The sequence below is a fragment of the Salmo trutta genome, chromosome 17 (genome assembly GCF_901001165.1).
Source record: "Salmo trutta chromosome 17, fSalTru1.1, whole genome shotgun sequence".
Classification (NCBI taxonomy): Eukaryota; Metazoa; Chordata; class Actinopteri; order Salmoniformes; family Salmonidae; genus Salmo; species Salmo trutta.
In genome coordinates, this window is record NC_042973.1 from 58385840 (window position 1) to 58457928 (window position 72089).

Here is a 72089-nt window from a genome sequence, read left to right on the forward strand (position 1 = left end):
ATAACAGGATCATATCAAGGATGGCAGCACAAATGAATACATAAATACCACTTGAAGCTTGATAATGAGTTTGAATAATTTGAATCAGCTGTGCAGTGTGAAGGCAAAAACAAAAATGTGCCCCTCTTTGAGTCCCCAGGACTGAGAACCACTGCTCTTCATTGGGACCTCTTCATATGTAGACTGGCTTTCATAGAGCTCTTTATCTGAGGACAGAAAACCTCACAAGAAACAGACTTCATTATAGTCAAATTACACCACACTGAATATTATGTTACTATTATCTCCGTCCTCACTTCTAGGGACAGGAACTACACAAAAGTACCTGCCCTATCCAGAATAGCCTCCTCTCTCACTGACAGTTGGGGCTGCTATCCTTTCACCCTCCTCCATGGCTGTTAGCTAGCTACCTACAAATGCATTTGGAGTTTGTTTTTTACAGTGATAAATACATCAAGACAGCTAGCTAATATGAAGCTAGGTAGCTGGTGATATTTAATTCACTTAGCTAGCTATCTATCTATACAGTATTTGAAGTTGGCTAGATAGCTAGCTCATTTAGCAGCTCATCTGAGTTAGCCTGCAATGTAGCTAGTTAGCTAATAATACATCGTTTTTTTTACTTTTTCAAAACCTATTTATTTACTTACTTGAATAGGTTCTCCCAGCCATGTGGGCAATTAGAAACAACGCAGCAAAGTCTGTCACCAGAGTGATTTAGAGGATATTACTGTTGAACTATGTACCCATTTAATAACCAGACCTTCATACAAACTTGCTCTGCTGAATTCTTGATGGAGTCACAATGGGCGGCCTAAGAGGCATCTAGTCCATCTGCTGACTGGACGCAGTTCAGTAAAATGTATATTTTATCTTCAGACAACAAGTTAAAGGGTAGGAAGCATGAGTTTTTACTCAGCAGTGTAACAACACAGTGTGGTTAAAGACTTACTAAGTTAGTTGTAGCCACGATCTGGTTCCCTATAAGTACAAACAGTTATGTTTCTGTTTTAAATTTAAAAGATTAAAATTACAAATTTACATTTTAAAATGTTTTCTTCGCTCAAGTATTACAATAGTGTTTTTTAGGGGTGTCGGGTGGAAGCTGTCTCCGTGTAACAGGGAATTCCTGTCCGTCGTCTTCCTGTATAGGTCTGTGCTAAAGCCACCCTTCTCCCTATTAAAATGTCCAGATAACTTGTTTAAGTTAAAGTATTGTCCAACCATCGGGTAACTTGTTTCATGCACATGAAAGGTGAGGGTGAATTCCAGATGTTCACTGCTTGTATTGATGAAGGAGTGGAATCGATGAAGTTCCTCTGCTGTCCCCTGGAATAGATGGGAGACTTTTACAGAGCCTGATGAGGTGCTAGAATGGATTGTTAGGGCTGACAATCACATTCTTCTCTAACAACCCCACATACAGATTGGCATAATTAGATGCTATTTTTTAAAACTACAATGACCATAATGACCTGAGCGCCTACTTGTCTTGTCTGTGTTTCTTTTACACCTGCTATATAAAAGAGAAAGAAGAATGCACAATGGTCAATGCTATCTGGGATCCTTGGGACATCCCTACCCTAAACCCTAACCTTAACCCCTACCTTAACCATTTTAAATGTCAACTTCAATGGGCTAGGGACGTCCCAAGGATGTATCTATACCTGAAAATACATGATCTAAGTGATTGATAGTTGGTATTCAGCAGTCATAAAGCCTAATTTACTTTAATGAACTACTAAAATAGTGATTTTGTCAGACAGCATAGACAGCAGCTCTACACTTTATTGACTGATCCATTCATCCTTCCATCCCTCCTCAGCCTTTCTCTCCTCTGAAGACCCAGTGAGGGTGGAGCTCAGTCAGAGAGCTGTTGAGGGACTGGTTAGGAAGAACACTTCTACAGCCAGAGAGGTGAGAGGTCACACATGGTTTAGATGGTAAATATTTATGTCCCCTTAGTGGTTCATCACGTCAGCTAAAGGGAATATGTTCCATCTATGTTTATTTACATTAGTGCAAATTGTCCACTGATATTGGTGTAATTTCTCACCCCTTTTGGCTGTATGAAAGTTAATTTCCCCTCAGACACACACATTTGTTCTTTGATATTATGAAGGTCATTTGTGTCAAATGTACCTTTCCCCACTCATTCACCCCATCTCGTTACATTGCTGATGCATATTTGGTGGCCTGGCTGCATCCAGACTATGTCAAAGGCCGATCCTGGTAGATCTGAACCTAATGCAGCTTGGACTGATCAGATGACAGAAGTCACATTTAGGTGCCAGGTGTAACTGAGGCCATAGATGCTCCATATCCATTACTTTGAGTGTTATATATAATATGACTAAATATGTTTCTGTGTTGCAGGGACAGTCAATAAATGGAACAGCAAGGCCACAGAACATGACATAATCAGAGCTGTGGGAGACCACCTCAAGCCCCTGGTAGAGCCGGGGGTGGTGTTTACCACTCCACCACGCCTTCAGCAGGCTGGAAAAGTGGGATTGATACAGTTTTTCATACTAAGGTGGACCAAGAGTCTGTTGATTGGTCAGCCATTGGGTTAATTTGTTTTACAATATGTTCAAATCAAAACAAGCTTTATTTATACAGCACATGTCAGACATGGATGCAACACAATGGCTTCACAGGAAAAAACTATTAAAATAATCAGAAATATTTAGTACACAAATATGAGGATAAAAAACAATAATAACAACTGAAAGACTAATGAGCATTGTAAGGAAATGCCATTGATTAAAATATCAACAATGTGATGCAATATCCAACCCAAAATATAACTTGTTTTTTAGGAGGGGCTCTGAAAGACACTATGGGGGTGTCCACTGAAAGTTGACTAGTAACAACAACTGGGACCTAAAAGACACCCACCATGAGACCCACTAAATCTGCCCAAGAAGAGGCAAACAAAATAAAAACCCACACCAAACTTAAAGACAGGAAGCAAACCAAAAAGGTGGAGCAACTAAAGGTTTTGACTCTCCACATGTATCAAGACAACTGGAGCACTGGGCCAGACACTCTTAAATAGAACCTGGACCAGCTCAGGTGAAACACCTTCCCACTAACGAGATGGACAAGCCAGCACAGGTGTAACACATACTGACTAACGAGGTGACACCAATCAGTGCGTCCTACGTGCTAACGAGCTAGACGTGCTAACGAGCTAGACGGGCTAACGAGCTAGACGGGCTAACGAGCTAGACGTGCTAACGAGCTAGACGTGCTAACGAGCTATACCTGCTAACGAGCTAGACGTGCTAACGAGCTAGACGTGCTAAAGTCCAACCTCAAAACATAAATGGAAAAACCAAAGCCTGTAACACCTTAAGACAACAAATATATCCTATATTTTTGTTGGAAAAGTTTGCTCACCACCAACAGAAAACAACTTCCATTTCACATTATAATCAACTACAATGATTCACCTTCACCAATATAAACATGGTGTCTACTGGATGTCAACAATTAAAAACAAGAAAAAACCACGTATTTCTAAATAATAATATACAATAGGATTATTTGTTTCTCCTTTTTCTTTCTATAGAATCCTAAATCCCACTAGCTTCTAGAACACTCGTCTTCCTAAATCCCACTAGCTTCTAGAACTCTCGTCTTCCTAAAACTCACTAGCTTCTAGAACTCTCGTCTCCTTGGAACGAGCCCAAACAAAACTCATCTCCAATACGGAAAAACGTGCAGTCAAAATAAATAAAGATCCATGGCAACGCACTGGCTAAACGCAAAACACAAATCTTATATCCATTTGGGGGGTAAATCAGGTTGAACCTGCTCATTGAAACTAACACAACAAAACAAAAAACACTTGGAAATTGAGATATATTTTACCTCACTGGTTAGAGGACAACCTGCAGAAGACAGTCAGCTACATTTTGGAGTGATGCATTTAAATTTAGGGGTCCCTAAACAAAAGAACACAACACTTATTTGTCATAACTCATCGAAATCAATTGTGCCGAGAGGAGGGAGATGAGGTTGCACGTCCTGTTAAAACTAACAGCTCAAAAACACACGGAATCTGGGAATAATGTGTACATCACTGGTTAGAGGACAATTTGTAGAAAACAGCCAGATACATTTTGATTCAAGTGCGTAACCAACGTGGTAAGTGTAACACAACTCTTTTTTTGTTAGTCACTTTTTGTTAAACCTCATAAATAGTAACTCTTTCATTTCAGAGCCTGGATTTTCCCCCTGAGGCTAATATCCATATCATGTTGAAATCAATAGAACAGGGGACAAACGTTTAGGGTTCTACATTGTGACATCACTAAAATACTCCTACTACAATGTTAAAACATTCTACATTGTGACATCATTAAAATACTGCTTCTACAATGTTAAAACATTCTACATTGTGACATCATTAACATACTCCTACTACAATGTTAAAACATTCTACATTGTGACATTATTTCATTGATATCATGAAACAACTCCATCAATTCATTCATGTATTTTCTGATGTTTGATCAGATGTCTTTTATCAGTGAATCTCTTGTCACACTGATCACAGCTATAAGGTTTCTCTCCTGTGTGTATTCTCTGGTGTAGAGTCAGAGAGCCAGATTGAACAAAACTCTTCCCACATTGACCACAGCTATAAGGTTTATCTCCTGTGTGTGTTCTCTGGTGTACAGTCAGAGAGCCAGATGTTATAAAACTCTTCCCACATTGATCACAGCTATAAGGTTTCTCTCCTGTGTGTATTCTCTGGTGTAGAGTCAGAGAGCCAGATGCAGCAAAACTCTTCCCACATTGATCACAGCTATAAGGTTTCTCTCCTGTGTGTATTCTCTGGTATAGAGTCAGAGAGCTAGATGTAGTCAAACTCTTCCCACATTGATCACAGCTATAAGATTTCTCTCCTGTGTGTGTTCTCTGGTGTGATACCAGATAGACAGATCGACCAAAACTCTTCCCACATTGACCACAGCTATAAGGGGTCTCTCCTGTGTGTATTCTCTGGTGTAGAGTCAGAGAGGCAGATGTAGCAAAACTCCTCCCACATTGACCACAGCTATAAGGGGTCTCTCCTGTGTGTATTCTCTGGTGTTGAGTCAGAGGGCCAGATGTTGTAAAACTCTTCCCACATTGATCACAGCTATAAGATTTCTCTCCAGTGTGTGTTCTCTGGTGTAGTGTCAGATGGTAAGATGTAGTAAAACTCTTCCCACATTGATGACAGCTATAAGGTTTCTCTCCTGTGTGTGTTCTCTGGTGCACTGTCAGCTGTCCAGATTGACAAAAGCGCTTCCCACATTGATCACAGCAATAAGGTTTCTCTCCTGTGTGTATTCTCTGGTGTAGTGTCAGATGGCCAGATGTAGTAAAACTCTTCCCACATTGATCACAGCTATAAGATTTCTCTCCTGTGTGTATTCTCTGGTGCACTGTCAGCTTGCCAGATTGACCAAAACTTATCCCTAATTGATCACAGATATAAGGCTTCTCTCCTGTGTGAATTCTCTGATGAATTGTAATGCCTGATGAGGTGAATCTCTTCCCACAGTCAGAGCAGCAGTGAGTTCTCTTCCCTGTGGGTGTCTGCAGGTGTTTATTGAGGTGTTCTGATCTGGAGAGACTCTTCTCTGCCCTGTCATCATCATGAGGTTGTTGAGGCTCCCCAGAGGATCCACGATAGTCACGTCTCTCTCCTGTGTGAACAACAAAGTCAGATAGATGATTTAAGGCCCACAACAGTAGAAATCCACTGTAAAAGGTGATGCCAACAGCGGAGCCATGATGTTGGACAACAATTGTCGTCTGTCAATAATGTTAAAATTATTTGACAATTGTCTTAAAATGAGCAAGAATAGTCATATTTTGTCTTGTTTTCACATTAGTAGTGAAATCGATGATTATAGGCTAGAAATAAGTTAAAGTTGCTGAAATCCTAAGCAGTGTGGCAGACGACGTCTGGTCTCCAATATAGGCCCCTTTCTGTGTTTAATAAAATTGCGGCACGAGGGCGATGCACACGCAATTTGATTGCAGAAACACCTCCCTGCTAATAAGGAAACCACTAGTTATGGATGTAGTATATCTGGTAATGAGGAAACCACTAGTTATGGATGTAGTATATCTGGTAATGAGGAAACCTCTAGTTATGGATGTAGTATATCTGGTAATGAGGAAACCACTAGTTATGGATGTAGTATATCTGGTAATGAGGAAACCACTAGTTATGGATGTAGTATATCTGGTAATGAGGAAACCACTAGTTATGGATGTAGTATATCTGCATGGAGCAAAAAGGTTGAGAAAAGATTTTAGTTTTTCACAATGTATTCTGAATATCACAGCACAAGATCAGGAGTGCTACTCAAGGAAACTCACATTAAGCTCTGTGTCTACTCACTAATTCAGCACCGTGGGGAAAACTCAGGGGAGTTCTCATAGGCTGACAGCAAAAATAGCCTCCTTTTACAGGTTGATTATGAGTGCATTTCACATTACTTTAGATTATAATTGTAAGGCTCGTTTGAATCTCCTGCTTAATATGTTTGTGTTATTGTTGCAAATCAACTGCTTTACACTTAAAAAACACTTCAACCAGTAAAATGCTCTTTGGCTAGCTTTAACATCAGCCTGACAATGAGGGTTTGTACACTAAGTGTTTAACAAATTGACTCATAACTTCACCTAACAATAACATAGACCTACTGTAGGACCCATAGCTTCACCTAACAATAACATAGACCTACTGTAGGACCCATAACTTTATCTAACAACAACATAGACCTACTGTAGGACCCATAACTTTATCTAACAACAACATAGACCTACTGTAGGACCCATAACTTCACCTAACAATAACATAGACCTACTGTAGGACCCATAACTTCCCCTAACAACAACATAGACCTACTGTAGGACCCATAACTTCCCCTAACAACAACATAGACCTACTGTAGGACCCATAGCTTCACCTAACAACAACATAGACCTACTGTAGGACCCATAGCTTCACCTAACAACAACATAGACCTACTGTAGGACCCATAACTTCACCTAACAACAACATAGACCTACTGTAGGACCCATAACTTCACCTAACAACAACATAGACCTAGGACTATATATTTAATATTTCAGGTGAAACATGGAAACTAAAATGTATTTGTCATGACATTTCATAACCAGATCACCAGATCATTTTGTGAATAATCCCACTAGGCTACTCTGTAATGAGTTGTCATTCTAAATGTCCTGAATAAAGGAAAATAGCTCTGTGTGTTGAACAATAGCCTATCCATCAAGGAACAGTTCTCTACACATTATGAGCTAAGTATCTCCGTTTCCAAAAGGACTAACGAGACCCTACAGTAAATCAACCAGACAATAACGCATTATAAACATCAATTTGTTAGGGATGTTGGATCCAACGTGGAGCACGGCATAACTGTCTTTACCAGAGTAATGAATGAAGAAGCACTTTGGTTGATGTTGCATGTCGTGATGTTTGTCATGTGACTGTCATTCAGAAAATGATTTCCTGGATCAGCTGATGATAGTTGAACATGTGACTGTAACTAAACATCTACAGTATTATGTGTAATTATTGAAGAACTGCGTTAATGACAGTATCCATTTGGGTGTCAATAAAGTTAAAGTGACTCTTGGTTAGAACCACTGGATTTAGCAAACTGAAATGATTTAGGATTGATTTATTTTCCTTCAGGGAACAGTAATTATAGTCATAAAGTTACACTCCCTTTCAGTCGGTCAACTTCGGTACAACATACTAAGGGACAATACAATCATTCTCCATGCCGACCCAAACGGATACTAAATGAAACGGCCCCTGGCAGACCACCCAGACCTGACTTCTTCAAGATGTGTCAGTTTTGTCAATTTATTAATTGTCTTTTGTTTGAAACACTCCTGTCAATGTTGAGTAAGGAAGCACACCTGGTTACCCATATAGAAGTAGGACTAGTCTACCTGGTTACACATATAGAAGTAGGACTAGTCTACCTGGTTACACATATAGAAGTAGGACTAGTCTACCTGGTTACACATATAGAAGTAGGACTAGTCTACCTGGCCTGTGTGCAAATGTAGGCCTATAAATGTGCCCGTTTGGGGATGTCTGATAGTATTTCTGATTGTCTTAATGCACCACCACTAATGAGTTGTGGAGCTTTGCACAAATAGCCTACAGCTGTGTCTGTCCCAAACTCACTAGAGCAGGAAACTAACTGAGGGCCTAGAATATTTAGTAAAAAAAAAAAAAAGTAAAAAAATCACACATTAGTTCAACAACTGCAGAGTTTGTGTCCCTGTTTTATAAGATAGTACTCACTGTATTTACTGGTGTTATTCAGATCAATGTCCATGTTTTATTAGATAGTACTCACTGTATTTACTGGTGTTAATCAGATCAATGTCCCTGTTTTATAAGATAGTACTCACTGTATTTACTGGTGTTAATCAGATCAATGTCCCTGTTTTATTAGATAGTACTCACTGTATTTACTGGTGTTAATCAGATCAATGTCCCTGTTTTATAAGATAGTACTCACTGTATTTACTGGTGTTAATCAGATCAATGTCCCTGTTTTATTAGATAGTACTCACTGTATTTACGGGTGTTAATCAGTTCTCCAGTCTTCTCTTCTTCGTCCTCCTCTAATGTGACAGTAATCTCCCCCTCTTCATCCTCCAATCCAAAAACTGCATCTTCCTCCTCTTCTTTCACTGTAACATCCTCCTCCTCTTTCACTCTGAACGCATCTTCTTCTTCGTTCACTGTAACGTCTTTCTCTTCTTCTTTCACTGTAACAGCCTCACCCTCTACTTGTTTTTGTATTGTAACATCCTTCTCTTCCTCCTCCTCTTTCACCAGTCCTTCTTTCTCCGTCCAGCAGACCTCTTCTTTAACAGGAGGAGAGTAGCTTAGTGAACTCATGGTCGGAGATAATAGCTAGTTAGCATTAGCGACTAGACTAGTGCTAACTTAACCAGCCAGCTAGCTGACTTACAACGTAAATAGTACATAAAATGTAGTACTATGTTTAAATCACAGTGGCAATTAAACCACGAAATTGTCCAAACAGCTTGAATGTTCCGACTTTGTCGGCTAGCGAGCTACCGAGGTGGCTGCAGTTGTTGAAGAAGCGTTCCGTCCACCAGATTATACGTCACACTAGAAACATCGCCTGAAAGACACATATCGCCATCTGCTGTCTGGAGGGAGGAAACGCAGTTGAGGAGGGAAAACTATTTTTATTCTTCATTGAATTATAATATTATAAAGCAGTTTAGGGAAACGTTTTTTTCTCTCTATTAAATATTAATATTATATCAACACGTACAAAGAGTAACAAGTGTTGTTTGATTAATTCAGATTTTTTATGAAAATTTAAAACAAACTTAACCTCTACTTCACATCTGTATTTCTGATTAAGAAGCAAATGATTATATATCAAAATAAGCACCTAGTTATTGATACCCTTGATAAAGATGAGCAAAAATTACTGTATGAAATAAATAAATAAACTTTACCAGGATATTTTAGCCCAAAACCTGGTTACCTCTCTGCTAGGAGGCTGAAACTTGGCCATAAGTGGATCTTCCAGCAAGACACATCAACATCCATGAAGAAATGGTTAATTGGGCACAAAAGCAACATTTTCAATGGCTTTCTCAGACTTCGGACTTGAACTCCATTGAAAACCTGTGGTTTGAATTGAACAGGGCAGTACATAAGCGCAGACTAAATCAATCAAGGACCTGGAGAGATTCTGTATGTGTTCTCTAATCTCATAAAACATTTCAGTGTCATTATCCTCCCAAGGGGAGAGTGCTGGAGAATTAAAAACATGGGTGGCAATAATTCAGACCCCTACATTTTGAGAATTACATGTTAAACTAAATCTCTTTCTCTGAGCAATTGTATTAGTATAAAATGATATAATTTCCCTTTATTTTGGTGACACAATACATCATATTGATGTCTATAATGAACAGACTAGGTCTATACTGCTGCTACATGGTGTAACAATACATCATGTAGATGTATATAATGAACAGACTAGGTCTATACTGCTCCTACATGGTGTAACAATACATCATGTAGATGTATATAATGAACAGACTAGGTCTATACTGCTCCTACATGGTGTAACAATACATCATGTAGATGTATATAATGAACAGACTAGGTCTATACTGCTCCTACATGGTGTAACAATACATCATGTAGATGTATATAATGAACAGACTAGGTCTATACTGCTCCTACATGGTGTAACAATACATCATGTAGATGTATATAATGAACAGACTAGATCTATACTGCTCCTACATGGTGTAACAATACATCATGTAGATGTATATAATGAACAGACTAGGTCTATTCTGCTCCTACATGGTGTTTCAATACATCATGTAGATGTATATTTACATTTACATTTACATTTTAGTCATTTAGCAGACGCTCTTATCCAGAGCGACTTACAGTAGTGGTCTATACTGCTCCTACATGGTGTAACAATACATCATGTAGATGTATATAATGAACAGACTAGATCTATACTGCTCCTACATGGTGTAACAATACATCATGTAGATGTATATAATGAACAGACTAGGTCTATTCTGCTCCTACATGGTGTTTCAATACATCATGTAGATGTATATAATGAACAGACTAGGTCTATACTGCTCCTACATGGTGTAACAATACATCATGTAGATGTATATAATGAACAGACTAGGTCTATACTGCTCCTACATGGTGTAACAATACATCATGTAGATGTATATAATGAACAGACTAGGTCTATACTGCTCCTACATGGTGTAACAATACATCATGTAGATGTATATAATGAACAGACTAGGTCTATACTGCTCCTACATGGTGTAACAATACATCATGTAGATATATACTACTGTTCAAAAGTCTGGGATCACTTAGAAATGTCCTTGTTTTTTAAAGAAAGCACATTTTTCACCCATTAAAATAATAATAAAATTGATCAGAAATACAGTGTAGACATTGTTAATGTTGTAAAAAATATTACAATTTTTTTTTTTTAACAAATTCACCTTTATCTAACCAGGTGACCAGTTGAGAACAAGTTCTCATTTACATCTGCGACCTGGCCAAGATAAAGCAAAGCAGTACGACACAAACAACAACTTGTTCTTTAACAAAGCTTTTGTAAACAGTGTTGTTGCATAACAATAAGGCAGTAGAACAACAATAATCATCACCCTCTTGACCAATCTTCCCTCCCCTTAACATTGGGTTTGATTCAGACCCTGTCAGTGTACCAGGTGGACATTGGGTTGATTCAGACCCTGTCAGTGTACCAGGTGGACATTGGGTTGATTCAGACCCTGCCAGTGTACCAGGTGGACATTGGGTTTGATTCAGACCCTGCCAGTGTACCAGGTGGACATTGGGTGGATTCAGACCCTGTCAGTGTACCAGATGGACATTGGGGTTGATTCAGACCCTGTCAGTGTACCAGGTGGACATTGGGTTTGATTCAGACCCTGCCAGTGTACCAGGTGGACATTGGGTTTGATTCAGACCCTGTCAGTGTACCAGGTGGACATTGGGTTTAATTCAGACCCTGCCAGTGTACCAGGTGGACATTGGGTTTGATTCAGACCCTGCCAGTGTACCAGATGGACATTGGGTTGATTCAGAACCTGCCAGTGTACCAGGTGGACATTGGGTTTGATTCAGACCCTGCCAGTGTGCCATGTGGACATTGGGTTTGATTCAGACCCTGTCAGTGTGCCAGGTGGACATTGGGTTTGATTCAGACCCTGCCAGCATGGCCAGAAATGTATTCCAAGGTCAGTAACTTATAACCACAGAACCACCCCAGACCTTTCATGCATCACTAAAAACACCTAAGTATTAGATTTACTGCCATGGTCTAGTATGTCACTGCATCAGACACCAGTCAAAATGCTGGCTGAGGTACTAGTAAAACATGACATATTATTTCCATACCATTCACAATGCTGGCTGAGGTACGAGTAAAACATGACATATTATTTCCTAACCATTCACAATGCTAGCTGAGGTACGAGTAAAACATGACATATTATTTCCTAACCATTCACAATGCTGGCTGAGGTACGAGTAAAACATGACATATTATTTCCTAACCATTCACAATGCTGGCTGAGGTACTAGTAAAACATGACATATTATTTCCTAACCATTCACAATGCTGGCTGAGGTACGAGTAAAACATGACATATTATTTCCTAACCATTCACAATGCTGGCTGAGGTACGAGTAAAACATGAAATATTATTTCCTAATTGTAAAAAAATCCCCACTCCTTAATCAACTAGTCTCCCACTGTTTAACCAGAATAACAGGAGTTGTGTCCTTCAAACTGTTAGATTGTTAGTCCAATAGAATATTCAGCTACTTAGATGTCATGTATTGTCATGTTATGCTCACTATAAGAAGTCCTGAATGTATTTTAATGCCTGGAGGGGATGTGTTAATTCATAACCCATCATGTATACCTGTTAATTCATTTCCCATCATTTATACCTGTTAATTCATAACCCATCATTTATACCTGTTAATTTATAACCCATCATTTATACCTGTTAATTCATAACCCATCATTTATACCTGTTAATTCATAACCCATCATTTATACCTGTTAGTTCATAACCCATCATTTATACCTGTTCATTTATAACCCATCATTTATACCTGTTAGTTCATAACCCATAATTTATACCTGTTAGTTCATAACCCATCATTTATACCTGTTAATTCATAACTCATCATTTATAGCTGTTAATTCATAACCCATCATTTATACCTGTTAGTTCATAACCCATCATTTATACCTGTTAATTCATAACTCATCATTTATAGCTGTTAATTCATAAACCATCATTTATACCTGTTAATTCATAACCCATCATTTATACCTGTTAATTCAGGGGCGGTTCAGGCAGGCTGGCACGCTCCCTAACCATACTCGGCAGGAACTCATGGGGATCCATAATAAACCCCAGGAAGAGTAGCTGCTGCCTTGACAGGAACTAACGGGATCCATAATAAACCCCAGGAAGAGTAGCTGCTGCCTTGGCAGGAACTAATGGGTATCCTTAATAAACCCCAAGAAGAGTAGCTGCTGCCTTGACATGAACTAATGGGGATCCATAATAAACCCCAGGAAGAGTATCTGCTGCCTTGGCAGGAACTCATGGGGATCCATAATAAACCCCAGGAAGAGTAGCTGCTGCCTTGGCAGGAACTAATGGGGATCCATTATAAACCCCAGGAAGACTAGTTGCTGCCTTGGCAGGAACTAATGGGGATCCATAATCAATACAAATACTTGTATCAATATATTTGTGTCTCTTTACTCTCGGATTCTAAAATGCTAATTAGCATCAAAGTAGATGACATGCAAGACTACAAATCCCTGCAAGCTCCTGCATGTCATCTCTAGCCAACACCTTTCACAGAACAATTCACTGAATTGTCCATTGAAATACATTTTGACAATTTAATTATTGCTACATTAAGGCCTGATTGCTGGAGTGCTGCAGAGATGGTTGTCCTTCTGGAAGGTTCTCCCATCTCCACAGAGGAACTCTGGAGCTCTGTCAGAGTGAACATCAGGTTCTTGTTCACCTCCCTGACCAAGGCCCTTCTCCCCCGATTTCTCAGTTTGGCCGGGCGGCCAGCTCTAGGAAGAGTCTTGGTGGTTCCAAACTTCTTCCATTTAAGAATGTTGGAGGCCAGTGTGTTCTTGGGTACCTTCAATGCTGAAGACATTTTTTGGTTCCTTTCCCCAGATCTGTGCCTTGACACAATCCTGTCTCAGAGCAATGTGGACAATTCCTTTGACCTCATGGCTTGGTTTTTGCTCTGACATGCACTGTAAACTGTGGGACCTTATATAGACAGTTGTGTGCCTTTCCAAATCATGTCCAATCAATTGAATTTACCACAAGTGGACTCCAAGTTGTAGAAACATTTCAAGGAAGATCAATTGAATCAGGATGCATCTGATCTCAATTTCGAGTCTCATAGCAAAGGGTCTGAATACTTAAGTAAATACATTTGTAAAAATGTTTTTTAAAAATGATTTTGTTTTGTCATTATGGGGTATTGATTATTCAATTATAAAATTATTCAACTTTAGAATAAGGCTGTAATGTAACTAAATGTTTAAAAAGTGAAGGGGTCTGAATACTTAATGAATGCACTGTATACCCCTTGCAGTTTTGTACACAGTCATGTGATCCGTGGTATAGAAGAGTCCAATCTTAGGAGAGTACATGGGAGGCACTATACTGTGTGTCTGCATGTGTCTATCTGGTTAAAACCACTGTTACAGGAGCCCCTCCACCCTCTGGTGGGATGGATCATGTCTACAGAGAAACCTAGATTCAAATACTTAGATTTGTGTGTATTGGGTATATGTTGTGAAATTGTTAGATATTACTTATTAGATATTACTGCACTGTCGGAGCTAGAAACACAAGCATTTCACTACACCCACAAAAACATCTGCTAAACACGTGTATGTGACCAATAAAATGTGATTTTGTTTTGAAATAAACGTCCTATTTATCAAAGATGCTTTTGGCTGGAGTCAAACTGGCTCCAAAGGATTTGAATTTGTTAAAAGTCCATATTGATACAGAAACACTAAACCATGATATAGATTTCTTAAGAACAAGTTGATTGACAAAGTCATGAAAATTTGGAAGAATTGAATAAACCACATTTTGTCTATGATAAAAGATATGCCTCTGGGGTCAAAATGATCCATGTCAGAAGTATGGTTCAATGCAAATATGAAGTGGGTGTAAAGTTTGTTTTAAATTCTCACTCATTAAAAACGAATCAATCAACACATGCTTCTCTTTGAACGACTTAATATAATATTAATATTTTATGAAATAAATGAAAAATAAACGTTTGGTTCCTCAACTGCGTTGCCCTCCAGTCAGCAGATGGCGATGTGCGTCTTTTAGGTTCAGGCGATGCTGCCAGTGTGACGTATAATCTAGTGGACGGGACGCTCCTTCAACAACAACAGCTAGTCAGACACCTCGGTAGCTTTCTAGCAAACATAGCTACAACATTCACGCTCTTTACACTGTTTTGGTGTATATTAGTCGCTGTGTATTAAACACACTTCTGTCGTATGTACTTGTTGGCCCATTTAATTATATATTTACGTTGTTTGTCAGCTAGCTGGTTTGCTAAGTTAGCTTAGAACTAGGCTAGTCGCTAATGCTAGCTAGCTAACATCTCCGACCATGAGTTCACTAAGCTACTCTCCTCCTGATAAAGAAGAGGAGGTCTGCTGGACGGAGGAAGAAACTCTGGTGAAAGAGGAGGAGGAAGAGAAAGATGTTACAATACAAAAACAAGTAGAGGGTGAGGCTGTTACCGTGAAAGAAGAAGAGAAAGACGTTTCAGTGAAAGAAGAGGAAGACGCGTTCAGAGTGAAAGAGGAGGAGGATGTTACAGTAAAAGAAGAGGAGGAAGCAGTTTTCGGAGTGAAAGAGGAGGAGGGGGAGATGACTGTCACATTGGAGGAAGAAGAGGAGGTTGGAGATCTGTTTAACACCAGTAAGTACCGTCTCTGCAGTCGTTGAACCAATATGCAGTAAAGGGTTCTACACTTTAATGTTGTTCTGTAGGAATGGCTGAAGCTACACTGTAACGTGTAGAACTTCAAGAGTGGACCATCAACAAAACGTTAACAATTGATCAAATGCATCCAATGACAATGCCTGAAATACTGTAGTCCTCAATATCTCCTATTAGATTAGCCCAAGATGTTCTCTTAAAGGGGCAATCAGTAGTTGTTACATCCATTTTGGGACTTATACATTAATTATATGTACCCATTGTTTCTTGAAGAATTCACTTATAAATGCCTCATGAGCTTAGTTCAACTGTCGTACCCCATCAGAACCCAAAATATAAGCTTTTATTTGCTCCAGTGTTTGTCAGTAAATATAAACAAACACTGTATATCCTCAAAACATGGTTAAAACTATAATGTTGATATCATGGATGGTTACATTTCTCCAGCCCCATCCCTCAGCTTTTTACCGAAACAGGCAGGGAGTACGCTTTGTTATTGTTTCTACTGCTGACTGCTGCCCCCGTTACTCCTCAAGGTCCAAGGACTGTATGCTATATTCAGAGGTAGACTGGCTCTGGCAGCTAAAACAGTCTAATATTCCATCTAAATGTGACTCGATTCTCAATTGCGATATGTTTCTAGAAACATAAATTGCTGTACTTTCATGTCACATCAACATCATTTCACACAATACTTAAATATCACATCAAAATAATTTCATACAATACTTTCATATCACATCAAAATAGGTAACCAGTTGCGACGCCCCAAACGGTAAACCAAATTTGTTTCTCGTCATTTCTCCTCCTTCCTTCAGGATTCTTTTTCTTCTTTGGACTTCATATGGCGGTTGGCAACCAACTTTAAGGTGCATTACCACCACCAACTGGACTGGAGTGTGGACCTCAGTTCATCTTTCAATCACCCACGTGGGTATATACCAAGACAGTCATGAAGAGGGCACAACAAAACCTTTTCCGCCTCGGGAGACTGAAAAGATTTGGCATGGGTCCCCAGATCCTCAAAAGGTAATACAGCTGCACCATCGAGAGCATCCTGACCGGTTGCATCACCACCTGGTATGGCAACTGCTTGGCATCTGACCGTAAGGCGCTACAGAGGGTAGTGCGAATGGCCCAGTACATCACTGTGGCCAAGCTTCCTGCCATCCAGGACCTATATAATAGGCGGTGTCAGAGGAAAGCCCACAGAATTGTCAGAGACTCCAGTCACCCAAGTTGTAAACTGTTTTCTCTGCCACCGCACGGCAAGCGGTACAGGAGCGCCAAGTCTAGGACCAAAAACCTTCTCAACAGCTTCTACCCCCAAGCCATAAGACTGCTGAACAATTCATAAAATTGCCACTGGACAATTTACATTGACCCCCCTCCCTTTTGTGCACTGCTGCTACTCGCTGGTTGTTTGTTACCTATGCATAGTCACTACACCCCCACCTTCATGTACAGATTACCTCAACTAGCCTGTACCCCCACACACTGACTCGGTACCGGTGCCCCCTGTATCTAGCCTCGTTATTGTTATTCTCATTGTGTTACTTTTTATTATTACTTTTTATTTTAGTCTACTTGGTAAATATTTTCTTCTTGAACTGCACTGTTGGTTAAGGGCGTGTAAGTAAAGCATTTCACGGTAAAGTCTAAGTTGGTGTCTTGACGGATTTGTAAAAAAACGGTTTGTCATAAAACACTATATATATATTTTTTAAATGTTGCTGACACCCCTCCCCAGAGGTGTCTCATTGGGAATTAGATTTGATTACAAATCGCCCGTCTGTTACCACAGAAGGGTTCTGTCTGTCCCATTCCCAGCTAGGGTACGAGGCGCTTTGTCACCAGTACCTATGACTGGTTGATAGGTGAAACCTCCATGCTTATTATATAAAAAGTAATTAGGGGGAAACTATTTAGTAAACTGAAATAAAATAAGAAACCTGTTTGAAAAATGAAAACTATTCCAAAACTATCTTTGACTCAAACTAAAATAGCCTAAAATAATAACCAGCATGAATTATGTTCAGTTTGAATAATTTATATCTTAACTTTGGGCAAAAATAGAATTGGGTTTTAAATATTTTTGTGGTTTTAAAGCTTCTGAATCTGGTGGCTGGTAAATGCTGCCATGGGATGGCAATGTTTCAAATAGACCTAGCTTGTGTGTCATTATCACAAGCTATCACCAGAAATACTTCAAGAAATTAGGATATTGGAAACTCCTTTCAATTCGTATTAACATCTTAAAGACAAGAACATTGGCATTAATTACCCTCTGTGAACAAGAAGCACAACATTACAAATATTTTCAGAGACGTGAGATAATTAACTTGTTCTCTATAATATCGTATAGCTTTGCAATCGTAACAAGCAGACCAGAGAATCTTGTTTCTCATGGTCTTAGAGTCCTTAAGGTGCCTTTTGTCAAACTCCAAGCAGGCTGTCATGTTCCTTTTACTGAGGAGTGGTTTCCATCTGGCCATTCTACCATAAAGGTCTGATTGGTGGAGTGCTGCAGAGATGGTTGTCCTTCCGGAAGGTTCTCCCATCTCCATAGATAAACTCTGGAGCGCTGTCAGAGTGACCATCAGGTTTTTGGTCACCTCCCTGACCAAGGCCCTTCTCCCCCAATTGCTTAGTTTGGCCGGGTGACCCAGCTCTTGGAAGAGTATTCCATTTAAGAATGATGGAGGCCACTGTGTTCTTGGGGACCTTCAATGCTGCATAATTTTTTGGGGAACCTTTCCCCAGATCTATGCCTCGACACACTCCTGTCTTGGAGCTCTACGGACAATTCCTTCGACCTCATTGCTTGGTTTTTGCTCTGACATGCACTGTCAACTCTGGGACCTTATATAGACAGGTGTGTGCCTTCCCAAATCATGTCCAATCAATTGAATTTACCACAGGTGGACTCCGAACAAGTTGTAGATACATCTCAAGGATGATTAATGGAAACAGGATGCACCTGAAAGCAATTTCGAGTCTCATAGCAAAGGGTCTGAATACCTAAGTAAATAAGTATTTTAGTTTTTTTTACCTGATTTCACTTTTTCATTATTGTGTGTTGATTAATGAGGATTCTATTGTGTGTTGATTAATGAGGATTATATTGTGTGTAGATTAATGAGGATTCTATTGTGTGTAGATTAATGAGGATTCTATTGTGTGTTGATTAATGAGGATTCTATTGTGTGTAGATTAATGAGGATTCTATTGTGTTGATTAATGAGGATTCTATTGTGTGTTGATTAATGGTTGGTTTCTCAAATGATTGCTCATTTGCACCCCAGTATCTGAACTTGCACATTCATCTTCTGCACATCCTACCATTCCAGTGTTTAATTGCTATATTGTAATTACTTTGCCACCATGGCCTATTTATTGCTTTACCTCCCTTATCCTACCTCATTTGCACATGCTATATATAGATTTTTCTACTGCATTATTGATTGTATGTTTGTTTGTTCCATGTGTAACTCTGTGTTGTTGTTTGTGTCGAAGTGCTTTGCTTTATCTTGGTCAGGTCGCAGTTGCAAATGAGAACTTGTTCTCAACTAGCCTACCTGGTTAAATAAAGGTTAAATAAAAAATTTAAAAAACAGTTGACCGACTAAAAAGGGACTTTAAGACTATAATTACTGTTCCCTGAAGGAGGGAAACGAGGTACAACACCTGTTTGGCCCTGCCCTTTCCTGGGTCGGTGAATAGCTGTATTAACTTAAAGGAATGAATCTCACCCTCACGCTCATCACCTGTTGAAGGCGGGGCACGTATTTAATAGTTTGTTGTACCTAGTTTCCCTCCTTCAGGGAACAGTAGTTATAGTCATAACGTGTGGATTTAATAGTATGTTGTACCTTGTTTCCCGCCTTCAGAGAACAGTAGTTATAGTCATAATGTTAAGCTTGTCATATGATGAACTTCAGCTTAAATACTGGATCTTGCTGTCAGACTTCTTGTTTTTTGAAATTAAGTGGCTTTTTATGTTACGCTGGGAAAACAGTTTTCGTGGGCACAGAAATCCAAAATCATTTCAGTTTGCTAAATCCAATGGTTCTAACCTAGAGTCACCTTAACCTCTGGAGGTGGGACGCTATCGTCCCACCCACGGTTCACACTATTCAACGGCCAGTGAAAAATCAGAGCGCCAAATTCAAAACCACAAAATGTCAGAATTCAAAGTTCTCAAACATAGGACTATTTTACACCATTTTATAGATACACTTCTCCTGAATCGAACCACTTTGTCCGATTTCAAAAAGGCTTTACAGCGAAAGCAAACATTAGATTATGTTAGGAGAGTTCATAGACACAAATAACCACACAGCCATTTTCCAAGCAACTAGATGCATCACAAATACCCAAAACACAGCTAAATGAAGCACTAACCTTTGACAATCTTCATCAGATGACACTCCTAGGACATCATGTTACATAATACATGCATTTTTTGTTCGATCAAGTTCATATTTATATCCATAAACCCCATTTTACATTGGCGCGCGACGTTCAGAAAATATTTTGCTTCCAATACTGCCGGTGAATCAGCACAACAATTTACAAAAATACTCGTCATAAACGTTGATAAAATATTAAACTGTCATTCAAAGAATTATAGATGAACATCTCCTTTATGCTAACGCTGTGACAGATTTCAAATAAGCTTCAAGAGGAAAGCACACTTTGCAATATTCTGAGTACTGCGCTCAGAAAAATACACTAGGCAATACAGATACCCGCCATTTTGGAGTCATCTAAAATATTAAATAGCATTAGAAATATTCACTTACCTTTGATCTTCATCAGAAGGCACTTCCAGGAATCCCAGGTCCACAATAAATGTTGCTTTGTTCGATAAAGTCCATCATTTATGTTCAAATAGCTCCTTGTTGTTAGCGCATTCAGTTAGCTACTCCAAGTGTAGGATGCGCGCTGAAAATGTCACGACGAAAAGTAAAAAAGTTCTATTTACGTTCGTTCAAACGTTGTATAGCATCAATCTTTAGGGCCTTTATAACGTGAAACTTCTGTAATATTCCAACCGGACGAGTCTTGAAAAACGTTTTGGAACACAGCTACCTCTCACGTGAATGCGCGCCAATGAACTGATGTCCTTCCCTGGGTCACCAACTTCCCCACCTTCTTGTTTGCTCTCTGTTCATCATAGATGCCTCAAACAACTTTCTAAAGACTGTTGACATCTAGTGGAAGCCCTAGGAAGTGCAAAATGAACCCTAAGTCACTGTGTGTTCGATTGGCAATGACTTGAAAGGACTACAAGCACCAGAATTCTCACTTCCTGGTTAGATTTTTCTCAGGTTTTTGCCTGCCATATGAGTTATGTTATACTCACAGACATCATTCAAACAGTTTTAGAAACTTCAGAGTGTTTTCTATCCAAATCTACTAATAATATGCATATTCTAGTTCCTGGGCTCGAGTAGTAGGCCGATTAATTTGGGTACGTTTTTCATCCGGCCGTGAAAATACTGCCCCCTATCCTAGAGGTTAACTTTATTGACAACACCCAAATGGATACTGTCATTAATGTGGTTCTTCAATAATTACACATAATTCTTAATACTGTAGCTGTTTAGCTAGTCACATGTTCAACTGTCATCAGCTGATCCAGGAACTGAATGCCAGTCAAATGACAAACATCACGACATAGATATATTTGTTGTTAGGTGAAGTTAGGGGTCCTACAGTAGGTCTATGTTGTTGTTAGGTGAAGTTATGGGCCAATTTGGCAAACACTCATTGTAAGGCTGATGGAAAAGCCAGAGAGCATTTTACTTGTTGAAGTATAAAGCAGTTGATTTGCAATGATGACACAAACATTATATTAAGCAGGACATTCAAACAAGCCTTACAATTATAATCCAAAGTAGTGTGAAATGCACTCATAAGCAACCTGGAAATGGAGGTTACTCCCCTGAGTTTTACCCCATTCACATTCAGAATACATTGTAAGAAACTAAAATCTTTGCTCACCATTTTTGCTCCTGGCAGATATACTACATCCATAACTAGTGGTTTCCTCATTACCAGATTTACTACATCCATAACTAGTGGTTTCCTCATTACCAGATATACTACATCCATAACTAGTGGTTTCCTCATTACCAGATATACTACATCCATAACTAGTGGTTTCCTCATTACCAGATATACTACATCCGTAACTAGTGGTTTCCTCATTACCAGATATACTACATCCGTAACTAGTGGTTTCCTCATTACCAGATATACTACATCCATAACTAGTGGTTTCCTCATTACCAGATATACTACATCCATAACTAGTGGTTTCCTCATTACCAGATATACTACATCTATAACTAGTGGTTTCCTCATTACCAGATATACTACATCCATAACTAGTGGTTTCCTCATTACCAGATATACTACATCCATAACTAGTGGTTTCCTCATTACCAGATATACTACATCCATAACTAGCGGTTTCCTCATTAGCAGATATACTACATCCATAACTAGCGGTTTCCTCATTACCAGATATACTACATCCATAACTAGTGGTTTCCTCATTACCAGATATACTACATCCATAACTAGTGGTTTCCTCATTACCAGATATACTACATCCATAACTAGTGGTTTCCTCATTACCAGATATACTACATCCATAACTAGTGGTTTCCTCATTACCAGATATACTACATCCATAACTAGTGGTTTCCTCATTACCAGATATACTACATCCATAACTAGTGGTTTCCTCATTACCAGATATACTACATCCATAACTAGTGGTTTCCTCATTACCAGATATACTACATCCATAACTAGTGGTTTCCTCATTACCAGATATACTACATCCATAACTAGCGGTTTCCTCATTACCAGATATACTACATCCATAACTAGCGGTTTCCTCATTACCAGATATACTACATCCATAACTAGCGGTTTCCTCATTACCAGATATACTACATCCATAACTAGTGGTTTCCTCATTAGCAGATATACTACATCCATAACTAGTGGTTTCCTCATTACCAGATATACTACATCCATAACTAGTGGTTTCCTCATTACCAGATATACTACATCCATAACTAGTGGTTTCCTCATTACCAGATATACTACATCCATAACCAGTGGTTTCTTCATTAGCAGGGAGGTGTTTCTGCAATCAAATTGTGTGCGCATTGCCCTCGTGCTGCAATTTTAGCAAACACAGAAAGGGTCCCATATTGGAGACCAAAAGTCGTCTGGCACACTGCTTAGGATTTCAACAACTTTAATAACTTATTTCTAGTTACTACTAATTTGAAAACAAGACAAAATATGATTGTTGCTAAGTTGACTGTCTTAATGGTCAAATAATTTAACAGACATCAGTTGTATAACTTCATGGGTATGATCTGGGCATCACCTTTTACCTCAAATAAACAGTGGATTTCTGCTGTTGTGGGACTTTAACCATCTGTCTGACTTTGTTGTTCACACAGGAGAGAGGCGGGACAGTCGTAGGTCCTCTGAGGAACCTCAACAACCTCATGATGCTGACGAGGCAGAGATGAGTCTCTCCAGATCAGAACACCTCAATAAACACCAGCAGAGATCCACAGGGAAGAGATTCACCTCATCAGGCATTAAAATTAATCAGAGAACACACACAGGAGAGAAATCGTATTGCTGTGGTGAATGTGGGAAGAGTTTTGTTAAATCTACAGGTCTGAGAGTGCACCAGAGAATACACACAGGAGAGAAATCTTATAGCTGTGGTCAATGTAGGAAGAGTTTTACTGACTCTAGTGGTCTAACGAAACACATGAGAATACACACAGGAGAGAAACCTTATAGCTGTACTCAATGTGGGAAGAGTTTTGTTCAATCTGGCCATCTGACTCTACATCAGAGAATACACACAGGAGAGAAATCTTATGGCTGTGATCAATGTGGGAAGAGTTTTGTTCAATCTGGCCATCTGACATCGCACCAGAGAACACACACAGGAGAGAAACCTTATAGCTGTGGTCAATGTGGGAAGAGTTTTGTTCAATCTACAGATCTGAGAGTGCACCAGAGAATACACACAGGAGAGAAACCTTATAGTTGTACTCAATGTGGGAAGAGTTTTGTTCAATCTACAGATCTGACAGTGCACCAGAGAAGACACACAGGAGAGAAACCTTATAGCTGTACTCAATGTGGGAAGAGTTTTGTTCAATCTGGCCAGCTGACATTACACCAGAGAACACACACAGGAGAGAAACCTTATAACTGTGATCAATGTGGAAAGAGTTTTGCTGCATCAAGCAATCTGACTCTACACCAGAGAACACACACAGGAGAGAAACCATATAGCTGTGGTCAATGTGGGAAGAGTTTTACTCAGTCAGGTGGCCTGAAATCACACAAGAGAACACACACAGGAGATAAATCTTATAGCTGTGATCAGTGTGACAAGAGATACTTTGATAAAAGCTCTCTGATCAAACATCAGAAAATACATGGAGTTATTTCGTGATATCAATGAATTAATGTCACAATGTAGAATGTTTTAACATTGTAGAAGGAGTATTTTAATGATAGCACAATGTAGAACCCTAAACGTTTGTCCCCTGTTCTATTGATTTCAGCATGATATGGATATTAGCCTCAGGGGGAAAATCCAGGCTCTGAAATGGAAGAGTTACTATTTATGTGATTTAACAAAAAGTGACTACCAAAAAAAGAGTTGTTACACTTACCACGTTGGTGACCCACTTGAATCAAAATGCAACACTTCAATATGTAGCGATCTGTTTTCTACAAATTGTCCTCTAACCAGGGATGTACACATTATTCCCAGATTCCGTGTGTTTTTTGAGCTGTTAGTTTTAATAGGATGTGCAACCTCATCTCCCTCCTGTCACACAAATGATTTTAGCGATGAGTGATGACAAATAAGTGTTGTGTTCCTTTGTTTAGTGACCCCTAAATGTAAATGCATCACTCCAAAATGTAGCTGACTGTCTTCTGCAGGTTGTCCTCTAACCAGTGAGGTAAAATATATCTCCCATTTCCATGTGTGTTTTTTAGTTGTGTTAGTTTCAACATCACGTACAACCTGATTTCCCCCCTAATCGATATCAGTGATTTATTGCTACTTGTCAAAACAACAGCGTTTTTGGTGCTTGTACAGTTTATAAGCTGCTTGTTTAAAAAAAATGCAAGTAATATGATTATTGTGGCAGATGTTTATGTATATAGCACATTTTATGTTTAGGTTTTCAATTTATCCCAAACTGTTTCTGCATATTGGTTATTGATTTAGACACGTTAAAACTGTGTTTTGACATTGGGGATATCCCACCTAGCAAAATATAATTGAAAAGACGTTGAAAATAAGACTATGCAATCAAATATTTTATTTTTACAATTCATGTAACATTTAGTAATAATTATTTATGCAACCAACTGACACCATGTTTTATATTGGTGAAGGTGAAGCATTGTAGTTGATTATAATGTGAAATGGAAGTTGTTTTCTGTTGTTGGTAAGCAAACTTGTCCATCAAAAATATAGGATATATTTGTTGTCTTAAGGGGGAAAGGTGTTACAGGCTTTGGTTTTTCCATTTATGTTTTGAGATTGGACTTTAGCGCATCTAGCTCGTTAGCGCATCTAGCTCGTTAGCGCATCTAACCCGTTAGCACGTCTAGCCCGTTAGCACGTCTAGCTCGTTAGCACGTCTAGCTCGTTAGCCCGTCTAGCTCGTTAGCCCGTCTAGCTCGTTAGCCCGTCTAGCCCGTTAGCACGTACAGCTCGTTTGCACGTCTAGCTCGTTAGCCCGTCTAGCTCGTTAGCCCGTCTAGCTCGTTAGCCCGTCTAGCCCGTTAGCACGTCTAGCTCCGTTAGCACGTCTAGCTCGTTAGCACGTCTAGCCCGTTAGCACGTCTAGCCCGTTAGCACGTCTAGCCCGTTAGCACGTCTAGCCCGTTAGCACATACAGCTCGTTTGCACGTCTAGCTCGTTAGCTCGTCTAGCTCGTTAGCACGTCTAGCTCGTTAGCACGTAGGACGCACTGATTGGTGTCACCTCGTTAGTCAGTATGTGTTACACCTGTGCTGGCTTGTCCATCTCATTAGTGGGAAGGTGTTTCACCTGAGCTGGTCCAGGTTCTATTTAAGAGTGTCTGGCCCAGTGCTCCAGTTGTACTGATACATGTGGAGAGTCAACACCTTTAGTTGCTCCACCTTTTTGGTTTGCTTCCTGTCTTTAAGTTTGGTGTGAGTTTTTCTTTTGTTTTCCTCTTCTTGGGCAGATTTAGTGGGTCTCATGGTGGGTGTCTTTTAGGTCCCAGTCATGTAGGTTAAAAGGGGTTCATCTTGGCTGTAAAAGACCTTTGTACTATTGTATCGTGGCTCTCAACGAATCATCTGTGGGTGATTTGTCGACCAGCCATCATTATCGTAGAGCACTCATTTGATTCATTTTGTATGTGTACGTTGTATTGCCCTGCTCCATTATTAAGTGATTAAAGATTTAGTTTAAGAATAACTCTGACTTGTGTGATAAGTTCGTCTCCTCAATTGATTTTAAAGAAATTAACCACCATATTTGGGGATGTGAATCTTGACTTGGTGACTGCTCCTGCCGACCTGGGTAAATGGTGCACGAGGGATCCCTCTAACTTGGGATCTCAGGGAGACCACACTGCGGGAACGGAGCAAATGGACCCACCTTTGTTCTGAGAGGCAGCCAGCCAAGTGGATACCACATCTCGAACGTAGTTTAAAAGAAAGAGGTGAGCGAAGCACGCAAAGTGGAGTTTATAGAAAAGCCTCGTAGGCTCTGAGTGTGTATTCCTGTGTGGAGGTGTAAACAGGGCCCAGTCAGGAGGCTCTGAGTGTGTATTCCTGTGTGGGGGGGGGGACACCTTGGCGGTGTAAACAGGGCCGAGTCGGTGGAGGATGATCTGAGAGTCAGTCGACTCAGACACCTATCATTGGTCGGTTGCGGGCGACCTAGAGCCATCCTGACACTGAATTGATCACAGTGGGGATTGGTCTGTAGGGGTGAGGGGCCAGGGTGGCTGTGGGTTCTGTGTGAAACACGGTACCTGGTTAATCTCTATTGGAAGAAGGACCTCATTCTGAAAAGTGTCTGTGTGACTCTCAGAAGTGGTGAATTCCAATGATTTTAAACGTGCTGCCAGGTATGCCCTGGGTTCGGTCATTTCGCGTTAAATATCTAGAATCTGTGTGAACGAGATGACAACTAGAATCTGTGTGAACTAGATGACAACTAGAATCTGTGTGAACTAGATGACAACTAGAATCTGTGTTTACTAGTTAAGACCATTTATGATATAGTACAAGATAATAAGATGCACCTGTAATTGTTTTAAACCTGTAATTATTTTAAACCTGGACCCCATTTCATATTTTCTGATATGAGAGTTGTGTGACTGTGATATGAGAGTTGTGTGACTGTGGTATGAGAGTTGTGTGACTGTGGTATGAGAGTTGTGTGACTGAGTCATAATCTGATGTTTGGATAGTAACAGAGATCTATAGTTCCTCCTAGAGATCTATAGTTCCTCCTAGAGATCTATAGTTCCTCCTAGAGATCTATAGTTCCTCCTAGAGATCTATAGTTCCTCCTAGAGATCTATAGTTCCTCCTAGAGATCTATAGTTCCTCATAGAGATCTATAGTTCCTCCTAGAGATCTATAGTTCCTCCTAGAGATCTATAGTTCCTCATAGAGATAGATCTATCGTTCCTCCTAGAGATCTATAGTTCCTCCTAGAGATGTATAGTTCCTCCTAGAGATCTATAGTTCCTCCTAGAGATCTATAGTTCCTCCTAGAGATCTATAGTTCCTCCTAGAGATCTATAGTTCCTCCTAGAGATCTATAGTTCCTCACAGAGATCTATAGTTCCTCACAGAGATCTATAGTTCCTCCTAGAGATCTATAGTTCCTCCTAGAGATCTATAGTTCCTCCTAGAGATCTATAGTTCCTCCTAGAGTTCTATAGTTCCTCACAGATATCTATAGTTCCTCCTAGAGATCAATAGTTCCTCATAGAGATCTATAGTTCCTCCTAGAGATCTATAGTTCCTCCTAGAGATCTATAGTTCCTCCTAGAGATCTATAGTTCCTCCTAGAGATCTATAGTTCCTCCTAGAGATCTATAGTTCCTCCTAGAGATCTATAGTTCCTCCTAGAGTTCTATAGTTCCTCCTAGAGTTCTATAGTTCCTCCTAGAGTTCTATAGTTCCTCCTAGAGATCTATAGTTCCTCCTAGAGATCTATAGTTCCTCCTAGAGATCTATAGTTCCTCCTAGAGATCTATAGTTCCTCCTAGAGATCTATAGTTCCTCCTAGAGATCTATAGTTCCTCCTAGAGATCTATAGTTCCTCCTAGAGATCTATAGTTCCTCCTAGAGTTCTATAGTTCCTCCTAGAGTTCTATAGTTCCTCCTAGAGATCTATAGTTCCTCCTAGAGATCTATAGTTCCTCCTAGAGATCTATAGTTCCTCCTAGAGATCTATAGTTCCTCCTAGAGATCTATAGTTCCTCCTAGAGATCTATAGTTCCTCCTAGAGATCTATAGTTCCTCCTAGAGATCTATAGTTCCTCCTAGAGATCTATAGTTCCTCCTAGAGATCTATAGTTCCTCACAGAGATCTATAGTTCCTCACAGAGATCTATAGTTCCTCCTAGAGATCAATAGTTCCTCATAGAGATAGATCTATAGTTCCTCATAGAGATAGATCTATAGTTCCTCATAGAGATAGATCTATAGTTCCTCATAGAGATAGATCTATAGTTCCTCATAGAGATAGATCTATAGTTCCTCATAGAGATAGATCTATAGTTCCTCATAGAGATAGATCTATAGTTCCTCATAGAGATAGATCTATAGTTCCTCATAGAGATAGATCTATCGTTCCTCCTAGAGATGTATAGTTCCTCATAGAGATCTATAGTTCCTCCTAGAGATCTATAGTTCCTCCTAGAGATCTATAGTTCCACCTAGAGATCTATAGTTCCTCCTAGAGGTCTATAGTTCCTCCTAGAGATCTATAGTTCCTCCTAGAGATCTATAGTTCCTCCTAGAGATCTATAGTTCCTCATATAGAAATATGCTTAATCAGATGATTGACATGTGGATAATAAGCTTTGATATAACGTTATCTTGGGGTTCCGTTCCTTCACTGCCCATCATAGAAGATCACGGGGTGGTATTGAGAGGGGGATGATATTTTAGAAAGCAGCGGAAGGTCTATAGTTCCTGGGAGGCTTGATTTTGCCGTGGTCTCTGGGAGGTTAGAGAATCGTTGAGGATCCCATGGTCATTGTCCGGGAAACAAAAGTTTATTTTTGGTTCTGCTGTGAGTAGGTTTGGAGAGCTGCTTCGTAGCTGTGGAGAGTCCTTGAAAAAGCAAATGGAATGGTTGTCGTGACTACCTGAGAATGTCTTATGTTTTATATGGATTCTGTGAATATATGAAAATATGATGAATTGTATGTGTGTATAATGATTAGTAGAGATTTGATGAAGTAATACTGGGAATATAATTAGATACAATTTAAACAACCCATATATAGACGAACGTAGGCTTTGAGTTGGTATCTTTAATGGATCATTTGATAAAGATGAGTTTTAAGCATTATTAAACTGTCTATAAAGTCTGGGCAGTTGTCTCAGAAACTGGAGTGAATCACAGGTAAACTAACAACATTGTAGACTTGATGCTAAATACAGATTTTTCAGCTTTAGTGTGTATATCGTATCCACTTAGTTATGTTAGGAAGTTCTCCATCTTTATGACCGGCCCTGGTAACTTCACCCCAACTTCTCTGATCCCCAGAACACAGTAACTTAACAACATAAGGGTTTTTCTGACATTTTTGGGAAATTAAGGGAGAATAAAAATACAGCCGTAGCAGAGCCCCAAGACCCATGGGGACGTCCTCGAGGGCCTGGATGTTCTCCCCATCAAAGGCCAGTGGGATTTCACTCTCATGGTGAAATGGATTTCTACCGATGTGCAGTAAAGGAGTGAAGAGCGGTGAAATCTGTGTCAACAAAAGTAAGAAAATATTAATATACATTTAACAAAGAACAGAACAAATGTTCAGCTGTAGTTGTATATAAGCATGTACACCTATGTTTATGAAGAAACAGATGATTGGTGCATAGACATACCTTGTCATGGACATAAAGGCCACTCGGGTCCTCATTGAAGAGGTCGGACAAGAGCAGAATCGCTGCTGTGGTCTCCAGTCCTAGTAAAGTAAAGCAATGATCTTACTACACTTGCTAATTTTATTACAAAATACATCAGAGAAAGGGAAGGAATAAGAGCTGCTGTTGGCTTTATGGAAACGATATACAATATATGGTAAAGAATATAGTTGAGGAAATAATCCAAACCTAGTTGTGCCTAGTTAGGACATAACGTTAGCTAGCTAGCTAACGGTACTGTACTGTAGCTCATACAACACCGACGGTCAAACCCGGCTTTCTAATATTTACGTTCATTAACTATAGTAACGTTATGGAAGATATTCACAGAAAACCATCATTGTCTTCGTTATTCATTATTAGTATGTTATATTATTATAATAAATTATTTCGAGACATATTCAGAGCCAAACATCAACTTAACCTTTTTAAAACTGTTGTCGCATCCAAACTTGTCACCATCGTTTTCAGTTGTAATTGCGAAGTTCCCGGAAGAAGTCCAGCAACAACGGAGGTTCCTCGATGAACCCACCTTCTAACAAGTTCTTTGAAGAACCTTTTGGGGCTGTTTTTCATTGACCAAGAACCCTACGGTTCTTAGGGGATCTGAGAACAACTCCAGTTGAACCCTTCATTTTTAGAGTGTAGTCGGCTCTATTTACTCTCAGATTCAAACATGATGATTAGTATCAACGATCAAGTCAGCTGCTGCTGCTCCAATACAGTATGAGGTGAGACGGTGAACTGATGTTGAACTGGGCAGTCAGCTGCTGCTGCTCCAATACAGTATGAGGTGAGACGGTGAACTGATGTTGAACTGGGCAGTCAGCTGCTGCTGCTCCAATACAGTATGAGGTGAGACGGTGAACTGATGTTGAATTACACCTCTGTTGCTAGGCAGAACTTTAGTCACATGAGTTCTTCCTCACTTCATCTGACCTGACCTCAGCTTAAATTCCTCACTCCTCCCCACCTCACGGCTGTCCTGTTGACTTGTTCCAGACTGTGGCCCTTCTCCTCCCCACCTCACGGCTGTCCTGTTGACTTGTTCCAGACTGTGGCCCTTCTCCTCCCCACCTCACGGCTGTCCTGTTGACTTGTTCCAGACTGTGGCCCTTCTCCTCCCCACCTCACGGCTGTCCTGTTGACTTGTTCCAGACTGTGGCCCTTCTCCTTCCAGAGGATCCCTGACGTCTAACAATAACACATTCTGACAGAATGTAAACGTTCTACATTTCCCTCAAACAGTGACATGAATAAGGATATTTCATATTTTCAAGTTCAGAACCCATCACCTGCTATGTAAAAGAGAGAAGAATGCACAATGGTCAATGCTATCTGGGATCCTTGGAACATCCCTACCCTGAACCCTAACCTTAACCCCTACCTTAACCATTTTAAATGTCAACTTCAACGGGCTAGGGACGTCCCAAGAATGTATCTCTACCTGAAATTACATGATCTAAGTGATTGATAGTTGGTATTCAGCAGTCATAAAGCCTTATTTACTTTAATGAACTACTAAAATAGTGATTTTGTCACAGCAGCTCCAAACTTTATTGACTGACTGATCCATCCATCCCTCCTCAGCCTTCCTCTCCTCTGAAGGCCCAGTGAGGGTGGAGCTCAGTCAGAGAGCTGTTGAGGGACTGGTTAGGAAGAACACTTCTACAGCCAGAGAGGTGAGGGGTCACACATGGTTTAGATGGTAAATATTTATGTCCCCTTAGTGGTTCATCACGTCAGCTAAAGGGAATATGTTCATTTACATTAGTGCAAATTGTCAACTGATATTGGTGTAATTTCTCACCCCTTTTGGCTGTATGAAAGTTAATTTCCCCTCAGGCACACATTTGCTCTTTGATATTATGAAGGTCATTTGTGTGTAATGTACTTTTCCTCACTCATTAACCCCATCTCCTTACATTGCTTATTTATATTCAGTGGCCTGACTGCATCCAGACTGTCAAAGGCCCATCCTGGTAGATCTGAACCTAATTCAGATTGGAGTGATCAGATGACAGAAGTCACATTTAGGTGCCAGGTGTAACTGAGGCCATAGATGCTCCATATCCATTACTTTGAGTGTTTTTATATAATATGACTAAATGTGTTTGTGTTGCAGGGACAGTCAAGAAATGGAACAGCAAGGCCACAGAACATGACATAAGCAGAGCTGTGGGAGACCACCTCAAGCCCCTGGTAGAGCCGGGGGTGATGTTTACCACTCCACCACGCCTTCAGCAGGCTGGAAAAGTGGGATCGATCTGTTTGATCCATTTGTTTGTTTCTGTTTTCAGTAGTTGAATCCTTTGACATGGGATTGATACTGATTTTCATACTACCAGCGACCAAGAGTCTGTTGATTGGTCGGTCAAAGGGTTCATTAGTTTTGCAATAGGATCAAATCAAGCTTTATTTATACAGCACATTTCAGACATGGATGCAACACAATGGCTTCACAGGAAAAAACAATGAAAATAAACAGAAATATTTAGTACACAAACATAAGAGGATAAAAAAAACAAGACTAACAACTGAAATACTAATGAGCATTCTAAGGAAATGCCATTGATTAAAATATTAATTGGATGCATTATCCAACCCAAAATATAAGCATGTTTTTTAGGAGGGGCTCTGAAAGACACTATGGGGGTGTCCACTGAAAGTTGACTAGTAACAACAACTGGGACCTAAAAGACACCCACCGTGAGACCCACTAAATCTGGCCAAGAAGAGGAAAACAAAAGAAAAACCCACACCAAACTTAAAGACAGGAAGCAAACCAAAAAGGTGGAGCAACTAAAGGTGTTGACTCTCCACATGTATCAAGACAACTGGAGCACTGGGCCAGACACTCTTAAATAGAACCTGGACCAGCTCAGGTGAAACACCTTCCCACTAACGAGATGGACAAGCCAGCACAGGTGTAACACATACTGACTAACGAGGTGACACCAATCAGTGCGTCCTACGTGCTAACGAGCTAGACGGGCTAACGATCTAGACGGGCTAACGATCTAGACGTGCTAACGAGCTAGACCTGCTAACGAGTTAGACCTGCTAACGAGCTAGACGTGCTAAAGTCCAACCTCAAAACATAAATGGAAAAACCAAAGCATGTAACACCTTAAGACAACAAATATATCCTATATTTTTGTTGGACAAGTTTGCTCACCACCAACAGAAAACAACTTCCATTTCACATTATAATCAACTACAATGCTTCACCTTCTTCAATACTAACATGGTGTCTACTGGCTGTCAACATTTAAAAACAACAAAAAACACGTACTTCTAAATAATAATATACAATCATATAATTTCTATAGAATCCTAAAACTCACTAGCTTCTAGAACTCTCGTCTTCCTAAAACTCACTAGCTTCTAGAACTCTCGTCTTCCTAAAACTCACTAGCTTCTAGAACTCTCGTCCCGTTGGAACAAGCCCAAACAAAAATCAAATCAAATTGTATTAGTCATGTCTGATTTCAAGAGCAAACTCCTGCAATATCTCGATAGGCATGTTGTTGGATCGGGGCCCAGTCCCCAATGTCATGCTCTAGTACATTTGGGTTGGCACATCTGAGAATGAACCCTGATATTATAAAAGCAGGGCAACAATGTCAATATAATTGTACCCAAAAATTGTCAGTTGGTTGCATAAATAATTATGATTACTAAATGTTACATGAATTGTAAATATTAAATATCAAACCAAATGTACACCCCTTTGTTAATATGTATTGGCAATAATTAACTTAATGGTGAGGCATGAAATAATAAAACATGTATCTTTTGTCAGGCTGAATGTTTTAAATATGAGGTGATTTGAGTCATGCTACTTCAGAAGTGGAATAAAGACAATTAGCATTTGAATGTTGTAAAGAAATACTGGAGTGATGTAGGATTGTTAATAAAGTTGATTATAGACAAATTGATTATTGGCCGTCGGGCATAGTATTCTTTTCAATGACATTTTGCTAGATGGGATAGCCCCGATGTCAAAACAGTTTTAACGTGTCCAAATCAATCACCAATATGCAGAAACAGTTTGGGATAAATTGAAAACCTAAACATAACATGTGCTATGTACACAAACATCTGCCACAATAATCATATTACTTGTATTTTTTTTAAACAAGCACCTTATAAACTGCACAAGCACCAGAAACGCTGTTGTTTTGACAAGTCGCAATAAATCACTGATATCGATTAGGGGGGAAATCAGGTTGTACGTGCTGTTGAAACTAACAACTAAACAAAAACACATGGAAATGGGAGATATATTTTACCTCACTGATTAGAGGACAACCTGCAGAAGACAGTCAGCTACATTTTGGAGTGATAAATTTAAATGTAGGGGTCGCTAAACAAAGGAACTTATTTGTCATCACTCATCGATATCATGTCGAAATCAATTGTGTGAGAGGAGGGAGATGAGGTTGCAAGTCCTGTTAAAACTAACAGCTCAAAAACCACATGGAATCTGGGAGTAATGTGTACATCCCTGGTTAGAGGACAACTTGTAGAAAACAGCTAGCTACATTTTGAAGTGTTGCATTTTGATTGAAGTGGGTCACCAACATGGTAAATGTAACAACTCTTTTTTTGTTAGTCACTTTTTGTTAAATCTCATAAATAGTAACTCTTCCATTTCAGAGCCTGGATTTTCCCCCTGAGGCTAATATCCATATCATGTTGAAATCAATAGAACAGGGGACAAACGTTTAGGGTTCTACATTGTGAAATTCCTTAAAATACTCCAACTACAATGTTAAAAACATTCTACATTGTGACATTTCATTGATATCATGAAACAACTCCTTCATGCATGTATTTTCTAATATTTGATTAGATCTTTAAATCAGATTATCTCTGGTCACAGCTATAACGTTTATCTCCTGTGTATGTTCTCTGGTGTGTAGTCAGAGAGTCAGATTGAGAAAAACTCTTCCCAATGACCACAACTATAAGATATTTTGTTGTAACACAACTCTTTTTTGGTTAGTCACTTTTTGTTAAAACTCATAAATAGTAACTCTTCCAATTCAGAGCCTGGATTTTCCCCCTGAGGCTAATATCCATATCATGTTGAAATCAATAGAACAGGGGACAAACTTTTAGGGTTCTACATTGTGACATCATTAAAATACTCCTTCTACAATGTTAAAACATTCTACATTGTGACATTAATTCATTGATATCATGAAACAACTCCTTCATGTATTTTCTGATGTTTAATCAGATATCTTTTATTAGAGTATGTCTTGTCACATTGATCACAGCTATAAGGTTTCTCTCCTGTGTGTGTTGTCTGGTGTTGAGTCAGATGTCCAGATTGACCAAAACTCTTCCAACATTGATCACAGCTATAAGGTTTCTCTCCTGTGTGTCTTCTGTGGTGTACAGTCAGAATGCTTGATGTAGTGAAACTCTTCCCACATTGATCACAGCTATAATGTTTCTCTCCTGTGTGTGTTCTCTGGTGTTTAGTTAGACAGTCAGATGTAGTAAAACTCTTCTCACATTGACCACAGCTATAAGGTTTCTCTCCTGTGTGTGTTCTCTGGTGTTTAGTTAGACAGTCAGATGTAGTAAAACTCTTCTCACATTGACCACAGCTATAAGGTTTCTCTCCTGTGTGTATTCTCTGGTGTACTGTCAGTTTTCCAGATTGACCAAAACTCTTCCCACATTGATCACAGCTATAAGGTTTCTCTCCTGTGTGTATTCTCTGGTGTACTGTCAGTTTTCCAGATTGACCAAAACTCTTCCCACATTGATCACAGCTATACAATTTCTCTCCTGTGTGTATTCTCTGGTGTACTGTCAGTTTTCCAGATTGACCAAAACTCTTCCCACATTGATTACAGCTATAAGATTTCTCTCCTGTGTGGATTCTCTGGTGAATTTTAATGCCTGATGGGGAGGTGAATCTCTTCCCACAGTCAGTGCAGCAGTGAGTTCTCTTCCCTGTGGATGTCTGCAGGTGTTTCTTGAGGTGTTCTAATGTGAAGAGACTCTTCTCTGCCTCGTCAGCATCATGAGGTTGTTGAGGCTCCCCCGAGGACCCACGGTAGTCCCGTCTCTCTCCTGTGTGAACAACAAAGTCAGACAGATGGTTAAAGGCCCACAACAGCGAAAATCCACTGTAAAAGGTGATGCCAACAGCGTAGCCATGATGTTGGACAACAATTGACATCTGTAATGAATGTAATGATTACTTGACATGTCTTAAAATGAGCAAGAACAGTCATATTTTGTCTTGTTTTCACAGTAGTAACATCGATGATTGTAGGCTAGAAATAAGTTATTCATGTTGTTGAAACTCTAAGCAGTGTGCCAGACGACTTTTGGTCTCCAATATAGGCCCCTTTCTGTGTTAGCTAAAATTGCAACATGAGGGCGATGCACATGCAATTTGATTGCAGAAACTCCTCCCTGCTAATGAGGAAACCGATAGTTATGGATGTACTATATCTGCCTGGAGCAAAAATGGTGAGAAAAGATTTGAGTTTTTCACAATGTATTCTGAATGTGAATGAGGGAAACTCAGGGGAGTAACCTCCATTTCCAGGTTGCTTATGAGTGCATTTCACACTACTTTGGATTATAATTGTAAGGCTCATTTGAATCTCCTGCTTAACCTCTATGGGCTAGGTGGGACACTTTCAAATTCCTCAAAAATCCCAAAACTTCAATTTTTCAGACATATGACTATTTTACACCATTTTAAAGACAAGACTCTCGTTAATCTAACCACACTGTCCGATCTCAAAAAGGCTTTACAACGAAAGCAAAACATTAGATTGTCAGCATAGTACCCAGCCAGAAATAATCAGACACCCATTTTTCAAGCTAGTATATAATGTCACATAAACCCAAACCACAGCTAAATGCAGCACTAACCTTTGATGATCTTCATCAGATGACAATCCTAGGACATTATGTTATACAATACATGCATGTTTTGTTCAATCAAGTTCATATTTATATCAAAAACCAGCTTTTTACATTAGCATGTGACAAGCATGTCACTAGCATTCCCACCGAACACTTCCGGTGAATTTACTAAATTACTCACGATAAACGTTCACAAAAAACATAACAATTATTTTAAGAATTATAGATACAGAACTCCTTTATGCACTCGCTATGTCCGATTTTAAAATAGCTTTTCGGTGAAAGCACATTTTGCAATATTCTGAGTAGATAGCCCGGCCATCACAGGCTAGCTATTTTGACACCCACCAAGTGTGGTACTCACCAAACTCCGATTTACTATTAGAAAAGTTTGATTACCTTTGGTGTTCTTCATCAGAATGCACTCCCAGGACTTCTACTTCAATAACTAACGTTGGTTTGGTCCCAAATAATCCATAGTTATATCCAAATAGCAGCGTTTTGTTCGTGCGTTCGGATAGTGTCTTGAAGGGTAAAGAAGGGTGACGCGCCCGACGCGTTTCGTGACGAAAAATGTCTAAATATTCCATTACCGTACTTCGAAGCATGTCAACCGCTGTTTAAAATACATTTTTATGCGATTTTTCTCATAAAAAAGCGATAATATTCCGACCCGGAAACCCTGTTTTAGTTCAAAGAGAGAGAAAGTAAACATGGAGTCGACTCGTGCACGCGCCTCCAGTCTCATTGTCCTCAGATCGACCACTTACAAAATGCGCTACTGTTTTTCAGCTAGGGCCTGCAAAGCCACCATTCAGCTTTCTGGCGCCTTCTGAGAGCCTATGGGAGCGTTAGAAAATGTCACGTTATGCCAGAGATCCCCTGTTTTGGTTAGAGATGATCAAGAAGGCCATGAAATGGTCAGAGAGAGCGCTTCCTGTTTGGAATCTCAGGTTTTGGCCTGCCAAATGAGTTCTGTTATACTCACAGACACCATTCAAACAGTTTTAGAAACTTTAGGGTGTTTTCTATCCAAAGCTAATAATTATATGCATATTCTAGTTACTGGGCAGGAGTAGTAACCAGATTAAATCGGGTACGTTTTTTATCCGGCCGTGCAAATACTGCCCCCTATCCCCAAAAGGTTAATATGTTTGTGTCATTGTCGCAAATCAACCGCTTTGTACTTAAAAAAAAACACTTCAACCAGAAAAAAATGCTCTTTGGCTAGCTTTTCCGTCAAGGTGACAATGAGGGTTTGTACACTGTTTGTTTGCAAAATTGGCCCATAACTTCACCTAACAACAAATATAGGAAAATAGCTCTGTGTTGTACAATAGCCTATCCATCAAGGAACAGTTCTCTACACATTATGACCAAAGTAGGAATGTTGGATCCAAAGTGGAGCACGGCATAACTGTCTTTACCAGAATAATGAATGAAGAAGCACTTTGGTTGTTGTTGCATGTCGTGATGTTTGTCATGTGACTGTCATTCAGAAAAGGATTTCCTGGATCAGCTGATGATAGTTGAACATGTGACTGTAACTAAACAGCTACAGTATTAAGTATTATGTGTAATTATTGAAGAACCGCATTAATGACAGTATCCATTTGGGTGTCAATAAAGTTAAGATATATATATATATATATTGACCTTTATTTAACCAGGTAGGCTAGTTGAGAACAAGTTCTCATTTACAACTGCAACCTGGCCAAGATAAAGCAAAGCAGTGCGACAAAAAAAACAGAGTTACACGTTGGATAAACAAACGAACAGTCAATAACACAATAGATAAATCTATATACAGTGTGTGCAAATGGAGTACGGAGGTATGGCAATAAATAGGCCATAGTAGCGAAGTAATTACAATTTAGCAAATTAACACTGGAGAGATAGATGTGCAGATGATGATGTGCAGGTAGAAATACTGGGTTGCAAAAGAGCAAAAAAAACAAAAGTAAATAAAAGTAAATAAAAACATGTGGATCAGGTAGGCAGTTGGATGGGCTATTTACAGTGGACTATGTACAGCTGCAGCGATCGGTAAGCTGATCAGATAGCTGATGCTTAAAGTTAGTGAGGGAGATATATGTCTCCAACTTCAGCGATTGTTGCAATTCGTTCCAGTCATTGGCAGCAGACAACTGGAGGGAAAGGCAGCCAAAGGAGGTGTTGGCTTTGGGGATGACCAGTGAGATATACCTCCTGGAGTGCGTGCTACGGGTGGGCGTTGCTATGGTGACCAGTGAGCTGAGTTAAGGCGGAGCTTTACCTAGCTAAGACTTATAGATGACCTGGAGCCAGCGGGTTTGGCGACGAATATGTAGCGAGAGCCAGCCGACAAGAGCATCCAATTTGTTGAGTAGAGTGTTGGAGGCTATTTTGTAAATGACATCGCCGAAGTTAAGGATCGGTAGGATAGTCAGTTTTACGAGGGTATGTTTGGCAGCGTGAGTGAAGGAGGCTTTGTTGTGAAATAGGAAGCCGGTTCTAGATTTAATTTTGGATTGGAGATGCTTAATATTTTAATATTAGTCTGGAAGGAGTTTATAGTCTAACCAGACACCGAGGTATTGTAGCTGTCCACATATTCTAAATCAGAACCATCCAGAGTAGTGATGCTAGTCGGGCGGGTGTAGGCAGCGATCGGTTGTTGATTGATCGGTTGTTCTTTTTGGCTGATGAGTCTGCCGATAAGAATACGGTGATTGACAGAGTCGAAAGCCTTGGCCAGGTCGATGAAGACGGCTGCACAGTACTGTCTCTTATCGATGGCGGTTATGATATCATTTAGTACCTTGAGCGTGGCTGAGGTGCACCCGTGACCAGCTCGGAAACTGGATTGCACAGTGGAGAAGGTACGGTGGGATTCAAAATTATCAGTGATCTGTTTGTTAACTTGACTTTCGAAGACTTTAGAATGGCAGGGCAGGATGGATATAGGTCTGTAACAGTTTGGGTCTAGAGTGACACCTCCTTTGAAGAGGGGGATGACCACGGAAGCGTTCCAATTTTTAGGAATCTCAGACGATACGAAAGAGGTTGAACAGACTAGTAATATGGGTTGCCACAATGGCAGCGGATAATTATAGAAAGAGAGGGTCCAGATTGTCAAGACCAGCTGATTTGTACGGGTCCAGGTTTTGCAACTCTTTCAGAACATCAGCTATCTGGATTTGGGTGAAGGAGAAGATGGGGAGGCTTAGGGAAGTAGCTGTGGGGAGCTGTTGGCCGGGGTTGGGGTAGCCAGGAGGAAAGCGTGCCCAGCCGTAGAGAAATGCTTATTGAAATTCTCCATTATCGTGGAGTTATCGGTGGTGACAGTGTTTCCTAGCCTCAGTGCAGTGGGCAGCTGGGATGAGGTGCTCTTAGTCTCCATGGACTTTACAGTGTCCCAAAACTTTTTGGAGTTAGAGCTACGGGATGCAAATTTCTGTTTGAAAAAGCTAGCCTTTGGTTTCCTAACTGACTGTGTGTATTGGTTCCTGACTTCTCTGAAAAGTTGCATATCGCGGGGACTATTCGATGCTAGTGCAGTACGCCATAGGATGTTTTTGTGCTGGTCGAAGGGCAGTCAGGTCTGGAGTGAACCAAGGGCTATATCTGTCCTTAGTTCTACATTTTTTGAAAGGGGCATGCTTATTTAAGGTGGTGAGGAAATTACTTTTAAAGAACAACCAGGCATCCTCTACTGACTGGATGAGGTAAAAATCCTTCCAGGAGACCAGGGCCAGGTCGATTAGAAAGGCCTGCTTGCAGAAGTGTTTTAGGGAGCGTTTGACAGTGATGAGGGGTGGTCGTTTGACCGCAAACCCATAACGGATGCAGGCAATGAGACAGTAATCGCTGAGATCCTGATTGAAAACAGCAGAGGTGTATTTGGATGGCAAGTTGGTCAGGATAATATCTATGAGGGCGCCCATGTTTACAGATTTAGGGGTTGTACCTGGTGGGTTCCTTGATAATTTGTGTGAGATTGAGGGCATCTAGCTTGGATTGTAGGATGGCCGGGGTGTTAACCTCACTAGGGTAGGGGGCACTATTTTCACCACTGGATGAAAAGCGTGCCAAAGTAAACTTGGTAGATTTGGATAGAAAACACTCTAAAGTTTCCAAAACTGTTAAAATGTCTGTGAGTATAACATAACTGATATGACAGGTGAAAACCTGAGAAAAATCCATCCAGGTAGTGGGATTTTTTGTTGTTGTAGTTTTCAATTGACTGCCTATACAGATTCCATTGACTTAGGTCTCAAATTGCACTTCCTATGGCTTCCACTAGATGTCAACAGTCTTTAGAAATTGTTTCAGGCTTGTATTCTGAAAAATGAGAGTGTAAGACCACTCTGAATGAGTAGACCATTCAGTGTCCCATAGATTTTTCATGCGCGAGATCGACAGCGCGCCTTTCTTGTTTACCTTTTATACTGAAGACGTTATTGTCCGGTTGAAATGTTATCTATTATTTAGGCTAAAAACAACCTGAGGATTGATTATCAACATCGTTTGACATGTTTCTACGAACTTTACTGATACTTTTCTGATTTTTGGTCTGGCTGTTGTGATTGCCTTTGAGCCTGTGGATTACTGAACAAAACGCATGAACAAAACTGAGGTTTTTGGATATAAAGAGAGACTTTACCGAACACAACGAACATTTATTGAGTAAATGGGAGTCTTGCGAGTGCAACGATATGAAGATCATCAAAAGTAAGTGATTCATTTTATCGCTATTTCTGACTTGTGTAACTCCTCTACTTGGCTGGTAACTGTTTGTAATGATTTGTCTGCTGGGCGCTGTTCTCAGATAATCGTATGGTATGCTTTCACGGTAAAGCCTTTTTGAAATCTGACACCGTGGTTTGATTAACAAGAAGTTAATCTTTAACCTCTATGGGACCGGCGGGACGAATTCGTCCCACCTACGTAACAGCCAGTTGAATCCTGTGGCGCGATTTTTAAAACGTTTGAAATACTATTACTTCAATTTCTCAAACATAAGACTATTTTACTGCTATTTAAGAACAAGACTCTCGTTAATCTAACCACACTGTCCGATTTCAAAAAGGCTTTACAACGAAAGCAAAACATTAGATTATGTCAGGAGAGTGCCCAGCCAGAAACAATCAGACACCCATTTTTCAAGCTAGCATATAATGTCACAAAAACCCAAACCACAGCTAAAACCATTTTTTACAAATCCGGCAAGGCACCAATTTTGAGAAGGGTTTAAAACGAAGGTTTCAAACCAATTCATGAATGTAATTGAATCTAGGTATGTCTTGCCTTTAATGTAATGGCATGAAAAACAATTGCCTGAATATTATACAATGACTTATCAACAGCTCTAATAATTTGCCTCCACAGGAAATCTACACTGGCAGTTATAGAATATACTATATCTATACTATATCTAAATACTATATCTAAACCTGGTTAAACTATCATTATGACATCATGGATGAATTCTAGAATATACTATATATCCTAGAAACCTGGTTAAACTATCATTATGACATCATGGATGAATTCTAGAATATACTATATATCCTAGAAACCTGGTTAAACTATCATTATGACATCATGGATGAATTCTAGAATATACTATATATCCTAGAAACCTGGTTAACTATCATTATGACATCATGGATGAATTCTAGAATATACTATATAGCCTAGAAACCTGGTTAAACTATCATTATGACATCATGGATGAATTCTAGAATATACTATATAGCCTAGAAACCTGGTTAAACTATCATTATGACATCATGGATGAATTCTAGAATATACTATATAGCCTAGAAACCTGGTTAAACTATCATTATGACATCATGGATGAATTCTAGAATATACTATATAGCCTAGAAACCTGGTTAAACTATCATTATGACATCATGGATGAATTCTAGAATATACTATATATCCTAGAAACCTGGTTAAACTATCATTATGATATCGTGGATGAATTCTAGAATATACTTTATATCCTAGAAACCTGGTTAAACTATCATTATGACATCCTGGATGAATAAATTTGAGTGGTTAACCTCCTCCTTCCCCCATCCCTCAGCTGTTTACCAAACCAAGCCTCTGGGCAGCCATTTTGTTACTGTTTAAAAAACCCACACAACCCAGCAATCTGCAGTTCAAACAATAACAAATCTGTCATTCCACCACTGTTTTGGTTATAAGATGATTATGGGGTTGGAGAAATGTAACTACTTTCAAATTCATAGACAGACCTATGCATGCAAGGACTGACCATCCATGATATCAACATTATAGTTTTAACTATGTTGAGGCTATACAGTGTTGATTTACATTGTTTCTAAACATTGGAGTAAAAAAAAGCTTATTTGTGGTTCTGATGGGGTACAACAGTTGAACTAAGCTCATGAAGCATGTGTTATATTCTTCAAGAATCAATGGCTATAAATAAATAATTTAAAAGTCACAATATGGATGTAGCTATTGCAGATTTCCCCTTTAACACCAAACATCAGATCAACAACTGCAGAGTTTGTGCCTCTGTATTTAAGACAGTACTTACTAGTGTTAATCAGGGAACGGTTTCTCAAACCCATCTTATTGCTAAGTTCACCGTTAGAACCATTGGACGCCTTAAGATGCGTTTGGGAAACCGGGCCTAGATATCCAGTTTCCTCCTTTATCGATGTAACAGTCATCTCCCCCTCTTCCTCTTTCACTCCATAAACTGCAGCCTCCTCTTCTTTTACTGTAACATCCTCCTCCTCTTTCACTCTGAACGCGTCTTTTTCTTCTTTCACAGTAACGGCCTCACCCTCTACTTCTTGTTTTACTGTGACATCCTCCTCTTTCACTCTGAACGCGTATTTTTCTTCTTTCACAGTAACGGCCTCACCCTCTACTTCTTGTTTTACTGTGATGTTCTCTTCTTTAGCAGGAGAGTAGCTCAGTAACCGCATGGTCGGAGATGTTAGCTAGCTAGGCTAATGCTAACTTAACCAGCCCGCTAGCTGAATAATAACAACAACACCGTAAATATGAAATTAAATCTGATAACTAACTAGACGACAGAAGTGGGTTTAAAACACAGTGGCTAATATACACTATCGCGTCTAAAGAGCTTTATGGGTTCAGCTATTTTGTCTAGCAAGCTACCGAGGTGTTGACTAACTGTTGTTGCTGTTGAAAGAAGAGTTCCGTCAACTAGATTATACGTCACACCAACAGCATCGCCTTAAATTCCCACACCGCCATCTGCTGACTGGAGTGGGTAACGCAGTTGAGTAAAATGTTTATTTTGTCAGACAAAAAGTTAAAGGGTAGGAATAAGGGACATTGCTGGTGCTAAAATATTCATTAGCCCCCCCTTAAATAAATCAATATCAGTCAATATATTTTTTCTGTGATTTATTTTTTTCGTCAACCGTTCCATCGCATCTTAAACTTCTTACCGGGCGGCACTAGGACCAAGGGAGGCTGCTGCTGCACTAGTGACTGTTAGACTTTCTTCAGAAATACTAGGAGAGAGGGGTACCCCTACACAGAACTGATCTGGATCTAAGATGGCGGACAGAAATACTAGGAGAGAGGGGTACCACTATACAGAACTGAACTGGATCAAAGATGGAGGACAGAAACACTAGGAGAGAGGGGTACCCCTACACAGAACTGATCTGGATCAAAGATGGAGGACAGAAATACTAGGAGAGAGGGGTACCTCTACACAGAACTGAACCAACTCAAAGATGGAGGACAGAAATACTAGGAGAGAGGGGTACCCCTACACAGAACTGAACTGGATCAAAGATGGCGGACAGAAATACTAGGAGAGAGGGGTACCCCTACACAGAACTGATCTGGATCAAAGATGGCTGACAGAAATACTAGGAAAGAGGGGTACCTCTACACAGAACTGATCTGGATCAAAGATGGCGGACAGAAATACTAGGAGAGAGGGGTACCCCTACACAGAACTGAACTGGATCAAAGATGGAGGACAGAAATACTAGGAGAGAGGGGTACCCCTACACAGAACTGGACTGGATCAAAGATGGTGGACAGAAATACTAGGAGAGAGGGGTACCCCTACACAGAACTGATCTGGATCAAAGATGGAGGACAGAAATACTAGGAGAGAGGGGTACCCCTACACAGAACTGAACTGGATCAAAGATGGTGGACAGAAATACTAGGAGAGAGGGGTACCCCTACACAGAACTGATCTGGATCAAAGATGGAGGACAGAAATACTAGGATGGAAGCAAATGTAAGGGATTATAACGTCATAACGAATCATGCGAAAACATGTACATTTGACAGGAACGTTTGTTAATGTAGAGACAAACGAGTTTGACATTTTTTTAACATTAAGTTCATTTACGAAAATCGCGATTTAGCAAGCTAGCTGAGTAGCTTTATGGGTGTTGTGACATGAGTATGAAATTGTACTTCTGGTTGTTTTAGGGACTCCTGAAACAACCAGCAAACCAGGCTGTCGTTTTGTGAAACAGTGGATGTATAGAATCTAGCTAGTTGAAGAATTTACTGCAAATTGAATGTACAATTGTGTAAGCTTGCCTTGCTGATATTTGCCATGCAGATAGATGAAATAACGAAGCTAGCTATGTTATTGCTTATTGTGCAGTGGATGATTAAAATACCTGTATGCCTATGGATGTGTAGCTAGCTATCTAGCCGATCTGTGTATGGACCCAAACGTTTGGTATAGATATTAGTTCAGAACTTATGAACCTCAGCTATCATAGCCAGTTGTATCAACTTCAAAACAGCCTGAATGACATTAATGAAGCCTATGGACTGAGTAGAATATAATATCATGTTGTGCCAAGGATGCAAGTCGTATATACATGTAGTTATTACCATGCATGAGATCCCCACATTGTAGCCTGTACATTTAATATATTCACTGATCATGTACTCTACCTTGGCAAATAAAGGTGCAGTTTAGGTATGAATGTCTTTGAGATTATTTTTCAGTCATATCCAATACCAGGAGTATCAAATTCCAGTCTTTGAATGACGCTGTGTCTGCATGTATGTATTACAATTATACACTTCAACAGTGTTTACCAATCTTGGTCCTGGGACATCAATGGTTACACATTGTAACTAATAGACTAGAAACAGAATTTAACTAGTTAATTCATATATACAGAAATATAATGTTAAAAAACAGAACACTACACTTCCTATGCATTATGTAAATACTCTAACACTGGTTCATCTCAACATCTAATGTCCTTCATCTGCATTGATCTGATAAACACATGATAGGTGGAGTATTTAATCACATTACACTTCATTTCAACCAGTAGAGAATGTGAAACGCTTTATTGAAAAGCTCATTATCCAAGTGTTATAAATACAAGTTCAATCTGTCCTTCAATGCACATCTGTTGTGCATTATAAAAACAGAGGAAGAAAGAGGGGGTGGTGAGAGAGGTGTAAAAGACAGAAAGGGAAAGAGGTAAGCACATAGGAGCAGGGAAGGCAGCACATGATTAATGAATCACAGTGCTACATAAATATTCTCTCAGTTCATCACAATTACATAATAGTGTCTCTCGTCGGCCCAAAGGTTACCTTAAAAGCAGGTGAGGTGGCGATGATGGGACTGCGGGATGGCCTCCTCTCACATCAAAACATACCTGCAGAGGAGAGACAGATGGCGAGAGAGAGCATGTTTAAGCCTTGTGTTTTTATTTTAACTTTGTTAGTCATCAATCAGGAGGTGCAATGCAAAACTGACCTTGGATCATTAACTCTGGGACTACTGCATCTCTATCTGTATTTCAATGTAAAGCATCTCTTTAATAATACTTCCTGTTGACCTGACCAAGTGACCTCTCAACTCTGATCATGCTGTGCCCTCTATGTAGCCAGTTCAGATGCAGGAGGGGTTCACAGACACAGCTGATATAACCTAGAGGATTTAGGGAGAAGGGGAGAGAGGGATGAAGTGAAGGAGAGAGACTGTTATTGAGAAAATAAGGTAGTTAAAGCGACAGTGTTCAACAGGAATCTGTGTGTGGCCTCACCTGGTGTCCACACCACACTAAGTGGCTGCAGAGTACTTTATGCTGAAAAACATGAACGGACACACAAGGACAAACAATACAGCATAGTTATGGAAATAATGAAGTGTCTTACTATTCTCCATGGTTGGCCCTCTTGCCTATTCTTTGAAGGTGGAAGGAGCCACAGTTATACACCTGAGCCTGCTTACTGCACAACACAATCCATCAATCAGATTGATACATGAGTGTGTAGGTGTGGGTCTTAGGGTGTCTAATTGTTCTACATTTTTTCAATATGGGTGATTTAAAATAGCCTGTTTTGTTTTTGCACAGACATCACACCCTTACCTTAATTGGGGATAGGGGGCAGACTTAGTAACTGAGTTGTAGTCACGATCTGGTTCCCTATAAGGACAGTTATATTTTTGTGTTATTACATATTTCTTAACTTATTTCTTGATATCTTCTAAACTACCCACAATGCACTATTTCTCTACGTCATATGGAGGATCTACTCTGTGCTACAGAGTTTGTATGCTAGCTCGGTAGCTAGCTCCAGCTTGTCAACATTAGCCACACCTCATGCTTTCATTTACTGTGTGGTTGTGTTATCTAGTGGGAACCCATGAGTGCAAACGATTGGTTTAATATGAAGTTATACATTTGAAGTTATTTCTGTTGTAGTTTACATCATAGGGAATAGGCTGGTCCTCCATATTACCTCACACCTGACTTTGGCATTCTTTGTAATTCTAATTGGATTTATGTAATAACTCTAAAAATAGAGCAGTGAGGTGTAACTTTGCATTGGGACTTAAAAAATATTTTATTTTATATTTTATAAACAATACAAAACATACACACACACAAACGACATCATATTAACATTAACTACATCACACCTTCCCAGACCCACTAGCACACATCTTCAGCGCACGCATCTCAACACTGACACACCCCCATCTCCAGCTCCTGCATCACTCTCCACCACATGGCCTCAAACTGCACCATTTTATTTCTCTCCGTCGCCCAGAACTTTACATTTTTAAATAATAAAGCATTTGACCTTTCTATTGCGTTAACAGTAATATTGTACTTCTGACAGCCAACTTTCTAACTCCGCCCATAACTTTATGACATCATAACATTCCCAGAAGGATTATTGAGTCATTGTTAGTTTTACACTGAAGACATGATTCTGCCGTTGTGCAGTAGAATTAGGGGATTTTGTCTCTTGTATAATAAGGGACTATCATTTGTCCCAACATCACAGGCAACAGACTTTGTTATAGTTAAAGACTTCCAAAAGTGTTTTAATGGGGTTTCTCCCTGTGCACCTGCCAATGTAAATCCATTGAACGAGACAAGTTACCAGACAGGACATATTGCTAATGCTCTTCCTATTGATAACCTGAATGACAATTAACTTGTGGGTGGTGGTGGTGATGACGGCCTATTCGATGACGTCGTCCATCGGGATTCTCCAAAAAAGAAGATGCTCTGGATTGATCACTGGAGTCAGATGTGAAGGAGGAGGTTGATCATCAGGAGTCAGATGTGAAGGAGGAGGTTGATCATCAGGAGTCAGATGTGAAGGAGGAGGTTGATCATCAGGAGTCAGATGTGAAGGAGGAGGTTGATCATCAGGAGTCAGATGTGAAGGAGGAGGTTGATCATCAGGAGTCAGATGTGAAGGAGGAGGTTGATCATCAGGAGTCATATGTGAATGAGGAGGTTGATCATCAGGAGTCAGATGTGAAGGAGGAGGATGATCATCAGGAGTCAGATGTGAAGGAGGAGGTTGATCATCAGGAGTCAGATGTGAAGGATGAGGTTTATCATCAGGAGTCAGATGTGAAGGAGGAGGTTGATCATCAGGAGTCAGATGTGAAGGAGGAGGTTGACCATCAGGCGTCAGATGTGAAGGAGGAGGTTGATCATCAGGAGTCAGATGTGAAGGAGGAGGTTGACCATCAGGAGTCAGATGTGAAGGAGTAGGTTGATCATCAGGAGTCAGATGTGAAGGAGGAGGTTAATCATCAGGAGTCAGATGTGAAGGAGGAGGTTGATCATCGGGAGTCAGATGTGAAGGAGGAGGTTGATCATCAGGAGTCAGATGTGAAGGAGGAGGTTGATCATCAGGAGTCAGATGTGAAGGAGGAGGTTGATCATCAGGAGTCAGATGTGAAGGAGGAGGTTGATCATCAGGAGTCAGATGTGAAGGAGGAGGTTGATCATCAGGAGTCAGATGTGAAGGAGGAGGTTGATCATCAGGAGTCAGATGTGAAGGCAGAGGTTGATTATCAGGAGTCAGATGTGAAGGAGGAGGTTGATCATCAGTGAACCTCTAGGATTGTGGCTGGGCTGGCGTTTACACTTCCAGCTTGGTCATATATTTTGATACATTGAATGTTGATATTGTGAAACTATGTTATATATTTGCACCTCCTGTTTCAGGAAGTGATGTCACTAGGTACTGCCCCTATATATACAGTGCATTCAGAAAGTATTCAGACCCCTTCACTTTTTACACATTTTGTTACATTATTCAAACATTTATGAGGAAAACATTGATTTAATCCATCTACACACAATACCCCATAATGACATCACAATACCCCATAATGACATCACAATACCCCATAATGACATCACAATACTGTCACGCCCTGACCAGGTGAACTCGGGTATTTTGGGTCAGGGTGTGTCATGTTGGGTATTTTTCCTTGGTTTGTTTTCTATGTTTGCGTTATAGCCTTGTGTTAGCTCTATGTGGTTTATTTCTATGTTGGGTTCTGTCGATTCCCAATCAGAGACAGCTGTCGCTAGTTGTCTCTGATTGGGATCACATTTAAGTTCCTTTTTCCCCCACGCTGTTTGTGGGGTGTTGCCTCTTTGTGTTTTGAGCAGTTAACGTATCGGCATTTTCTTGGTTTTGTGTACATGTTTATTTCAGTGTGAAGAATAAACATGTGTTTGCTCCCAGCTGCGCTTTGGTCCGCTTCCTCATCACCCGACGACGATCGTTACAAATACCCCATAATGACAAAGCAAAAACAGGTTTTTATAAATGTTTCAAATGTAACAAAAACAACAACTGAAATATCACATTTACATACAGTACCAGTCAAAAGTTTGGACACACCTCCTCATTCAAGGGTTTTTATTTTTACTATTTTCTACATTGTAGAATAATAGTGAAGACATCAAAACTATGAAATAACACATATGGAATCATGTAGTAACCAAAAAAGGGTTAAACAAATCAAAATATATTTTCTATTTGAGATTCTTCAAAGTATTCACAATTTGCCTTGATGACAGCTTTGCACACACTTGGCATAGTTGTGTTGTCTTCACTATTATTCTACAACATAGAGAATAGTTAAAATAAAGAAAAAACATTGAATTTGTAGGTGTGTCCAAACAATTGACCGGTACTGAATATGCATTGTGGAGGAGAACTGATCCTAGATCTGTACAAAGGCATAACATCTACAGCAGGAACAACTGTCTGTGTTAAAAAGGCCCAGCTGGATTTAATTGAGCTATTTAAAATGACATATTTGAATGTGAAATGATTTGTTCTGTTTGTCAATACAAGACAGGGTCTGTGGAGGCTTGGCCTATTAGTGGTAGATTTGGGGGATAATTTGAGTTGGAATAGTGATAGATTTTTGGAGGGACCCTTGTCACTACAGCCAATCAGTGAGCAGCATCCCTTCCCCCACACCGTAGGCAGTTCTGTTACTCACAACACTTCCCCTGCTTTCCTCAACAATGGAAAAGCCCACTGAACTAAAGCCTTGCCATTTCAGATCTTTTTTAAAAGATTGGGGAATTTTTTACAATTAAGAAATAATATGTCATGTTTTACTCGTACCTCAGCCAGCATTGTGAATGGTTAGGAAATAATATTTCATTTTTTACTAGTACCTCAGCCAGCATTGTGAATGGTTAGGAAATAATATGTCCTGTTTTACTCGTACCTCAGCCAGCATTGTGAATGGTTAGGGAATAATATGTCATGTTTTACTCGTACCTCAGCCAGCATTGTGAATGGTTAAGAAATAATATGTCATGTTTTACTCGTACCTCAGCCAGCATTGTGAATGGTTAGGAAATAATATGTCATGTTTTACTCGTACCTCAGCCAGCATTGTGAATGGTTAGGAAATAATATGTCATGTTTTACTCGTACCTCAGCCAGCATTGTGAATGGTTAGGAAATAATATTTCATGTTTTACTCGTACCTCAGCCAGCATTGTTAATGGTGTCTGATGCAGTGACATACTAGACCATGGCAGTAAATCTAATACTTAGGTGTTTTTAGTCAGGCATGAAAGGTCTGGGGTGGTTCTGTGGTTATAAGTTACTGACCTTGGAATACATTTCTGGCCATGCTGGCAGGGTCTGAATCAAACCCAATGTCCACCTGGCATACTGGCAGGGTCTGAATCAAACCCAATGTCCACCTGGCACACTGACAGGGTCTGAAACAAACCCAATGTCCACCTGGTACACTGGCAGGGTCTGAATCAAACCCAATGTCCACCTGGTACACTGGCAGGGTCTGAATCAAACCCAATGTCCACCTGGTACACTGGCAGGGTCTGAATCAAACCCAATGTCCACCTGGTACACTGGCAGGGTCTGAATTAAACCCAATGTCCACCTGGTACACTGGCAGGGTCTGAATTAAACCCAATGTCCACCTGGTACACTGGCAGGGTCTGAATTAAACCCAATGTCCACCTGGTACACCGACAGGGTCTGAATCAAACCCAATGTCCACCTGGTACACTGACAGGGTCTGAATCAACCCAATGTCCACCTGGTACACTGACAGGGTCTGAATCAAACCCAATGTCCACCTGGTACACTGGCAAGGTCTGAATCAAACCCAATGTCCACCTGGTACACTGGCAGGGTCTGAATCAAACCCAATGTCCATCTGGTACACTGGCAGGGTCTGAATCAAACCCAATGTCCACCTGGTACACTGGCAGGGTCTGAATCAAACCCAATGTCCACCTGGTACACTGACAGGGTCTGAATCAACCCAATGTTAAGGGGAGGGAAGATTGGTCAAGAGGGTGATGATTATTGTTGTTCTACTGCCTGATTGTTATGCAACAACACTGTTTACAAAAGCTTTGTTAAATCAGCACAACAGTTTTCAGCTGTGCTAACATAATTGCAAAAGGGTTTTCTAATGATCAATTAGCCTTTTAAAATGATAAACTTGGATTAGCTAACACAACGTGATATTGGAACACAGAAGTGATGGTTGCTGATAATGATCCTCTGTACGCCTATGTTGATATTCCATAAACAATCAGCTGTTTCCAGCTACAATAGTCATTTACAACATTAACAATGTCTACACTGTATTTCAGATCAATTTGATGTTATTTTAATGGACAAAAAAAGTGTTTTTCTTTCAAAAACAAGAACATTTCTAAGTGACTCCAACCTTTTGAACGGTAGTGTTAATCATTTTAGAATAAGGCTGTAATGTAACAAAATGTGGAAAAAGTGAAGGGGTCTGAATACTTTCCGAATGCACTGTATTGTTACACCATGTAGCAGCAGTATAGACCTAGTCTGTTCATTATATACATCTACATGATGTATTGTTACACCATGTAGGAGCAGTATAGACCTAGTCTGTTCATTATATACATGTACATGATGTATTGTTACACCATGTAGGAGCAGTATAGACCTAGTCTGTTCATTATATACATCTACATGATGTATTGTTACACCATGTAGGAGCAGTATAGACCTAGTCTGTTCATTATATACATCTACATGATGTATTGTTACACCATGTAGGAGCAGTATAGACCTAGTCTGTTCATTATATACATCTACATGATGTATTGTTACACCATGTAGGAGCAGTATAGACCTAGTCTGTTCATTATATACATCTACGTGATGTATTGTTACACCATGTAGGAGCAGTATAGACCTAGTCTGTTCATTATATACATCTACATGATGTATTGTTACACCATGTAGGAGCAGTATAGACCTAGTCTGTTCATTATATACATCTACATGATGTATTGTTAGTCCATGTAGGAGCAGTATAGATCTAGTCTGTTCATTATATACATCTACATGATGTATTGTTACACCATGTAGGAGCAGTATAGACCTAGTCTGTTCATTATATACATCTACATGATGTATTGTTACACCATGTAGGAGCAGTATAGACCTACAGTAGCTGGCTACTTATTTATATGTTGTTTGACTGAATGAAACTGCCTTAAATGTGCTGTAGTAAAAAAAATGTATTCTCAAAAATCAATCACCACATTCCTGTCTTTGTATGTCTCAATATAATAGTATTATTTAATTAAATCCATGTAAAATAATCTTTGTCTGAAAATGTGATCCCCAACTGCGTTTCCCTCCAGTCAGCAGACGGCGATGTGCGTCTTTCAGGCGATGCTGCAGCGTGACGTATAATCTAGTGGACGGTTCTTCATAAACAGCTCGTCAACCACCTCCGTAGCTTGCTAGCCAACATAGCCGAAAGATTCAAGATATTTAGACGCTTTCGGTCTATATTAGCTACTGTGTTTTAGACACACTTCTGTCGTATCTACTTGTTAACCTATTTAATTTAATATTACGTTATTGTTTATTAGTCAGCTATAGTAGCTGGCTGGTTAAGTTAGCATTAGCCTGGTCGCTAATGATAGCTAGCTAGCTAACATCCCCGAACATGAGCTCCCTAAACTACTACCCTCCTGTTAAAGAAGAGGAGGTCTGCTGGACGGAGAAAGAAGCTCTGGGGCTGAACATTGTCGTGAAAGAGGAGAAGGAAGAGGAGGATGTTACAGTAAAACAAGAAGTAGAGGGTGAGGCTGTTACAGTGAAAGAAGAAGAGAAAGACGTTTCAGTTAAACAAGAGGAAGAAGAGGATGATGCTGTTTTTGGAGTGAAGAAGGAAGGAGAGATTACTGTCACATTGAAAGATGAAGAGGAGGAGACAGGAGATCTGATTAACACCAGTAAGTACCGCCTTCAATTAGTTTTTAACTTTGGATATTCGGAGTTGGCTAGTCAATACCTCTTCAACGGAGGGCCCTGGGATGATGACTGATATGTCTAGAATCAGACGACGTAGAGAACAAGCTGCCCCTTGTTTTCTCCGTTCCGTTTCCAAAAAGTGACTTAACATATATATTTGAGGAGGGTCTATCTGCTGACCGCAGACTGGAGGTCACGGCATGTGGTGATTTTAATGTAGTGATGTTCTACTACACACCGTGACCCCCAATAGAGCCATGTGAGAGTTGGGTTGGCTACACCAAAGATTATGGATATACTGACAAGATGTCTCTCCGTCCTAACAAGGGGAGTCGTTGTCCACAAAGCTGCATTGTGGGTTGTCTATCTCCCGCCTATCCTGTCTTTGGATTGGTGGATACATCTTATTATTGTAATCTATTGTTTATATTCTATGAGGGTTGTTGTCGTCAACCGCCTGTATTCAATGGAGAGAGATGCTAAGCTACTAGCATGAATATGCATAGCGATCTGGAGACATCCTATAGTGTTTTATCAAAGTTGTCGGTATGTCACGTGTCCACATAACAACTTAATCATTACGAAACTTCTGTTAGATCAAGTAAACCTCACGTAGCAAATAAGCCATTCATTTTGTTGTTGACCAAATTCAACACTTTTCACATTGGGTTGATAATTGTTTCCACTTGGATACAACCAACTGTAACCTACTGGCATGACCTAGAGAGATACAACCTACTGTAACCTACTGGCATAAACTAGAGAGATACAACCTACTGTAACCTACTGACATGACCTAGAGAGACACAACCAACTGTAGTCTACTGGCATGACCTAGAGAGTTACAACCTACTGTAACCTACTGGCATGTCCTAGAGAGTTACAACCTACTGTAGCCTACTGGCATGACCTAGAGAGTTACAACCTACTGACCTGCTGGCATGACCTAGAGAGATACAAACTGCTGTAGCCTACTGGCATGACCTAGAGAGATACAACCTACTGTAACCTACTGGCATGACCTAGAGAGATACAACCTACTGTAACCTACTGGCATGACCTAGAGAGTTACAACCTACTGTAGCCTACTGGCATGACCTAGAGAGATACAACCTACTGTAACCTACTGGCATGACCTAGAGAGTTACAACCTACTGTAACCTACTGGCATGACCTAGAGAGATACAACCTACTGTAGTCTACTGGCATGACCTAGAGAGATACAACCTACTGTAACCTACTGGCATGTCCTAGAGAGTTACAACCTACTGTAGCCTACTGGCATGACCTAGAGAGTTACAACCTACTGACCTACTGGCATGACCTAGAGAGATACAACCTACTGTAGCCTACTGGCATGACCTAGAGAGATACAACCTACTGTAAGCTACTGGCATGACCTAGAGAGTTACAACCTACTGAAACCTACTGGCATGACCTAGAGAGATACAACCTACTGTAATCTACTGGCATGACCTAGAGAGATACAACCTACTGTAATCTACTGGCATGACCTAGAGAGATACAACCTACTGTAACCTACTGGCATGACCTAGAGAGATACAACCTACTGTAACCTACTGGCATGACCTAGAGAGTTACAACCTACTGTAACCTACTGGCATGACCTAGAGAGATACAACCTACTGTAGTCTACTGGCATGACCTAGAGAGATACAACCTACTGTAACCTACTGGCATGACCTAGAGAGATACAACCTACTGTAACCTACTGGCATGACCTAGAGAGATACAATCTACTGTAACCTACTGGCATGACCTAGAGAGTTACAACCTGCTGTAACCTACTGGCATGACCTAGAGAGATACAACCTGCTGTAACCTACTGGCATGACCTAGAGAGTTACAACCTACTGTAGCCTACTGGCATGACCTAGAGAGATACAACCTACTGTAACCTACTGGCATGACCTAGAGAGATACAACCTACTGTAGCCTACTTGCATGACCTAGAGAGATACAACCTACTGTAGCCTACTGGCATGACCTAGAGAGTTACAATCTACTGTAACCTACTGGCATGACCTAGAGAGTTACAACCTGCTGTAACCTACTGGCATGACCTAGAAAGATACAACCTACTGTAACCTACTGGCATGACCTAGAGAGATACAACCTACTGTAGCCTACTGGCATGTCCTAGAGAGATACAAACTACTTTAACCTACTGTAGCTTACTGGAATGACCTATATATATATATATATATATACAAGCATTTCTAAACTTTTTTTCTCACTTTTATGGGGTATTGTGATGTGTTTATGAGGTATTGTCTGAAAGTTGATCATTGAAAAAGAAATCAATTTTATAATAACCAAATGTGTAAAAAGGGAAGGGGTCTGAATGCATGTATGTTGTATGTTCTAGGGCAGATTTTTTTTTTTAATTAGTATTTTCTTTCTACCAATTGATTGGTTGAAATGTTATGACGTGTATTTGTTCATATAGACACACCCCATGTGTTTAATAAAATCAACTGTATGTGCAGAACTTGAACTGAACTGATGCTTCAAGCGTTTGATTAAATAATTAACACACACAAATGACTTGAGGAAGCCAGAGGTCAATATAACCAGAAGAAAATAACCAATTCCCCACCTGCTGCTGGCCTTCGTTAATTCTGACGTTATGCTCCTGGAGTTTCCGGTAAAATAGGCAAACTTTTTCCATTTCCGTTTGAAGTGCCAATTTATCTTATCATTTCTACCGATCTGCGTGCCAGTTATGAACGAGTTGCAACACCTGTTTGGCTCCGCCACTTCCTGGGTCGGTGAAGTGAGGTATTAAATTTAAGGATTAAATCATTTAAGGAATATATCCGAGTCTCACGTTCATCACCTGTGGAATGCGGGGCTTCCAGCGAGGTGTGGATTTAATAGTATGTTGTACCTAGTTTCCCTCCTTCAGGGAACAGTAGTTATAGTCATAACGTGTGGATTTAATAGTATGTTGTACCTAGTTTCCCTCCTTCAGGGATCAGTAGTTATAGTCATAACGTTAAGCTTGTCATATGATGAACTTTAACTTAAATACCGGATCTTGCTGTCGGACAGTTTTTTTGTATTCAGATCTCTGAAATGCTCTCTAACTACGTAACATTTATTGTGTCCTTATGTTACGCTGGGAAAACAGTTTTCATTGGAACAGAAATCCTAAATCATTTCAGTTTACTAAATCCAATGGTTCTAACCGAGAGTCACCTTAACTTTATTGACAACTCCCAAATGGATACTGTCATTAATGCGGTTCTTAAATAATTACGCATAATACTTAATACTGTAGCTGTTTAGTTACAGTCACATGTTCAACTATCATCAGCTGATCCAGGAAATCATTTTCTGCATGCCAGTCAAATGTAGTTCTTCATTCATTACACCGGTAAAGACAGTTATGCCGTGCTCCACGTTGGATCCAACATCCCAAACAAATCGATATTTATAATGTGTTATTGTCTACTTGATTTACAGTAGGGTCTCGTTAGTCCGTTTGGAAACGGAGATACTTAGCTCATAATGTGTAGAAAACTGTTCCTTGATGGAAAGGCTATTGTACAACACACAGAGCTATTTTCCTTTATTCAGGACATTTAGAATGACAACACATCACAGAGTAGCCTAGTGGGATTATTCACAAAATTATCTGGTGATCAGTTATGAAATGTCATGACAAAGACATTTTACTTTCCATGTTTCACCTGAAATATTAAATGATTTATAGTCCTAGGTCTATGTTGTTGTTAGGTGAAGTTATGGGTCCTACAGTAGGTCTTTGTTATTGTTAGGTGAAGTTATGGGTCCTACAGTAGGTCTATGTTGTTGTTAGGTGAAGTTATGGGTCCTACAGTAGGTCTATGGTATTGGTATAACTAGCAGTTTCTGCATTAGCATGGAGTTTCTGCAACCAAATTGTGTGCGCATTACCAGATATACTACATCCATAACTAGTGGTTTCCTCATTACCAGATATACTACATCCATAACTAGTGGTTTCCTCATTACCAGATATACTACATCCACAACTAGTGGTTTCCTCATTACCAGATATACTACATCCATAACTAGTGGTTTCCTCATTAGCAGGGAGGAGTTTCTACAACCAGATTGTGTGTGCATCGCCCTCGTGCGCCAATTTTTGCAAACACAGAAGAGGCCTATATTGGAGACCAAAAAGTTGTCTGGCACACTGCTTAGGATTTCAACAACTTTAATAACTTATTTCTAGCCTACAATCATCGATGTTTCTGCTAATGTGAAAACAAGACAAAATATCACTACAGTTTCTGACTTGACTGTCTTAAGACAGCATCACCTTTTACAGTGGATTTCTGCTGTTGTGGCCTTTAACCATCTGTCTGACTTTGTTGTTCACACAGGCGAGATACGGGACTATCGTGGATCCTCTGGGGAGCCTCAACATCATCATGATGCTGACAAGGCAGAGCAGATTCTCTCCACATCAGAACACCTCCAGAAACACCAGCAGAGACCCACAGATGATCAATCTCATTGCTGCTCTGACTGTGGGAAAGGTTGCAAATCTTCATCAGAACTTAAAATACACCAGCAAGTACACACAGGAGAGAAACCATACTGCTGCTCTGACTGCGGGAAACGTTTCTCAAGATCAAATTCACTAAAAGTACACCTGCGAATTCACACTGGAAAGAAATCTCACCACTGTTTTGATTGTGGGAAGTTACTTAAGATTAAAATCACTAAAAGTACACATGAGAATTCACACTGGAGAGAAACCTTATAGCTGTGATCAATGTGGGAAGAGTTTTACTATATCTAGCTGTCTGACTATTCATCAGAGAACACATACAGGAGAGAAACCGTATAGCTGTACTCAATGTGGGAAGAGTTTCACTACATCTAGCCAATGGATTGTACACCAGAGAACACATACAGGAAAGAAATATCTTAGCTGTACTCAATGTGGGAAGAGTTTTACTCATTTAGGCAGCCTGTTATCACACCAGAGAAAACACACAGGAGAGAAATCTTATAGCTGTGATCAATGTGGGAAGAGTTTTACTCAGTCAAGCAACCTGGTATCACACCAGAGAACACACACAGGAGAGAAACCTTATAGCTGTGATCAATGTGGGAAAAGTTTTACTAAGTCTAGTAGTCTTATTGTACACCAGAGAACACACACAGGAGAGAAACCTCATAGCTGTGGTCAATGTGGGAAGAGTTTTGTTACATCTAGCCGTCTTATTGAACACCAGAGAACACACACAGGAGAGAAACCTCATAGCTGTGATCAATGTAACAAGAGATACTCTGATAAAAGATCTCTGATTAAACATCAGAAAATACATGAAGGAGTTGTTTCATGATATCAATGAAATGTCACAATGTAGAATGTTTAAACATTGTAGGAGTATTTTAATGATGTCACAATGTAGAATGTTTTAACATTGTAGTAGGAGTATTTTAATGATGTCACAATGTAGAATGTTTTAATCTGTTTGTGATAGGGGGCAGTATTTTCACGGCCGGATAAAAAAACGTACCCGATTTAATCTGGTTATTACTCCTGCCCAGAAACTAGAATATGCATATAATTAGTAGCGTTGGATAGAAAACACTCCACAGTTTCTAAAACTGTTTGAATGGTGTCTGTGAGTATAACAGAACTCAAATGGCAGGCAAAAACCTGAGAGATTCCTTTACAGGAAGTGCCCTGTCTGACAATTTGTTCTCCTTCTGTGGCATCTCTATCGAAAATACAGCATCTGTGCTGTAACGTGACATTTTCTAAGGCTCCCATTGGCTCTCTAAAGCCGCCAGAAAGTGGAATGGGGTGTCTGCTGTCTCTGGGCGAAGAACAGCAGGAGAGTTTGTGAGTGGTCAGGCTGGGGACAGTGACACTGGAGATGCACGTCCACGACACTACTCCATTTTTTTCTTTCAGCCTTTGAATGAATACAACGTTGCCCGGTTGGAATATTATTGCTATTTCATGAGAAAAATAGCATAAAAATTGATTTTAAACAGCGTTTGACATGCTTCTAAGTACGGTAATGGAATATTTTGATTTTTTTTTGTCACGAAATGCACTCGCGCGTCACCCTTCGGATAGTGACTTGAACGCACGAACAAAACGGAGCTATTTGAATATAACTGGATTATTTGGAACCAAAACAACATTTGTTGTTGAAGTAGAAGTCCTTGGAGTGCATTCTGATGAAGAACAGCAAAGGTAATCCAATTTTTCTTATAGTAATTCTGAGTTTAGTGAGTACCAAACTTGGTGGGTGTCAAATTAGCTAGCCTGTGATGGCCAAGCTATCTACTCAGAATATTGCAAATTGTGCTTTCGCCAAAAAGCTATTTTAAAATCTGACACCGCGATTGCATAAAGGAGTTCTGTATCTATAATTCTTAAAATAATTATGTTTTTTGTGAACGTTTATCATGAGTAATTTAGTAAATTCACCGGAAGTTTGCGGTGGGTATGCTAGTTCTGAACATCACATGCTAATGTAAAAAGCTGTTTTTTGATATAAATATGAACTTGATTGAACAAAACATGCATGTATTGTATAACGTAATGTCCTAGGAGTGTCATCTGATGAAGATCATCAAAGGTTAGTGCTGCATTTAGTTGTGGTTTTGGTTTTTGTGACATATGTGCTTGCTTGAAAATGGCTGTGTGATTATATCAGGAGAGTACCCTGCCAAAAATAATCTAATGTTTTGCTTTCACTGTAAAGCCTTTTTGAAATCGGACAATGTGGTTAGATTAACGAGAGTCTTGTCTTTAAAATGGTGTAAAATAGTCATATGTTTGAGAAATTGAAGTTATAGCATTTTTGAGGTATTTGTATTTTGCGCCACGCTCTACCATTGGATATTGGTGAGGCGTTCCGCTTGCGGAACGTCTGACCCTAAAAGGTTTTAACATTGTAGTAGAAGTATTTTAATTATGTCAATGTAAACCCCTAAACGTTTCCCCCTGTTCTATTGATTTCAGCATGACATGAGCTTCATCAGTAGAAACATCTTTGTACTTTGCTCCGTTCATCTTTCCCTCGATCTTGACTAGTCTGCCAGTCCCTGCCACTGAAAAACATCCCCACAGCATGATGCTGCCACCACCATGCTTCACCGTAGGGATGGTGCCTGGTTTCCTCCAGACGTGATGCTTTGCATTCAGGCCAAAGAGTTCAATCTTGGTTTCATCAGACCAGAGAATCTTGTTTCTCATGGTCTGGAGTGACTTCCATCTGTCCACATAAAGGCCTGATTGGTGGAGTGCTGTATAGATGGTTGTCCTTCTGGAAGGTTCTCCCATCTCCACAGAGGAACTCTGGAGCTCTGTCATAGTGACCAGCGGGTTCTTGGTCACATCCTTGAACAAGGCCCTTCTCCCCCGATTGCTCTGTTTGAAGAGTCTTGGTGGTTCCAAATGTCTTCCATTTAAGAATGATGGAGGCCACTGTGTTCTTGTGGACCTTCAATACTTCAGCCATTTTTTGGTACCCTTCCCCAGATCTGTGCCTCGACACAATCCTGTCTCGGAGCTCTACGGACAATTCCTTTGACCTCATGGCTTGGTTTTTGTTCTGACATGCACTGTCAACTGTGGGACCTTATATAAACAGGTGTGTGCCCAAATCATGTCTAATCAATTGAATTTACCGCAGGTGGACTCCAATCAAGTTGTAGAAACATCTCAAGGATAATCAATGGAAACAGGATGCATCTAAGCTCAATTTCGAGTCTCATAGCAAAGGGTCTGAATACTTATGTAAATAAGGTATTTCTGTTTTTCACTTTGTCATTATGGGGTATTGTGTGTAGATTAATGAGGAAAACAATATTATTGAATACATTTTAGAATAAGGCTGTAACGTAACAAAATGTGGGAAAGGTCAAGGGGTCTGAATACTTTCTAAATGCTCTGAATATGCTATTGGTTTACTGTTAGAATAAGTTGTATGACTACACCAATACTGTTAAAGCAACGATGCAGAGACCTAGAAAATGCATGGCCAACCTTGCTGCTAGAGATCTAGCTACTGGGTGTGCAGGTTTCTGTTCCAGCCCTGCACTAACACCTGACATTGTGCTGATTATTTGGATTAGACACTATTGAACTATTCGGTCATGTCTTGTTGTGGAGTCAGATGGACGTCTAAATCCACAGCTCATTTCCACAGCTGTTCTTTATGATAGGAAATAAAGTGGATTCACACAATCAACTATAGTGTCTTTTTGGGTCATTGAACATTCCCTGTTTGTCTGTTTTATTTGGTTGTTTCTCTAATTTAGTCTGATGATATTGATGCACAATCACTGTCTGGCTGACGGTCTGTGAACAGAGTCAATCTAGTTCCCCCAGAATGAATGCTGTGGGTATTTAATTCTGCTACATTTTAAACATTATTTTAAGCTTTATTTAACTAGGCAAGACAGTTAAGAACAAATTATTATTTACAATGATGGCCTACCTCTCCTTCCAGACTCGCATCAAACATCTCTAATCCAAAGTTAAATCTAGAATTGGCTTCCTATTCCGCAACAAAGCATCCTTCACTCATGCTGCCAAACATACCCTCGTAAAACTGACCATCCTTCCAATCCTCGACTTCGGCGATGTCATTTACAAAATAGCCTCCAATACCCTACTCAACAAGCTGGATGCAGTCTATCACAGTGACATCCGTTTTGTCACCGAAGCCCCATATACTACCCACCACTGCGACCTGTACGCTCTCGTTGGCTGGCCTTCGCTTCATAATCATCGCCAAACACATTGGCTCCAGGTCATCTACAAGACCCTGCTAGGTAAAGTCCCCCCTTATCTCCGCTCACTGGTCACCATAGCAGCACCCACCTGTAGCACGCGCTCCAGCAGGTATATCTCTCTGGTCACCCCTAAAGCCAACTCCTCCTTTGGTCGTCTCTCCTTCCAGTTCTCTGCTGCCAATGACTGTAACGAACTACAAAAATCTCTGAAACTAGAAACTAGAATCTCCCTCGCTAGCTTTAAGCACCAGCTGTCAGAGCAGCTCACAGATCACTGCACCTGTACATAGCCCATCTATAATTTAGCCCAAACTACTACCTCTTCCCCTACTGTATTTATTTATTTTATTTATTTTGCTCCTTTGCACCATATTATTTATATTTTAACTTTGATCTTTTTTTCAAATAACAAATCTACCATTCCAGTGTTTTACTTGCTATACTGTATTTACTCTGCCACCATGGCCTTTTTTGCCTTTACCTCCCTTATCTCACATCATTTGCTCACATTGTATATAGTCTTATTTTTGTACTGTATCATTGATTGTATGTTGTTTTACTCCATGTGTAACTCTGTTTTTGTATGTTGTCGAACTGCTTTGCTTTATCTTGGCCAGGTCGCAATTGTAAATGACAACTTGTTCTCAACTTGCCTACCTGGTTAAATAAAGGTGAAATAACATAAATAAATAAACCAGGGAACAGTGGGTTAACTGTTCAGGGGCAGAATGACAGATTTTTACCTTGTCAGCTCGGGATTCGATACACCAACCTTTTGGTTTCTGGCCCAATGCTCTAACCACTAGGCTACTTGCCGGCCCATAGACGTGTCCAATGCAGACATGATGGGATTAGTATTGGCTTCATAGCTGTGTCCAATGCAGACATGATGGGATTAGTATTGGCTTCATAGACGTGTCCAATGCAGACATGATGGGATTAGTATTGGCTTCATAGGCATGATGGGATTAGTATTGGCTTCATAGGCATGATGGGATTAGTATTGGCTTCATAGGCGTATCCAATGCAGACATGATGGGATTAGTATTGGCTTTATAGGCGTGTCCAATGCAGACATGATGGGATTAGTATTGGCTTCATAGGCGTGTCCAATGCAGACATGATGGGATTAGTATTGGCTTCATAGACGTGTCCAATGCAGACATGATGGGATTAGTATTGGCTTCATAGGCATGATGGGATTAGTATTGGCTTCATAGGCGTATCCAATGCAGACATGATGGGATTAGTATTGGCTTTATAGGCATGATGGGATTAGTATTGGCTTCATAGGCGTATCCAATGCAGACATGATGGGATTAGTATTGGCTTCATAGGCGTGTCCAATGCAGACATGATGGGATTAGTATTGGCTTCATAGGCGTGTCCAATGTAGACATGATGGGATTAGTATTGGCTTCATAGGCATGATGGGATTAGTATTGGCTTCGTAGGCATGATGGGATTAGTATTGGCTTCATAGGCGTATCCAATGCAGACATGATGGGATTAGTATTGGCCTCATAGGCGTGTCCAATGCACTTGTGCATGTGGTTTGTAATTTCGATAGTGAAACAGGATTTGCTAGTCCTCCCACATTGTTTCCATTTTGCTGAGATGTTTTCTCCATTTGAAATGATACTGTTAGAAATAGGTAAAGCACTCACACATCTGAGAACTTGTGTGTGTTAATCATTAGTTAATAACTTGAAAGAAAACAAAAGGCTGATTGATACTGATCAGTGTGTGGGTTTTCTTTTTCATCAGACAATTAATGAGGCTCACCATGTCGAAGGAGACCAGATTCATAATGAGGCTCACCATGTTGAAGGAGACCAGATTAGACTCATAATGAGGCTGACCATGTCGAAGGAGACCAGATTAGACTCATAATGAGGCTGACCATGTCGAAGGAGACCAGATTAGACTCATAATGAGACTGACCATGTTGAAGGAGACACTTTATTGACTGACTGATCCATTCATCCTTCCATCCCTCCTCAGCCTTCCTCTCCTCTGAAGACCCAGTGAGGGTGGAGCTCAGTCAGAGAGCTGTTGAGGGACTGGTTAGGAAGAACACTTCTACATCCAGAGAGGTGAGAGGTCACGCATGGTTTAGATGGTAAATATTTATGTTCCCTTAGCGGTTCATCACGTCAGCAAAAGGGAATATGTTCCATAATCCATGTTTATTTACATTAGTGCAAATTGTCCACTGATATTGGTGTAATTTCTCACCCCTTTTGGCTGTATGAAAGTTAATTTCCCCTCAGACACACACATTTGTTCTTTGATATTATGAAGGTCATTTGTGTAAAATGTACTTTTCCCCACTCATTCACCCCATCTCTTTACATTGCTGATGCATATTTGGTGGCTTGACTGCATCCAGACTACGTCAAAGGCCCATCCTGGTAGATCTGAACCTAATGCAGCTTGGAGTGATCGGATGACAGAAGTCACATTTAGGTGCCAGGTGTAACTGAGGCCATAGATGCTCCATATCCATTACTTTGAGTGTTATATATAATATGACTAAATGTGTTTATTTCTGTGTTGCAGGGACAGTCAAGAAATGGAACAGCAAGGCCACAGAACATGACATAAGCAGAGCTGTGGGAGACCACCTCAAGTCCCTGGTAGAGCCGGGGGTGGTGTTTACCACTCCACCACGCCTTCAGCAGGCTGGAAAAGTGGGATTGATACTGTTTTTCATACTAAGATGGACCAAGAGTCTGTTGATTGTTCAGTCATTGGGTTCATTATATGTTCAAATAAAATCAAGCTTGATTCATACAGCACATTTCAGACTTGGATGCAACAAAATGGCTTCACAGGAAAAAGATTTTAAAAAACATTGAAAGTAAACAGAAATATTTAGTACACAACAAACGTAAGAGGATAAAAAACAGAAGACTAAACTTAAAAACTAATGAGCACCCTATGGAAATGCCATTGATTAAAATGTTAATTGGATGCAATATCCAACCCAAAATATAAGTTTGGGACACTGAAAGTTGACTAGTAACAACAACTGGGACCTAAAAGACACCCACCATGAGACCCACTAAATCTGCCCAAGAGGCAAACAAAAGAAAAACCCACACCAAACTTAAAGACAGGAAACAAACCAAAAAGGTGGAGCAACTAAAGGTGTTGACTCTCCACATGTATCAAGACAACTGGAGCACCGGGCCAGACACTCTTAAATAGAACCTGGACCAGCTCAGGTGAAACACCTTCCCACTAACGAGATGGACAAGCCAGCACAGGTGTAACACATACTGACTAATGAGGTGACACCAATCAATGCGTCCTACGTGCTAACGAGCTAGACGTGCTAACGAGCTAGACGTGCTAACGAGCTAGACGTGCTAACGAGCTAGACGTGCTAACGAGCTAGACGTGCTAACGAGCTAGACGTGCTAACGAGCTAGACATGCTAAAGTCCAACCTCAAAACATAAAAAGGAAAAACCAAAGAATAACACTTTAGAAGTTTGCTCACCATCAACAGAAAACAACTTCCATTTCACATTATAATCAACTACAACGCTTCACCTTCACTAATATGAACATGGTGTCTACTGGCTGTCAACAATTAAAAACAAGAAAAAAAACATTTTTCCCCACTAGCTTCTAGAACTCTCGTCTTCCTAAAACTCACTAGCTTCTAGAACTCTCGTCTTCCTAAAACCCACTAGCTTCTAGAACTCTCGTCTTCCTAAAACCCACTAGCTTCTAGAACTCTCGTCTCCTTGGAACGAGCCCAAACAAAACTCATCTCCAATACAGAAAAGCGTGCCGTCAAAATAAATTGTGATCCATGGCAACGCACTGGCTAAACGCAAAACACAACACTTTTTGACTGCCTACCCATGTGAGAATAAACCCTGATATTCTAAAAGCAGGGCAAGAATGTCAATATAATTGCACAAAAAAATTGTCAGTTGGTTAAATAAATAATTATCATTACTAAATTTTGCATGAAATGTAAATATGAAATATTTGGTTGCATCGTCTTATTTTCAACAGCTTTTCAAAGACATTTTGCTAGGTGGGATAGCCCCAATGTCAAAACACAGTTTTAACGTGTCTAAATCAATAACCAATATGCAGAAACAGTTTGTGATATATTGAAAACCTAAACATAAAATGTGCTATGTACACAAACATCTGCCACAATAATCATATTACTTGTAATTTTTTAAACAAGCACCTTATAAACTGCACAAGCACCAAAAATGCTGTTGTTTTGACAAGTAGCAATAAATCACTGATATCGATTAGGGGGGAAATCAGGTTGTACGTGCTGTTGAAACTAACACAAATAAAAAAACACATGGAAATGGGAGATATATTTTACCTCACTGATTAGAGGACAACCTGCAGAAGACAGTCAGCTACATTTTGGAGTGATGCATTTCAATTTAGGGGTCGCTAAACAAAGGAACACAACACTTATTTGTCATCACTCATCGATATCATGTTGAAATCATTTGTGTGACAGAAGGGAGATGAGGTTGCACGTCCTGTTAAAACTAACAGCTCAAAAACCACATGGAATCTGGGAATAATGTGTACATCACTGGTTAGAGGACAATTTGTAGAAAACAGCTAGATACATTTTGAAGTGGTGCATTTTGATTCCAGTGGGTCACCAACGTGGTAAGTGTAACAACTTTTTTGTTAGTCACTTTTTGTTAAATCACATAAATAGTACTCTTTCAATTCAGAGCCTGGATTTTCCCCCTGAGGATAATATCCATATCATGCTGAAATCAATAGAACAGGGGACAAACGTTTAGGGTTCTACATTGGGACATCATTAAAATACTCCTACTACAATGTTAAAACATTCTACATTGTGACATTATTTCATTGATATCATGAAACAACTCCTTCATATATGTATTTTCTGATATTTGATCTGAGATCTTTTATCAGATTATCTCTGGTCACAGCTATGAGGGTTCTCTCCTGTGTGTGTTCTCTGGTGTTTAGTCAGACGACTAGACTCAGTAAAAAACTCTTCCCATACTGATCACAGCTATTCGGTTTCTCTCCTGTGTGTGTTCTCTGGTGTTTAGTCAGACCCCCAGACTCAGTAAAACTCTTCCCACACTGATCACAGCTATATGGTTTCTCTCCTGTGTGTGTTCTCTGGTGCACTGTCAGATGGCCAGATTGAACAAAACTCTTCCCACATTGACCACAGCTATAAGATTTCTCTCCTGTGTGTGTTCTCTGGTGTAGTGTCAGAGTGCTAGATGCAGCAAAACTCTTTCCACATTGATCACAGCTATAAGGTTTATCTCCTGTGTGTGTTCTCTGGTGTAATGTCAGATGGCCAGATTGAACAAAACTCTTCCCACATTGACCACAGCTATAAGATTTCTCTCCTGTGTGTGTTCTCTGGTGTAGAGTCAGATTGGTTGATGCAGCAAAACTCTTTCCACATTGATCACAGCTATAGGGTTTCTCTCCTGTGTGTATTCTCTGGTGCACAGTCAGTTCTCCAGATCGACCAAAACTCTTCCCACATTGATCACAGCTATAAGATTTCTCTCCTGTGTGTGTTATCTTGTGTTGAGTCAGAATGTTAGATGTAATAAAACTCTTCCCACATTGATCACAGCTATAAGGTTTCTCTCCTGTGTGTGTTCTCTGGTGTTTAGTCAGACCCCCAGACTCAGTAAAACTCTTCTCACACTGATCACAGCTATACGGTTTCTCTCCTGTATGTGTTCTCTGGTGTGATGTCAGATTGCCAGATTGAACAAAACTCTTCCCACATTGATCACAGCTATAAGGTTTCTCTCCTGTGTGTGTTCTCTGATGAATTTTAATGCCTGATGAGGTGAATCTCTTCCCACAGTCAGAGCAGCAGTGAGTTCTCTTCCCTGTGGGTCTCTGCTGGTGTTTCTTGAGGAGTTCTGATCTGGAGAGACTCTTCTCTGCCTTGTCAGCATCATGATGTTGTTGAGGCTCCCCAGAGGATCCACGACGGTCCCACCTCTCTCCTGTGTGAACGGCAAAGTCAGACAGATGGTTAAAGGCCCACAACAGCAGAAATCCATTGTTTATTTGAGGTAAAAGGTCGTACCCATGAAGTTGTACAACAATTGACGTCTGTTCAATTATTTGACAATTAAGACAGTCAACTTAGCAACAATCATATTTTGTCTTGTTTTCACATTAGTAGTAACTAGAAATAAGTTATTAAAGTTGTTGAAACTCTAAGCAGTGTACCAGACGACTTTTGGTCTCCAATATAGGCCCCTTTCTGTGTTTGCTAAAATTGCAGCACGAGGGCGATACACACACAATCTGGTTGTAGAAACTCCTCCCTGCTAATGAGGAAACCACTAGTTATGGATGTAGTATATCTGCTAATGAGGAAACCACTAGTTATGGATGTAGTATATCTGCCTGGAGCAAAAATGGTGAGCTAAGATTTTAGTTTTTCACAATGTATTCTGAATATTACAGTGCAAGATCAGGAGTGCTACTCAAGGAAACTCACATTAAGCTCTGTGTCTATTCACTAATTCACCACCGTGGGGGAAAACTCAGGGGAGTTCTCATAGGCTGACAGCAAAAATAGCCTCCATTTACAGGTTGCTTATGAGTGCATTTCACACTACTTTTGGATTATAAATGTAAGGCTCGTTTGAATCTCCTGCTTAATATGTTTGTGTTATTGTCGCAAATCAACTAATTTATACTTAAAAAACACTTCAACCAGTAAAACGCTCTTTAGCTAGCTTTGCCATCAGCCTGAAACTGAGGGTTTGTACGTTTGCATCGAGACGTTCCGCTAGCGGAACGCCTCACCAATATCCAACGGTAGAGCGTGGCGCGAAATACAAAAACCTTAAAAATGCTATAACTTCAATTTCTCAAACATATGACTATTTTACACCATTTGAAAGATAAGACTAAGTATCTCTGTGTCCAAACAGACTAACAAGACCCCACTGTAAATCAAGCAGACAATAACACTATAAACATCAATTTGTTAGGGATGTTGGATCCAACATGGAGCACGGCATAACTGTCTTTACCAGAGTAATGAATGAAGAAGCACTTTGGTTGTTGTTGCATGTCCTGATGTTTGTCATGTGACTGTCATTCAGAAAATGATTTCCTGGATCAGCTGATGATAGTTGAACATGTGACTGGAACTAAACAGCTACAGTATTAAGAATTATGTGTTATTATTGAAGAACTGCGTTAATGACAGTATCCATTTGGGTGTTGTCAATAAAGTTAAGATGACTCTCGGATAGAACCACTGGATTTAGCAAACTCTGAAATGATTTAGGATTTCTGTGCCCATGAAAACTGTTTTCCCAGCGTAACATAAGGAGACACTAAATGTTACGTAGTTAGAGAGCATTTCAGAGATCTGAATACAAAAAAACTGTCCGACAGCAAGATCCAGTATTTAAGTTAAAGTTCATCATATGACAAGCTTAACGTTATGACTATAACTACTGTTCCCTGAAGGAGGGAAACTAGGTACAACATACTATTAAATCCTCATGTTATGACTACAACTACTGTTCCCTGAAGGAGGGAAACTAGGTACAACATACTATTAAATCCGTGCCTCTCTGGAAGCCCCGCCTTCCACAGGTGATGACCGTGAGGCTCGGATTTATTCCTTAAATTTAATACCTCTCTTCACCGACCCAGGAAGGGGCGGGACCAAACAGGTGTTGTACCTCATTTCCCTCCTTCATGGAAGTGTAATTATAATCAAAGTTACACTCCCTTTTAGTCGGTCAACTTCGGTACAACATACTATGGGAAAATACAATCATTCCCCATGCCAACCCAATCGGATACTAAATGAAACGACCCCTGGCAGACCACCCAGACTTTACCCCGCAGTTTTGTCAATTTATTCATTGTCTTTTGTTTGAAACTCCTGTCAATGTTTAGTAAGGACCGGCACCTGATTACACATATAGAAGTAGGATTAATCTACCTGGCCTGTACACAAATGTAGGCCTATAAATGTGCCCATTTGGGGATGTCTGATAGTATTTCAACCTGGTCGAGAATAATTTTTATTTTATTAATACACTTGGGTGGTGTTTATATATGGAAAAATACACATTAGAAATTTTCAACCAATCGATTGGTAGAAACAAAATTAGACTCTTGGTTGGCCAAGATTTATTTTAGTTGGGGACAGCACTAGAAGATGATTTTGGGGCTCCCGAGTGGTGCAGCGGTCTAAGGCACTGCATTTCAGTGCTTGAGGCGTCACTACAGACCCTGGTTCGAATCCTGGCTGTATCCCAACCGGCCGTGATTGGGAGTCCCATTGGGAGACGCACAATTGGCCAAGCGTCGTCCGTCATTGTAAAAAAGAATTTGTTCTTAACTGACTTGTCTAGTTAAATAAAGGTTACATTTGAAAAATGTAATAAAACATAGAGCATTCAGAAAGTTCAGATCCCTTCCCCTTTTCCACATTTTGTTAAATTACAGCTTTATTCAAATGTTTAATGCTCATCCAAGAGACTGTCGACCAATCATGTTCACATTGTCATGCTGTGACACGCAGTTCCTAAAATACACGTTATAAACTAAGCTAATTGTCCCAAAATCCCTTTTAAAAAGTCAGGGTACGAGTGAGAAACCGTCAAGGCACCAACTTTGAGAAGGTTCTAAAACAAAGGTTTCAAAGCAATTCATGAATGTTATTGAATCATATAAATGTTATTGAATCTAGGTATGTTTCACCCTTAATGTAATTGAATCTAGGTATACAGTTGAAGTCGGAAGTTTACATACACATTAGCCAAATACATTTAAACTCAGTTTCTCACAATTCCTTACATTTAATCCGAGTGGAAATTCTTCCCTGTCTTAGGTCAAGTAGGATCACCACTTTATTTTAAGAATGTGAAATGTCAGAATAATAGTAGAGAATGATTTATTTTAGCTTTTATTTCGTTCATCACATTCCCAGTGGGTCAGAAGTTTACATACACTCAATTAGCATTTGGTAGTATTGCCTTTAAATTGTTTAACTTGGGTCAAACGTTTTGGGTAGCCTCCCACAAGCATCCCACAATAAGTTGGGTGAATTTTGGCCCATTCCTCCTGACAGAGTTGGTGTAACTGAGTCAGGTTTGTAGGTCTCCTTGCTCGTACACGCTTTTTCAGATCTGCCCACAAATGTTCTATAGGATTGAGGTCAGGGCTTTGTGATGGCCATTCTAATACATTGTTGTCCTTCAGCCATTTTGCCACAACTTTGGAAGTATGCTTGGGGTCATTGTCCATATGGAACACTCACTTGCAACCAAGCTTTAACTTCCTGACGGATGTCTTGAGATATTGCTTCAATATATCGACATACATTTCCATCCTCATGATGCCATCTATTTTGT

General features: G+C 40.0%; 1 protein-coding gene across 1 annotated transcript; it reads right to left on the reverse strand.

Moving 5' to 3' along the window:
- Positions 1–4665: 4665 nt before the first annotated feature.
- On the reverse strand, positions 4666–35480 carry LOC115152492 (zinc finger protein 2 homolog; the record flags this gene model as incomplete). Its single annotated transcript, XM_029697357.1, has 2 exons — positions 4666–5477; positions 35255–35480. Coding segments are annotated over 2 exons (1038 nt in total), but the record flags the coding sequence as incomplete, so codon positions are not given.
- Between the last annotated feature and the right edge of the window lie 36609 nt (positions 35481–72089).